Raw genomic sequence first — 72,089 nt, 5'->3', positions numbered from 1 at the left:
GAGGGGACATGAGTCAGCCTTGGCAGATAAGGTTAAGGATAGTCCAAAGAGATTCTACAAGTATATTAAGAGCAATAGAGCAACTAGACGGAAAGAGTGTGGCTTCTTAAAGATCAATGAGGTCATCTTTGTGCCGAACTTCAGATGAGAGATATTTTAAATTAATATTTTGCCTCCGTTTTTATTGTGGAGAAAGAAATGGAGGCTAGAGAACGCTAATAAATACTGATGGTTTGAAAACAGTTCGCCTTCCAGAAGAGGAAGTGCTGGAGGTCTTAGAAAACAAACGCAGATTAACTTCCAGGACCAAGTGTATCTGAGGACTTTGTGGGAAGTTAGGGAGGAAGCTGCAGAGACCCCAAGCAGAAATATTTCCATCATCGACAACCACAGGCGAGGTGCCAGGGGACTGTAAGATAGCTAATGTTGTGCCTTTATTTAAGAAAGGCTGTAAGGAGAAGCTCGGGAACTACAGACCTGCAAATCTGACATCAGCAGCGGGTAAGTTGTTGGAAGTGATTCCGAAAGAAAGGACTCACATGCATTTGGAGAAACAAGGACTGATTAGGAATAGTCAAAGTTGTGTGCAACGGAAATAGTTACTCACACACTTGATTGAGTTTTTTGAGGAAGTAACCAAAAGATTGACGATGGCACAGCTGCAGATATTGCTCATCTTGACTTTAGTGAAGTCTTCGATAAGGTTTCACATGGTAGACTCATTATTAAAAGTTAGATCACAAGATTCTAGAATAGCTTGCCAATTGGATACAAAACTGGCTTGACAGTAGGAGACAGAGGATGATGGAGGAGGGCTGTTTTTCAGACAGGAGGCCCATGACCAGCAATGCTTCACAGAGATCGATGCTGGGTCCGCTTTTGTTTATCATTTACGTAAACAATTTCGATGAGAATATAGGATGGTTAGTATATTTGCTGATGACACCACAATTGGTGGTATAGTGGCCAGAGAAGAAGGCTACCTAAAATTAGGTTGTAGACATGCTTGCCAAGGCAGTGGGTTTGGTTGCAAATGTTTTGTCACCCAGCTAGGTAACATCAAGTGATACCAAACACCCCAACAAACTGAGTCGTACAAATAACAAGCAGGCACTTCACCAGAAGCACACCGACAATGTTACCTAGAGTGATGAAATGTCTGCAGTCACACACACCAGCTCAGTGATAACAAAGTGTGTAGCTGGATGAACACAGCAGGCCAAGCAGCATCTCAGGAGCACAAAAGCTGACGTTTCGGGCCTAGACCCTTCATCAGAGAGGGGGATGGGGAGAGGGTTCTGAAATAAATAGGGAGAGAGGGGGAGGCGGGCCGAAGATAGGTGGAGAGGAGAGTATAGGTGGGGAGGTGGGGAGGCATAGGTCAGTCCGGGGAGGACAGGCAGGTCAAGGAGGTGGGATGAGGTTGGTAGGTGGGAAATGGAAGTGCGGCTTGAGGAGGGGATAGGTGAGTGGAAGAACAGGTTAGGGAGGCAGGGATGAGCTGGGCTGGTTTTGGGGCGAGGGGGGACCAGTGAGCATGTCTATAACCTCATCCACTGAAGCTAGGTGATGAGACTAGCGGTGCTTGGTTTCATGCGATCTCACTCAGTGGTCTGTTAATAGAGTATTTTGTCAAGAAATAGAGACAAACTACCTTTTCAATAATGAACTGAGGGTTGTTTATCAATGGAGTCAATAACCGGACCTGTTTTATGCCAGAAGTGTGCCAAAAAAATCAGCTACCAATCTTCTGGTGAACTTTAAACAAATACGGGCGCAACACCCTAAACTGACCCACAGGTGGGAAACATATGCCATCCAGCAGAGCACAACCCGTGAACAACAATACTTCCTGCACGAATACCTCAAAGCAGTCGCTACCACAAAACTTAGAATATAAATCACCTATCCACAGGCACAGAGGACAGCTGAACAGAATGTTAAGGGTTATGATCAACAATGCCCGCAACCGCCTCCACAAGTGCAAGTGTGAATTTGCATACCAAAAACTCTGTACTCCAATGCAACCGACCAGGAATTGACATCCACACTGGAACAAGCCATCAGCATACAACAACAAAAGAACAAAGAAATGAATAGCCCTACAAGAAAAACTGTCCAAAATCACAATATCACAATACAGTCAACACAAATACATGGAATAAAAATAACTCAGACCGACCACTGTCAGACAGAAAAGACCATCCTAATAGGCAGACTGAATTATAATTATACAGACGCCAAAACGACTGACTTCCTGGCTGCGCTGAAATCAACACCAAAGAGCAACAGACCCACGGAAGAAGACAACAGACCATCAGACAAACAACAGTACCAACCCTGAGCAAAAAAAGTTAAGTGAAACACATTCAAAACAGAAGAAAAGAAAGCTCTGGAAAGACTCCAGAAGGACAGGAACATGGTAATTTTACCAGCAGATAAAGTTTGCATGATAGTAATCCTCAATAGAGCCCAATTAGTCAAGAGAGCAAATGCACTACTAGTAGATACTGACAACCACCAAAGGATGGCAATAGACCCAACACCACAGTTAGGAAACCCGATTACAACAACCCTGAAGAAATTACACAACTAGGAGACATCAGGAAGATCAACTACCAAAAACTGAAGCTAAAGGGATCCAACACACCCAGATTCTACAGATTCCAAGGTATTCAAATCCGGGGGTCCTCCTCAGATCCATTATCTCTCACCGGGATAAAATTCACAAAAGAAGAAAAGAACAATAACTAACGACCCTTCCTGAACATAACGGTAGAACGCAAAACAACAGGCAACTCCAGGTTAGCACAATTGGAAGACAACACATATGGACCAGATAATCAAATTACACTAGCAACCACTCCAACACCCACAAACGAAGCTGCATCAGGATATTATTTCAGTGAGCTACAACACATTGCAGCAACCCGAAACTAAGCAAAGCAGAACAGGAGCATTTATACGGTGTCTTCAAAAGGAACGGATGCCCAAAAAGCACAGTCTACCGTTACCTCTGAGACCACAACATGACCAGACTCACTAATCACCTTACACACATCAAGGACATTTTTTTTTCATCTTTCTTCATTCACGCAACGAGGGCATCACTGACCAGGTAGCATTTATTGCCCATTTCTAATTGCCCACAGGGCAGTTTCAAGTCAACCACATTGCTGTGGGTCTAGAGTCACACGTCAGCCAGACCAAGTAAGGATGGCAGCTTCCTTCCCTAAAACGACATTAGTGAACCAGATGAGTTTTTCCAACAATTGAAAATGGGTTCATGGTCATCATTAGATTCTTGACTCCAGATATTTTTAGTGAATTCAAATGCCGCCATCTGCCAGGGTGGGATTCAAACCTGGGTCCCCAGAGCATTATCTGGGTCTCTGGATTAACAGTCCAGCGATAATACCACTAGGCCATTGACTCATTTCAGAGACGACCACAGGACAACTCAGACCCCTAGGTGTGAGTGATAATGGGAACTGCAGATGCTGGAGAATCCAAGATAATGAAATGTGAGGCTGGATGAACACAGCAGGCCAAGCAGCATCTCAGGAGCACAAAAGCTGACGTTTCGGGCCTAGACCATTCATCAGAGAGGGGGATGGGGTGAGGGTTCTGGAATAAATAGGGAGAGAGGAGGAGGCGGACCAAACATGAAGAGAAAAGAAGATAGGTGGAGAGGAGAGTATAGGTGGGGAGGTAGGGAGGGGATAGGTCAGTCCAGGGAAGACGGACAGGTCAAGGAGGTGGGATGAGGTTAGTAGGTAGGAGATGGAGGTGCGGCTTGGGGTGTGAGGAAGGGATGGGTGAGAGGAAGAACAGGTTAGGGAGGCAGAGACAGGTTGGACTGGTTTTGGGATGCACTGGGTGGGGCGGGGGGAAAGAGCAGGGCTGGTTGTGTGGTGCAGTCAGGGGAGGGGGCAAACTGGGCTGGTTTTGGGATGCGGTGGGGGAAGGGGAGATTTTGAAGCTGGTGAAGTCCACATTGATACCATTCGGCTGCAGGGTTCCCAAGCGCAACATGAGTTGCTGTTCCTGCAACCTTCGGGTGGCATCATTGTGGCACTGCAGGAGGCCCATGATGGACATGTCATCTAAAGAATGGCAGGGGGAGTGGAAATGGTTTGCGACTGGGAGGTGCAGTTGTTTATTGCAAACCGAACAGAGGTGTTCTGCAAAGCGGTCCCCAAGCCTCCGTTTGGTTTCCCCAATGTAGAGGAAGCCACACCGGGTACAGTGGATGCAGTATGCCACATTGGCAGATGTGCAGGTGAACCTCTGCTTAATGTGGAATGTCATCTTGGGGCCTGGGATAGGGGTGAGGGAGGTGGTGTGGGGGCAAGTGTGGCATTTCCTGCGGTTGCAGGGGAAGATGCCGGGTGTGGTGGGGTTGGAGGGCAGTGTGGAGCAAACAAGGGAGTCACGGAGAGAGTGGTCTCTCCGGAAAGCAGACAGGGGTGGGGATGGAAAAATGTCTTGGGTGGTGGGGTCGGATTGTAGATGGCGGAAGTGTCGGAGGATGATGCGTTGTATCCGGAGGTTGGTGGGGTGGTGTGTCAGAACGAGGGGGATCCTCTTTGGGCGGTTGTGGCGGGGGTGGGGTGTGAGGGATGTGTTGCGGGAGACGCGGTCAAGGGAGTTCTCAACCACTGTGGGGGGAAGTTGCGGTCCTTGAAGAACTTGGACATCTGGGATGTGCAGGAGTGGAATGCCTCATCCTGGGAGCAGATGCGGCAGAGGCGGGGGAATTGGGAATAGAACATAGAACATAGAACATTACAGCACAGTACAGGCCGTTCGGCCCGCAATGTTGTGCCGACCTGTCATACTGATCTCAAGCCCATCTAACCTACGCTATTCCATGTACGTCCATATGCTTATCCAATGACGACTTAAATGTACTTAAAGTTGCCGAATCTACTACCGTTGCAGGCAAAGCATTCCCTTCCCTTACTACTCTCTGAGTAAAGAAACCACCTCTGACATCTGTCCTATATCTTTCACCCCTCAATTTAAAGCTATGCCCCCTCGTGCTTGCCATCACCATCCTAGGAAAAAGGCTCTCCCTATCCACCCTATCTAACACTCTCATTATTTTATATGTTTCAGTTAAGTCACGTCTCAACCTTCTCTCTAACAAAAACAGCCTCAAGTCCCTCAGCCTTTCCTTGTAAGGCCTTCCCTCCATACCAGGCAACATCCTAGTAAATCTCCTCTGCACCCTTTCCAAAGCTTCCACATCCTTCTTATAATGCGGCGACCAGAACTGGACACAATACTCCAAGTGCAGCCGCACCTGAGTTTTGTACAGCTTCACCATAACCTCTTGGTTCCGTTGCTCGATTCCTCTACTAATAAAAGCTAAAACACTGTATGCCTTCTTAATAGCCCTGTCAACCTGGGTGGCAACTTTCAAGGATTCTGAACACTCCAAGTTGTGTGAGCTTGCCATGGCCAAACTGACATCCCTACTTCCTACACTGCATAAGTAACTGTAGGTCAGAGGGTATTTTCCAGCTACAAAATGGTTTAGGACAATCCTAGATAATAGAATGTGAGGCTGGATGAACACAGCAGGCCAAGCAGCATCCCAGGAGCACAAACGCCGACGTCCCGGGCCTAGACCCCCCACCAGAGCCTCTCTGATGAAGGGTCTAGGCCCGAAACGCCAGCCCCCGTGCTCCCGAGATGCCGCCCGGCCCGCCGCGCTCATCCAGCCCCACATCCTGTCATCTTGGAATTCTCCAGCATCTGCAGTTCCCATTATCTCTAGGACAATCCTAGGTTTTGAAAGGTGATAAGAGAAATGCAAATTCATTGCTATTGTCAAACCGTTGCTGCAAGGAGTACGGTTGTCCAGGTCATGTGAGAATGGCATGGCAAAAGCATCAAAATTAAACACTTTCTCTCACCATCTCACTGTTCAGCCTCCTACCCCAACAAACTGCCAAATTGCCTCCTGGAAGAAGCAGGAAAGGCGGACCGAAGATGGATAGAGGAGAAGATAGCCTAACCTGAAGAAGTTACCCTCCTCCCTCCGGACCAACCTCAGGGGATCTCTCTTCCACTGCAACTCTCCTGTCGTCCCCGCCTCCCTAACCTGTTCTTCCTCTCACCTATCCCTTCCTCCCACCTCAAGCTGCACCTCCATTTCCTACCTACTAACCTCATCTTGCCCCTTTGATCTGTCCGTCCTCCTTGGACTGACCTATCCCCTACCTACCTCCCCACCTATACTCTCCTCTCCCTATCTTCTCCTCTATTCATCTTTGGTCCGCCTCCCCATCTCTCCCTTTTTATTTCAGAATCCTCTCTCCATCCCCCTTTTCTGATGAAGGGTCTAGGCCCGAAACATCAGCTCCTGTGCTCCTAAGATGCTGCTTGGCCTGCTGTGTTCATCCAGCTCCACACTTTGTTATCACGGATTCTCCAGCATCTGCAGTTCCCATTATCTCTGATCACAAGTATCAACACATACAGCCTAACGCTAAGACCAAATGCTTTTAACGATTATCCAGGGTACAGCATTGTTATAGTCTATTCACATCAATAAACAAAATAGTCATACACGCATATCAACTTTAAACACATAGGCATCTTCCTGTTTTGACTGATCTGAGTTTATATGGACAGTCAGGATAATAAATTCCCACACCATTCCCCTGCCTCATTTCGATATAAATAACTGAATTAATTTTCTTCTGGTCAATTCCATATCTGTTCAGTTGGGGGTGGTTGCAGCTCAGGGATGTTGCACTGAGGCAATCTGAGGAAATGCTGAACTGTTGGAGACACAGCCTTGTCTGTCATATGTAAAAGTGATGCTCAGTTTGCCCTCCCACATGGATGTAAAAGATCACCTTGGCACTACTTCTAAAAGATCAGTGACATTCTTCAATAAGAGACCATCCAGTTCCTTCACAAATGGATATATATGGGCACAGATTATTGAAGGTCGCAGGACTGGTAGACAGCAGTTAATAAAGCACAGTTTGTTCAGCTTTATTTACAAAAGCATGGAGTATAAAATCAAGGAGGTGATTTTGAACTTGTACTAGATTCTTGTTAAGACCTCAGCTGGAGTATTGTGTATGGTTGTGGGTGTCACAATATAGGAACAACGTGAAGGCATTGGAGAGAATACAGAACAATAGTTCCAGGAAATTTTAGTTAGAACAGAGTGAAGAAGTTTAGACTGTTTTCCTTAGGGAGAAGAAGGCTGAGAAGGGCTTTGATTAAGGTTTTCAAAATCATGAGCAGGCAGGATACAGGAGACAGAGAGAAACTGCTCCCACATAAATGACAAAAGAATGAGGGGGCATGGGTTTAAAATGATATGTAAATGAATCAAGGGTGATGTGAAAAAAAAAACTACTTCACTCAAGAAGGAGTTAGAGTATGGAATAAATTGCCTAGAAATGCAGTGAAGGCAGTTTCAATTAAGGCATTCAGGAGGGCGTTGGATGATTATTTGGATAGAAATAGTTTACACCATTATGGGATAAGATACCAGATAATATGAGAACTGGTGCATGTACAGTGAGTCGAATGGCCTCCTGCATTGTAACAATTCTGTAATTCTATAAAAGAATTTCACCATCAAATCAGGCCATGGCTGATCTGATTATGGCTTCAGTTCCACTTTCCAGCCCGCCCCCAAAATGTTTTGACTTACTTGTTAGTCAAGAACGGATCTGTCTAGGGAAGAGAGTACTATAGTTACAAATGACCCTGTGTGAGAAAGAAATCTCTGTCTAAAATAGGAGACCCCTGGTTTTTAAACTAAGACCCTAGTTCTAGTCTCTCCCACAAGACAAGACATCCTTTCAGCATCCACCCTATCAAGTCCTCTCGGGATTTTATATGTTTCAATAAGACTTCCCCAGTGTCTCACCAATGCCTAAAAGAGATCTTCATGATCTTCTGAGATAGGAGGAACTGCCAATGCTGGACAATCCGATCCAACAAGGTGCAGAGCTGGATGAAGACGGCAGGCCAAACAGCATCAGAGGAGCAGGCAGCATTTCTGAAGAAGGGTCCAGACCCGAAACATCAGCTTTCCTGCTCCTCTGATGCTGCCTGGCCCGCTGTATTCATCCAGCTCTACGTCTCATCTCATATTATTTGTTGTGGGCAAATTAGTTACTACATTAAAACAGTAACTTTGCTTCAAAAGGGCTTCATCAATTTTGGGACATTGTGGAGGACGCAATGCAAATAATAGGGGATGGAATTTTTGCAGGAGGGTGGGGGGGAGGAGGTGTATTCTAGGTAGCTGTGGGAGTCGGTGGGCTTGAAATGGACATCAGTTACAAGCTGGTTGCCTGAGATGGAGACTGAGAGATCCAGGAAGGTGAGGGATGTGCTGGAGATGGCCCAGGTGAACTGAAGGTTGGGGTGGAAGGTGTTGGTGAAGTGGATGAACTGTTCGAGCTCCTCTGGGGAGCAAGAGGCGGCGCCGATACAGTCATCAATTTAACGGAGGAAGAGGTGGGGTTTGGGGCCTGTGTAGGTGCAGAAGAGGGACTGTTCCACGTAAACTACAAAGAGGCAGGCATAGCTGGGGCCCATGCGGATACCCATAGGTATCAGGGTAGCCCACAAACCAACAGCCACCCAATGACAGCTACTGACAAATATGAAGGATCCCATACCCAAAACCTGCAAAACTGGTGTAATATACAAAATACCATGCAAGGGCCGAGAGAAACATTACATTGGCCAAACCGGAGGAAAACTGACAATACGGATACACAAACAGCAACTAGCCACAAGCACACTGAATTAGAGCCTGTGTACAAACCACTGGGAAACAGAACCAGAAGTGGTACCCAACACCTCAACAAACTGGGGTATATAAATAACAAGCGGGACAGAATGCCAATGCTTCACTGGTGGTGCACTGGCGATGCTACCTAAGCAGAGTAATGAAACATTTCCAACCAAACCCACCAGTTCGGCGAGCACATCTACAATCTCATCCACAACCCAAGATTAATTGGATAAATGGGCTGAGGAGTAGCAGAATGATTTTAATTTGGATAAACACAAGGTATTGCATTTTAGTAAAATAAACTAAGGTAGGTCTTAAAAAATTAATGGTACGACGTTGGGAAGTGTTATAGAACAGAGACACCTGAGGATTGGGTGCATAATTCTTTGAAATTGGTGTCAAAGATAGACAGGGTGATTAAGATGGTGTTTAGCACACTTGCCTTCATTGCTCAGACCATTGGGTAAAGGAGTTGGGCTGTCATGTCAAAATTGTACACGACATTGGTGAGGCCTGTTCTGGAGTACTGTGTGCATTTCTGGTTACCCTGTTAGAGGAAGGGCATTATTAAACTGGAGAGGGTTCAAAAAAAATTTGCCAGGACGCTGCTGGGAATGGAGGGTCTGAGTTATAAAAAAGAAGGCTGGAATATTTTTTCACCTAATCATTTGATAAAACACACTGGAGCACAGGAGGGTGAGGGGTGGCCTTATTGAGGTTTAAAAAATTGTGAGGGCATAGATGAAGTGAGTAACAAAGGTCTTTTCCCCAGCATAGGAGCTCAAAACGAAGAGGCATGTTTGAAGGTGACAGGAGAAAGATTTAAAAGGACATGAGAGGCAGCTTTTTGTCGTTTTATTTACAGAGTGTGGTTAATGTGTAGAATTAACTGCCAGAGAAAGTGATGGATGCAAGTACAGCTACAGCAATGCAGGCAACATGGTGGCTCAGTGCTTAGCGCTGCTGCCTCAGCATCAGGGTCCTGGGTTCAATTCCAGCCTCAGGTGACTGTCTGTGTGGAGTTTTCACATTCTTTCCATGTCTGTGTGGGTTTCCTCTGGGTGGGGTGCTCTTTGCTGAGTCGGTGTAAATTTAAGCATTATTCTTTTCACAATTTAAGAATAAAACTAAACAATCTTCCCCAAACCAATCTTGACTATATTACTGTTAAATAAAGAACAAAAAGCAGGGAGATGGACAGAGATAAAAACAATGGTGTGGATCTACACATCGCGAAACGAAATATGGCTTTTTTATCATTTAAGATAATACCACCAGTCTAACCATCGAAAATGGGTAAAAATTCAGAACCAGGAACTGAATTTTCAATGTGGTCATTAGTTCCCAAAATATGCTTACACAAGAAATTTAGGAAACAAATCTTTTAAAAACAAATGCAGTTTAACTAAATATTCTACTTAAAATATTGATAAGTCAACAGATGTCTTCTGACAAGCATAGAACATAGAACGTTACAGCACAGTACAGGCCCTTCGGTCCTCGATGTTGTGCCGACCTGTCATACCGATCTCAAGCCCATCTAGCCTACACTATTCCATGTACGTCCATATGCTTATCCAATGACGACTTAAATGTACTTAAAGTTGGCAAATCTACTACCGTTGCAGGCAAAGCGTTCCATTCCCTTACTACTCTCTGAGTAAAGAAACTACCTCTGACATCTGCCCTATATCTTTCACCCCTCAATTGAAAGCTATGCCCCCTCATGCTCGCCATCACCATCCTAGGAAAAAGGCTCGCCCTATCCACCCTGTCTAACCCTCTGATTATTTTATATGTTTCAATTAAGTCACCTCTCAAACTTCTTCTCTCTAATGGAAACAGCCTCATGTCCCCCAGCCTTTCCTCGTAAAGACCTTCCCTCCATACCAGGCAACATCCTAGTAAATCTCCTCTGCACCCTTTCCAAAGCTTCTGCATCCTTCTCATAATGCGGTGACCAGAACTGTACACAATACTCCACGTGCGGCCGCACCAGAGTTTTGTACAGCTTCACCATGACCTCTTGGTTCCGGAACTCGATCCCTCTATTAATAAAAGCTAAAACACTGTATGATTTCTTAACAGAGATAATGGGAACTGCAGATGCTGGAGAATCCAAGATAATAAAGTGTGAAGCTGGATGAACACAGCAGGCCAAGCAGCATCTCAGGAGCACAAAAGCTGACGTTTCAGGCCTAGACCATTCATCACAGAGGGGGATGGGGTGAGGGTTCTGGAATAAATAGGGAGAGAGGGGGAGGCGGACCAAACATGAAGAGAAAAGAAGATAGGTGCAGAGGAGAGTACAGGTGGGGAGGTAGGGGGGTAATAGATCAGTCCAGGGAAGGGGGACAGGTCAAGGAGGTGGGATGAGGTTAGTAGGTAGGAAATGGAGGTGCGGCTTGAGGTGGAAGGAAGGGATGGGTGAGAGGAAGAACAGGTTAGGGAGGCAGAGACAGGTTGGGCTGGTTTTGGGATGCAGTGGGTGGAGGGGAAGAGCTGGGCTGGTTGTAGAACATAGAACATAGAACATAGAACATAGAACAGTACAGCACAGAACAGGTCCTTCAGCCCACAATGTTGTGCCGACCATTGATCCTCATGTATGCACCCTCAAATTTCTGTGACCATATACATGTCCAGCAGTCTCTTAAATGACCCCAATGACCTTGCTTCCACAACTGCTGCTGGCAACGCATTCCATGCTCTCACAACTCTCTGCGTAAAGAACCTGCCTCTGACATCCCCTCTATACTTTCCACCAACCAGCTTAAAACTATGACCCCTCGTGCGAGCCATTTCTGCCCTGGGTAATAGTCTCTGGCTATCAACTCTATCTATGCCTCTCATTATCTTGTATACCTCAATTAGGTCCCCTCTCCTCCTCCTTTTCTCCAATGAAAAGAGACTGAGCTCAGTCAACCTCTCTTCATAAGATAAGCCCTCCAATCCAGGCAGCATCCTGGTAAACCTCCTCTGAACCCTCTCCAAAGCATCCACATCTTTCCTATAATAGGGCGCCCAGAACTGGACGCAGTATTCCAAGTGCGGTCTAACCAAAGTTTTATAGAGCTGCAACAAGATCTCACGACTCTTAAACTCAATCCCCCTGTTAATGAAATCCAAAACACCATATGCTTTCTTAACAACCCTGTCCACTTGGGTGGCCATTTTAAGGGATCAATGTGTGATGCAGTGGGGGGAGGGGACGAACTGGGCTGGTTTTGGGATGCGGTGGGAGAAGGGGAGATTTTGAAGCTGGTGAAGTCCACATTGATACCATTCGGCTGCAGGGTTCCCAAGTGCAATATAAGTTGATGTTCCTGCAACCTTCGGGTGGCATCATTGTGGCACTGCAGGAGGCCCATGATGGACATGTCATCTAAAGAATGGCAGGGGGAGTGGAAATGGTTTGCGACTGGGAGGTGCAGTTGTTTATTGCAAACCGAACAGAGGTGTTCTGCAAAGCGGTCTCCAAGCCTCCGCTTGGTTTCCCCAATGTAGAGAGAGCCACACCAGGTACAATGGATACAGTATACCACATTAGCAGATGTGCAGGTGAACCTCTGCTTAATGTGGAATGTCATCTTGGGGCCTGGGATAGGGGTGAGGGAGGAGGTGTGGGGGCAAGTGTAGCATTTCCTGCGGTTGCAGGGGAAGGCGCTGGGTGTGGTGGGGTTGGAGGGCAGTGTGGAGCAAACAAGGGAGTCACGGAGAGAGTGGTTTCTCCAGAAAGCAGAGAAAGGGTGGGGATGGAAAAATGTCTTGGGTCGTCTGGTCAGATTGTAGATGGCGAAGTGTCGGAGGATGATGCGTTGTATCCGGAGGTTGGTGGGGTGGTGTGTGAGAACGAGGGGGATCCTCTTTGGGCGGTTGTGGCAGGGGCGGGGTGCGAGGGATGTGTTGCGGGAAATGCGGGAGACGCAGTCAAGGGCTTTCTCGACCACTGTGGGGGGGAAAGTTGTGGTCCTTGAAGGACTTGGACATCTGGGATGTGCGGGAGTGGAATGCCTCATCCTGGGAGCAGATGCGGCGGAGGCCTGTCAACCTGGGTGGCAACTTTCAAAGATCTGTGTACATGGACACAGAGATCTCTCTGTTCATCTACACTACTAAGAATCTTATCATTAGCCCTGTATTTTGCCTTCCGGTTACTCCTACCAAAGTGCATCACCTCACACTTGTCCGCATTAAACTCCATTTGCCACCTCTCAGCCCAGCTCTGCAGCTTATCTGTCTCTCTGCAACCTACAGCATCCTTCGTCACTATCCACAACTCCACCGACCTTACTGTTTTCTGCAAATTTTCTAACCCATCCTTCTACACCCTCATCCAGGTCATTTATAAAAATGACAGACAGCAGTGGACCCAACACCGACCCTTGCGGTACACCACTAGTAACTGGTCTCCAGGATGAACATTTCCCATCAAGTACCACCCTCTGTCTTCTTTCAGCAAGCCAATTTCCGATCCAAACTGCTATATCTCCCACAATTCCATTCCTCCGCATTTTGTACAATAGCCTATTGTGGGGAACCTTATCGAACGCCTTGCTGAAATCCATATACACCACATCAACCGGTTTACTCTCAGCTACCCGTTTGGTCACCTTCTCAAAGAACTCAATAAGGTTTGTGAGGCATGATCTTCCCTTCACAAAACCGTGCTGACTATCCCTAATCAATTTATTCTTTTCTAGATGATTATAAATCCTATCCCTTATAACCTTTTCCAACACTTTACCAACAACTGAGGTAAGGCTCACTGGTCTATAATTACCAGGGTTGTCTCTACTCCCCTTCTTGAACAGGGGAACCACATTTGCTATCATCCAGTCATCTGGCACAATTCCTGTAGACAATAACAAGTTAAAGATCAATGTCAAAGGCTCGGCAATCTCCTCCCTGGCTTCCCAGAGGATTCGAGGATAAATCCCATCCGGCCCAGGGGACTTATCTATCTTCGCCCTCTGAAGGATTTCTAATACCTCTTCCTTGTGAACCTCAATCCCACTTAGTCTAGTAGCCTGTATCTCAGTATTCTCCTCGACAACATTGTTGTTTTCTAGAGTCAATACTGTCAAAAAATATTCATTTAGTGCTTCCCCTATCTCATCTGACTCCACACACAACTTAGCACTACTATCCTTGATTGGGCCTGATCTTACTTTCGTCATTCTTTTATTCCTTAAATACCTATAGAAAGCCTTAGGGTTTACCCTGATCCTATCTGCCAACTTCTCATGTCTCCTCCTGGCTCTTCTGAGCTCTCTCTTTAGGTTTTTCCTGGCTACCTCGTAGCCCTCAAGTGCCCTAACTGAGCCTTCACATCTCATCCTAACATAAGCCGCCTTCTTCCTCTTGACCAGAGATTCCACTTCCTTCGTAAACTACTGCTCCCGCACTCTACAGCTTCCTCCCTGCCTGATAGGTACATACTTATCTAGGACATACAGGAGCTTTTCCTTGAATAAGCTCCACATTTCTAATGTGCCCATCCCCTGCAGTTTCCTTCCCCATCCTATGCTCCCTAAATCTTGCCTAATCTCATCGTAATTGCCTTTCACCCAACTATAACTCTTGCCCAGTGGTATACACCTATCCCTTTCCATCACTAAAGTAAACATAACAGAATTGTGATCGCTATCACCAAAGTGCTCACCTACTTCCAAATCTAACACCTGGCCGGGCTCATTACCCAGCACCAAATCTAATGTGGCTTCGCCCCTTGTTGGCCTGTCTACATACTGTGTCAGGAAGCCCTCCTGCACACACTGGACAAAAACTGACCCATCAAGAGTACTCGAACTGTGGTGCTCCCAGTCAAAATTTAGAAAGTTGAAGTCCCCCATGACACCTACCCTATCTCTCTCACTCCTATTGAGAATCATCTTTGCTGTCCTTTCCTCTACATATCTGGAACTATTCGGAGGCCTATAGAAAACCCCCAACAGGGTGACCTCTCCTTTCCTGTTTCTAACCTCAGCCCATACCACCTCAGTTGACAAGTCCCCAAACATCCTTTCTGCAACTGTAATACTGTCCTTGACCAACAATGCCACACCTCCCCGCCTTTTACCATCTTCTCTGTTCTTACTGAAACATCGAAATCCCGGAACCTGCAACAACCATTCCTGTCCCTGCTGTATCTATGTCTCCGAAAAGGCCACAACATCGAAGTCCCAGGTACCAACCCATGCTGCAAGTTCACCCACCTTATTCCGTACGGTCCTGGCATTGAAGTAGACACACTTCAAACCAACTTCTTGCTTGCCGGTGCCATCTTACTTCCCTGAAACTTTATTTCGGACCACCCTACTCTCAACCTTTTCTATAGTCAAACTACAATTTTGGTGCCCATTCCCCTGCTGAATTAGTTTAAACCCACCCGAATAGCCTTAGCAAATTTCCCCCCCAAGATATCAGTACCCCTCTGGTTCAGGTGAAGACCATCTTGCTTGTAGAGGTCCCACCTGCCCCAGGAAGAGCCCCAATTATCCAAGAATCCAAAACCCTCCCTCCTGCACCATCCCTGTAGCCACGTGTTCAACTCCTCTCTCTCCCTATTCCTCGCCTCACTAGCACGTGGCATGGGTAACAAACCAGAAACAACAACTCTGTTCGTCCTAGCTCTCAGCCTCCATCCTAGCTCCCTGAATTTCTGCCTTAAATCCCCATCTCTCTTCCTACCTAAGTCGTGGTCCACATTGGCACCAACGACATGGGGCTGCTCCCCCTCCCCCTTAAGGATCCCAAACAGGTTCTTTACGCAGAGAGTTGAGAGAGCATGGAATGCGTTGCCAGCAGCAGTTGTGGAAGCAAGGTCATTGGGGTCATTTAAGAGACTGCTGGACATGTATATGGTCACAGAAATTTGAGGGTGCATACATGAGGATCAATGGTCGGCACAACATTGTGGGCTGAAGGGCCTGTTCTGTGCTGTACTGTTCTATGTTCTCTGTAAAAACACGATCAGAGACATCACGGACCCTGGCACCTGGGAGGCAACACACCAACTGTGAGTCTCTCTCGTCCCCACAGAACCTCCTATCTGTCCCCCTCACTATGGAGTCCCCAATGACTAGTGCTCTGCTCCTCTTTCCCCTTCCCTTCTGAGCAACAGGGACAGACTCTGTGCCAGAGAACTGTGCCCGACTGCTTTCGCCTGGTAAGTAGCCCCCGCAACAGTATCCAAAACGGTATACTTATTGTTGAGGGGAATTGCCACAGGGGATCCCTGTACTGCCTGCCAGTTCCCTTTCCGTCCCCTGACCGTAACCCATCTACCTTTTTCCTGTACTTGAGGAGTGACTACCTCCCTGTAACTCCTCTCAATAACCCCCTCTGCCTTCCGAATGATCCGAAGTTCATCTAGCTCCACCTCCAGTTCCCTAACGCGGTTTTCAAGGAGCTGGATTTGGGTGCACTTCCCACAGATGTAGTCAGCAGGGACACTAGTAGTGACCCTTACCTCCCACATTCTGCAGAAGGAAGAAGCCTTTAAATTTACTTCATTGAGGACTACAGCCTGTTCCTCGTGGACTAAAATGGAGTTAAGACAATGTTGAACCTGATTTGAGTGTAAAACTGCTTTGATCGATTAGGCCATGAAATTCAGTTATTCTAATGAATTATGAAGAAGTTACAAAGGTAAATTGGGTACTCAAATGAATATACAAATTAGGAGCAGGTGTACTTCATTTCACCTCTTGAACCTGTTCCATCATTCGATGCAAGCATGAATGTTCAGATTATGGGCTCAATTCCACATTCTTCTATATCCCTGATAACCACAGGATTCTTGACAAACAAGGGGGTCAACTACATCTGCCTTAAAAGTATTCAATGGCTTTAACTCCACTGTTTGTGAGTATGAGAATTTCAAAGACTCAATGTTCAGAGAACAATGATCCTTCTCTCCATCTTAAATGGAAGACCCTCTATTTTTAAAAACCAAAAGAACAGCAGATGCTGTAAATCAAAACAAAAATAGAAGTTGCTGGAAAAGCTCAGCAGGTCTGACCTTCCAGACCTGCTGAACTTTTCCTGCAATTTCTGTTTGTGACCCTCTATTTTTAAACTGCATTCTCGTCTCTCCCACATGGGGAAACATTCCTTCAGCAGCACATCTTACAGGTTCCTCAGGATATATATTTTTCAATAAAGATAATGTGTCATTCATCTAAATCCCAGTAGATACAGTTCAGTGCATCCAACATTTCCTCAAAATAACTCCTTTATCCCAAGCAGTCCAGGAAAGCTTCTTCCAACTACTTAAACAAGGAGGCAAAAACTGCTAGGTTTTACAGCTTCATAAATATTCTATATAACTGTAGCAAAATATTATTACTTTGATATTCCATTCCTCTTGCCATATAACACTGACATTATGATAAAACTTCAGTGAAAACAAGTATACTACCTTCAAACCAACAGCATGACTTTGAAATAATAACTGTTACAATGTGTCCATGTAGTACAAGACTGATTTATTTTTGTTCACAATGCAGAGTACAGATAAGGAGGATCAAAAAGCCAGAGCTCCTCTTTTCTAAAATCCAGTAGGTAACTAATTTTAGTTCTACAGATTAAACACGACTGAAATGCAACCTCAGTTTTCATGTATGTTCGTTTCATCCAAACAAAGCATTTTCCTCTGTTACTTCCCAAATATGAACTGCATTGAACAAAGTCATCATCCTCTTTCTTCTTGTATAAAAGTTTTATTTTTGCTGCCACACATTTCATCTGCACTACCTAAGTCAGAGATATACAACACAAAAACGGATTCGTTGGTCCAACTCATCTAAGCCAACCATTTGTTAGCATTTAGCCCATAACCCTCTAAAACCCTTCTCATTCATATACTCATCCAGATGCCTTTTAAATACTGTAATTGTACCCACCTCCACCACTACTTCTGGCAGCTCATTCCATACACACACAACCCTGTGTGAAAAGGACTCCCTTCAGTTCCCTTATAAATCTATGCCCTCTAGTGCTGAACTCCCCTATCCCGAGAAAAAGACCTTGGTTATCATCCTTGAAAGTTGCCACCCAGGTTGACAGGGCTGTTAAGAAGGCATACAGTGTTTTAGCTTTTATTAATAGAGGGATCAAGTTCCGGAACCAAGAGGTTATGCTGCAGGTGTACAAAACTCTGGTGCGGCCGCACGTGGAGTATTGTGTACAGTTCTGGTCACCACATTATAAGAAGGATGTGGAAGCTTTGGAAAGGGTGCAGAGGAGATTTACTAGGATGTTGCCTGGTATGGAGGGAAGGTCTTACGAGGAAAGGCTGAGGGACTTCAGGCTGTTTTCGTCAGAGAGAAGAAGGTTGAGAGGTGACTTAATTGAAACATAAAATAATCAGAGGGTTAGACAGGGTGGATAGGGAGAGCCTTTTTCCTAGGATGGTGATGGCGAGCACGAGGGGGCATAGCTTTCAATTGAGGGGTGAAAGATATAGGACAGATGTCAGAGGTAGTTTCTTTACTCAGAGAGTAGTAAGGGAATGGAACGCTTTGCCCTGCAACGGTAGTAGATTCGCCAACTTTAAATACATTTAAGTCGTCATTGGACAAGCATATGAACGTACATGGAATAGTGTAGGTTAGATCGGCTTGAGATCGGTATGACAGGTCGGCACAACAGAGGGCCAAAGGGCCTGTACTGTGCTGTAATGTTCTATGTCTAATGTATTAACCCTACACATGCCCCTCATGATTTTATAAACTTGTATAAGATCACCCCCTCAGCCTCCATTAAAAGGGAAACCATGAAGTATACACTTCACAAAATTATTAATTTCCAACAGTACACCAAATGAGGGTCAAATACTAGAGTCTAAACTTCTATTTATTTCCTTAGTTTGTCTTCTCTCTTTCTCTTCTGAGCATGCTAATTCCGTCTCATGCATTGCTGATTTCATGTGGCAATTGTCCAGTAACTTGTTCTAATCACCTTCTCTCTGCAAGAGTGAAAGCAATGAGTTCACAGGTTACAGTAGCATCTGAGTATGATATCCAAGTCTCATCTAATGCCGGTCCTTTCAATTCAGAGGAAGAGCTCTTGGCTAAATATATCTTTCCTCCCAGAGATACCTGAGTCAATTAAGTCACCTTATCACACATAGCACAGATAGAAAAGAACCTCAGAACTATCTCTGATAACTTATTCATTACTACCAGCTAGACATCACAGAAGCAGCACAGATGCGTGCATCTCCAAAAAGATTCCTAACAAACAATTTACAACAATTACCAAGCTAGGAAAACCATTCCTGACATGGCTGATTAAATACCAGAATAGCAGCAGTAAGTCCTCATTGGATGCTCTTAGATTGGAAAGAAAGAATTCTGCTTTTCAACTCACCAAAACAGCTGTTATTTTATATTTAGTAATTATAACATGGATCAATATAGTTCACCCAAATTTTACCAGTTTTTCATTTCTTTAAAAGCTGGTGGATATTTTTTCCATAAAGGTAATTTGGCATCTTTACATATTTGAATGTAAATATACAAGAAAAAACACATTGTTCAGAATTGCTCCAAAGCAAGTTACGATCCACTAAACTTTATATTTTAAACTGTCACTTTTAATTTAAGGTAAAACTTTAAACCTTGGAATGCAGTATGGTGTAAATTGGCTCTGAATTCTGTCTTGTGAGAAGCCCACGTGACCTGGTTGCCCTTGGAACAGGATTACGACCAGGTCGATACTTATTTTAAATCAGTCATTCTTTTTAACAACTCTATAATCTTGTCTTACTGCTCCAGACTCTCAGAGTAATCAGAATGAAGGGGGAGTAGATCAACCACAACTGCTTTTATACAGTAGGAGGACTATTCTGAGGTTAAACGAAAAAATGAATGATTGGACAAGATGAAACCCAAATTTGGGGAAATAAAGATTATGAAATTTAGAATCAACAGAACCACAGAGGAAACCTTACCTAAGGGAGCCCCTCAGTTACACTAAAAGAATTGAGTAAAGTGGATTTTATTTGAAAAGGACTCCAGCAGACTCACCTTGGCAAAAACAGGAAAGGGGATGCAGATAATGTTGGGATATTGAACTTTAAACTTAAGACGGTGTGTCTCTAGACAGCACAATATAAACACTGTGCTAGAAAGTTAAGCGAGAGGGAAATACCTTTTTACTCTTATTTTCTTCTGACATAGTTCTTTGAGACAGGATTCTACTCCAGAATTGTGGGTCCTGAGGTGACTAAACAGTCCAGTATAGTTTAGTGTATTATAAAAAAAAAATCTGATGACTAGTCACCAGACTCAAAGCATCAACTCTGCTTTCTTCCTTCAGATACTGAACTCAGAATCTGCTAAGTTCCTCCAGCAATTTCTGTTTCAGTTTCGTGTATTAGTAGCCAAAATAATTTTCCAAGTTTTTTTTGCTACAGTCGAAGTTTTAAAATTGTTCACAATCCTTTGCGAAGGTCACTGAGAACCTGAAATCATTTCTAGAAGTTATCTATTTCTAAGCAAATTCAAATATAGTAAGCAGGTTTTACAACAAAATATTGTTTGCCACCTCATACACAAAAATTTTGCCTCAATGCATTCCTCAATTCTGATCAAACTGCTGCACAATTTAGAAAACCATTAATAACCCTTCATTAGTCACAAGCTGAATGAAAGCCAGTCTCCAGGCTCTTGTGGTACTCTGGTAGTTGCCTCACCTCTGAGCCAGAAGACCTAGGTTGAAGTCCTTCCTGCTCCAAAAGGCGTGCCATAAACATCTGAACAGGTTGAACAGAATAACAGAAACCCAATTGCCAATACAGCATTATACTTGTACAAAGTTATGTTCTTTCATTGTCCTACCTCATCCCTTCTGCAAAGTCTTCTCAGTACTACACCATTCTTTTGACAATTTTTTTTGTCTGTCTGTAAGCATCTGATCCAAAGACGATGTCTCTGGAAACACTTTTTCTAAAACCACTGTCTTGTTGCCAAACCCTTTGCATTGCAATACTTCCTAAAAATCTTCCTCCCACTGTGTGCTTTCAGAATTCTTCCATTAAATTCTTCATTTCTCACTGATAACTCCTGTCTTCACCCTGTAGAACAACTGGACAGACTTTTCCACAACTACCACCAAATAAATATTAAACTGCCAATTCAGTCGATTATCTCCCCCACAAGAAAAATTAAGATAACTTTAAATTATCCAACCTGGCCTGATAGAATCCAACTGTCCAATCATTTCACACCTTGATGAATTAACTTCAAATGGAAATGAAAATAAAGTAAAATCAGGGGCTGTCAAACAAGACGTCAACTTGATTGCAGTTGGCTGACAGGCAGATTCGTTTAAAATTACTCAAAACTAAATGGAAATCACCTACAGATACATGTCATTCAATGTTTCACCATTAATTTCTCAAATCGAGTGGTTTAGAACAAGATTAATTATTTTGAGAGCAACCCATACCAACAAATATTATTTGGTAAAATGGCAAAATAGCTGAGCAAATCTTTTGATGTCAAATTTGTACCACAGGTATCACTGTTCTAACTCAGATTTGTTATAGGAAATTTTACATTTTGTCCCTGGTACTTCATAATTCAAAAGGCTTAAAATTACAGTTGTATTATTAAGTTAAAAGCCTTACCAGTAAAGCTTCAAGAATTTAATTCAACAAAACCTGTCGTTTTTAATGGCAATATAAATTTTTAAGAAATCTCACTTTTAACCTATTCAGGAAATAATTTCTTTTTTAAAGCTCAAGGAGATTTTACTGAAAAAAAGATTTAACTATTGGTACACTTCAGTGTGGAAGTCACCTCCATTCAATGATAAAGGCATCCACATTTTCAGTTTCCATTTGGATACCTTTCCATGAGCTAGCACTTCGACATTCTTGATTTTCTTTGGGTGCAACGGAGTTACATGTTCTCTCTCCAATCTCAGGATTAGCTACCCTCTCTAAAACACGGTGAGATTTAATTTTAAGGTCATCAGTAGCCCTCCTATATATCATTGGCTTTTGTCATTGCTAAGTCTTACATATCAAAAAGTTAGACTAGTTAACTGTGCCAACACCAAGTCTAGTTTTGCACACTCAACATAAAATTCTCAAAACCCTACTTGATTTGACTTGTCAGTTCCATATTTCAATACTTGCAGTTTACTCAGATCTTGTGGTGCTGTGGTAACATTCCTATCTGCAAGCCATAGACTCAGGGTTCAAGTCCCATTCCTGGACGTGAAGGCAGAGCAAAGTATATTGGTAATGGAGACAAACAGGATCTAAACGTCACAAGTGAAATGAGGTTTACATGCATGTTTACTACTGCTGTCTCAAAACAAAACAGCATTTATTGCATACTAAACAATATGACGGCATTTACTTAATGAAATAAAACAAAGTCTTGATAATTATTACTACCAAAGCAATACTGCTGAATTTTCAGTTTATACTTTGACAATTTCACTACAAAGCTGACAAAACCATTGCGATTACAAAATATGTTCACAGTAACACGGTAAGACATACTTACTGGACAGAAACTATGACACTGAAGGTTGCAAGAAAACTGACCTTTTTCAACCCTCAATGAAGTTTCATACATTCTACCATGCATCATTGGTTCCACAGGAAGTGTCGTGAGGTCAACAGCTTCAGTCACTCCCTAAGCAATGGGCTGATACATTGGGGCAGGGGGAGGGGTTGTGCAAGGTATAGGTAGAAATGTATGAAAAAGGAACTTTACTGGAAATTCTCCACATTTACATTTTGAATGTTGCCAAGTCTGAAATTTTGGTGCCTGCTGAAACAAACATTTTCTTCGAACAACATTATTTTGATCCTGAAACAAACCACAAAATATGCTGGAAAAAGCCAGCAGGTCTGACAGCATCTTTGGAAAGAGAAACAGTGTTATTCTTTCAGGCCAGCTAGGACTCTTCTTCAGAACTCTGAAGAACAGTCACATTGACCTCAAAATGTTAACTCTTTCTCTCTCCCCAGGACTTGCTGAGTTTTTCCAGCATTTTCTGTGTTTACTTCAGATTTCCATCATTTGCAATAATTTGCTTTTACTTAGTTGCTGCACAACTACCATGTGTTTGTACTACAGTTTAATTCATTGATGCAACCAAGATATAATGGCATTGCAAGGTGAAATTTTTCAACTTGACAGTTCCGGTAATGTACCTTGTCCACCAAGAGGGTGAACTTGCAACTTCACACATGTACAATTTCCCAAATACTTAAAGTCAGAAAATCGTGTGCCTACATCTCAGACATCCATCTGAAAAAAATGAAGTTTGATAAGAAGCTCCAAAAAAAATTCTAAAATCCCACTAAAGTTAGTAAATGACACTCAAAGCACATAAAATAGCAATTAAATTATCAAGAAAATAGGTCTGAATTTTGTTTGAAAAAAAATTTATTCAGCTTCTCCATTTCCCATTTGACCATTGTCACTTCTCCAGTCTCATTCTCTAGGAGGCCTTTGCTAATTTTGACCTCTTTTCTTTTTATATTTTTAAAAGAAGCTCTCGCTATCTATCTTGATATTAATGGTAAGTTCCCTCAAATTTGGTGTTGACCTTTATTATTTTTTGTCACAGTTCATTGGTTTTTCAAACTTCCCAATCCTTGGTGCCACCCAATATTCTTTGCCACATTGTATGTTTTTTCTTCTTTCATGTTATCCTTTACTTCCCTGGCTTACTGTGGTTGACTTATCCCTTCCTAGAATCGTTCTTTCTCACTGGCATCCATTTTTGCTGTGCACCATGATAAATTTTCTTAAACATCTGCCATTGCTCCTCAACCACCTTTGCTGTTAAACTCCTTTCCCAGACCATTCCAGCCAGCTGTCTTCATTCCTTTGAAGGCACTGTTATTTAAGCCAAGCACATTTGTTTCCGACACCAAGTTACTCTCAAATTGAATGCTAAGTTCTACCAAGTTACTGCCACTGTTTTCGCAAGTATAATTTTCTTGGGGTTCATGTTCACAGTTCCCTGAGAGCTGCCAACCAGGTGGACAGAGTTGTTAAGAAGGCTTATGGTGTGTTAGCTTTCATTAATACAGGGACTGAGTTCAAGAGCTGTGATGTTATGCTCCAGCTATACAAAACCCTGGTTCGGCCGCATCTGGAGGATTGCATCCAGTTCTGGTCACCTCATTACAGGAACGATGTGGAAGCATTAGAAAAGGTGCAGAGGATATTTACCAGGATGTTGCCTGGAATGGAGGGAAGGTCTTACAAGGAAGGTTGAGAGCGCTAGGGCTTTTCTGTTTAGAATGATGAAGGATGTGAGGTGACTGGAAACAGGTGTACAAAATGATCAGAGGTATAGATACAGTAGACAGCCAGAGACTTTTTCCTAGGGTGGAGGTAACTATTCTGAGGGAACCTTGTTTTAAAAGGAAAGGAGGTAGATATCAGGGAGACATCAGGGGTAATTTTTTACTCAGAGTGTGGTCGGGGCATGGAATGCATTGTCGGAGAGGGTAGTGGAGTTGGCCTCATTAGGGGCACTTAAGCAGCTATTAGACAGGCATATGGATGATAGTATAAGGTAGTGGTGGAGGTCAGACAGACCTCAGGTTTAGCGTAAAAGGTCGGCACAACATCATGGGCCAAAGGGCCTGTACTCTGTTGTACTGGTCTATGTTCTATATCTTTTACTAAACCTAATCCAAAGGGTTGCCAATGTCATGCTACCATGTCCATTTGCTTTATAAACCTGTACTTCCCTTCCTTGCAATTAGTTGAAGGCTATCTCAACAACCCTAGTTCTTCAGCTCGTCAGGGCACTGGTCCCAGCACAGCTCAAGTGAAGCCAATTCCAGCAAAACAGGGCGGCACTGTGGCTCAGTGGTTAGCACTGCAGCCTCACAGCGCCAGGGACGCAGGTTCTATTCCAGCCTTGAGTGACTGTCTGTGTGGAGTTTGCACATTCTCCCCATGTCTGCGTGGATTTCCTCCAAGTGCTCCGGTTTCCTCCCACAGTCCAAAGATGTGCAGGCTAGGTGGATTGGCCATGCTAAATTGCCCACAGCATTCAGGGGTATGTGAGTTATAGGAGGATGGGTCTGGGTGGGATGCTGCAAGGGGCAGTGTGGACTTGTTGGGCCGAAGGGCCTGTTTCCACACTGTAGGTAATCTAATCTAAACAGTTTCCTTCCACCCCAATGCTGGTGTCAGTGCTGCACAAACTGAAACACATTCAATGTACACCAATCTTTGAGACATTTATTTGAATCCTCAACATTTACTGTATGCCAGTTCACCCAAAGGTCAGGCAAAAATCTAGACTTTTTTTTAGGTTCTGCTTTGCAATTTAGATTTTGAACAGTTAGAAACTTTCAGCAGAACCTCATTTCACATACTACTGACAGTGGAAGGACTGATGTATTCCTGATATATCAAAAAAAATCAATAATTTCGATCTTGGTATGCAGGGGACAATTTCAAAGCATTGTGCTCCTCACTGTTTACAGTGTAGAAATCCAAAAGGGCACAGACAAAGGGTGAGGTGAAGTGGGACCACTTGTATATGTACATACATCACTGAAGATGGCAGGACAGCTGGCGAGTTCATAAAGCAGATGGTATTCTCAGCTTTATTAATGGAGGCATAAAGTACAGGTGCAACTAGAGTGGTATGTCCAGTTCTGAACACTATAGGAAGAATGTGAATGCAATGGAAAGAGTCAAGCGGGATTTATAAAAATTATTCCAAATGAGAGACTTCAGTTATGAGGTCAGATTAGAGGCATTGCAAATGTTTTCCTTAAAGGGAAGAAGGCCAAGACGACATCTGATAGCAGTATTCAAAATCATGAGTGGTCAGACAGAGTAGGATCGACAATAACATGAGCACACAGGTTTAAAATAATTTGCAATTATAGCAAACGTGAAGTTTAGTGATGAATTGAGACAATACCCACAGGTATGGAGTGAAGGTGTTCCACTGGCTCACGACCATAATGCTGATTGGAAAGCAAGTGCCAACGTGATGGGCCAATAGCCTCCTTCGGTGTTGTAACAATTCTTTGAATGTGAAGCATATACTCAGCATGAGTTTAGCTAAAGTTACAGACATGATGTTATAGGTTCTCTATTATTTTTCACATTTCAGTATTCTAAACAAAAACATGTCAAAATGCATCAGTGCTTACATTAGCTTAAATTTCTGCCTCTGCTGAATTAGCTAATAGCAAAGATAGTACGAACTGCAGATGCTGGAGAATCTGAGATAACAAGGTGTAGAGCTGGATGAATACAGCAGTCCAAGCAGCATCAGGGGAGCAGGAAGGCTGACGTTTCGGGTCGAGACCCTTCTTCAGAAATGGGGGAGAGGAAGGGGGTTCTGAAATAAATAGGGAGAGAGAGGGAGGCAGATAGAACATGGATAAAAGAGAAGATAGGTGGAGAGGAGACAGACGGGTCAAAGAGGCGGGGTTGGAACCAGTAAAGGTGAACGTAGGTGGGTCCAGGGAGGACAGACAGGTCAAGGAGTCGGGATGAAATTAATGGGTAGGAGATGGGGGTGGGGCTTGAGGTGGGAGAAAGGTTAGGGAGGCGGGGGCTAGCTGGGCTGGTTTTGGGATGCAGTCAGGGGAGTTGGGAGATTTTGAAGCTTGTGAACTCCACATTGATACCCTTGGGCTGCAGGGTTCCCAAGCAAAATATGAGATGCTGTTCATGCAGCTTTTGAATGGCATCATTGTGGCAATGCAGGAGACCCAGAATGAACATGTTGTCCAAGGTGTGGGAGGGGGGAGTTGAAATGGTTCACGACTGGGAGGTGTTGTTGTTTGTTGCGAACAGAGCAAAGTGGTCCCCAAGCCTCCGCTTGGTTTCCTCGATGTAGAGGAGGCCACAACGGGAACAGCGGATACAATATACCACATTAGCAGATGTGGTGGTGAACATCTGCTTGATGTGGAAAGTCTTCTTAGGTCCAGCGATTGAGGTGGGGCGGGGGGGGTGTAGTGTAGCAGTTGCTCTAGTTGCAGGGAAAAGTGCCGGGGGTGGTGGGGCTGGAGGGGAGTGTGGAGTGGACAAGGGAGTCACGGAGAGAGTGGTTCCTCCAGAAAGTGGTTAAGGGTGGGGAGGGAAAATTGTCTTTGGTGGTGGGGTCAGATTGCAGATGGCAGAAGTGGTGGAGGATGATGCGTTGGATTCGGAGGTTGGTACATGAGGACGAGGGGGATTCTGTTTTGGTTGTTATTGCGGGTAGGGGGTGTGAGGGATGAGTTGCAGGAAATGCGAGAGACACGGTCGAAGGCATTTTCGACCACAGCGGAGGGGAAGTTGTGGTTCTTGAAAAACGAGGATACCTAGGATATCCAGGAGTGGAATGCCTCATCTCGGGAGCAGATGCGACGGAGGTGAAGGGATTGCCTTTTTGCAGGAAGGTAGGTCAGTGAAGGTATATTCTTGGTAGCTGTGGGAGTTGGTAGGCTTGAACTTTTTTTTAGGAAGACCTCGAGGGAGGGTAGGATTTTTAAGAAGAGCTAATAGCAGTTGGGGTGGCAGTAAAAAGTACTGCTATTGACTTGGATACGTCTACTGCATGAAAGTTGGAACAAAGGTGTTGGTTTATAATTAACAGTGTTGAATGACTCATTGGAAAGCTGTATATGGGCATTAAATAACCTTCAAATGTTTACTATTTAAATTTTGAGGATCACGGCCAGTCCATTAATAGCAGCTTTGGAACGTAGTAAAACGTAGCAAGGCGCTGTTAGAACATAGAACATAGAACAATACAGCGCAGAACAGGCCCTTCGGCCCTCGATGTTGCACCAACCTGTGAACTAATCTAAGCCCCTCCCCCTAAGCTATCCCAGCATCATCCATATGGTTATCCAAGGATTGTTTAAATGCTCCTCATGTGGCTGAGTTAACTACATTGACAAGCAGGGCATTCCACACCCTTACCACTCTCTGAGTAAAGAACCTGCCTCTGACATCTGTCTTAAATCTATCACCCCTCAATTTGTAGCTATGCCCCCTTGTACAAGCTGAAGTCATCATCCTCAAGAAAAGACTCTCACTGTCCACCCTATCTAATCCTCTGATCATCTTGTACGTCTCTATTAAATACCCTCTTAGCCTCCTTCTCTCCAATGAGAACAGACCCAAGTCCCTCAGCCTTTCTTCATAGGGTCTGCGCTCCAGACCAGGCAACATCCTGGTAAATCTCCTCTGCACCTTTTCCAATGCTTCCACATCCTTCCAGTAATGGGGCGACCAGAACTGTACGCAATATTCCAAATGAGGCCGCACTAGCGTTTTGTACAGTTGCAGCATGACATCACGGCTCTGGAACTCAATCCCTCTACCAATAAAACCTAACACACCGTAAGCCTTCTTAACAGCACTATCAACCTGGGTGGCAACTTTCAGGGATCTACATACATGGACACCAAGATCCCTCTGAACATCTACACTACCAAGGATCTTTCCATTGACCCAGTATTCTGCCTTCCTATTATTCTTCCCAAAGTGAATTACCTCACGTTTATCCGCATTGAACTCCATTTGCCACCTTTCAGCCCAATTCTGCAGTTTATCCAAGTCTCCCTGCAACATTCTTCCACACTGTCCACCATTCCACAGACTTTAGTGTCATCTGCAAACTTACTAACCCATCCACCTATGCCTGCCTCCAAGTCATTCATAAAAATGACAAACAGCAGTGGTCCCAAAACAGATCCTTATGGCACAGCACTAGTAACTGGACTCCAGGCTAAATATTTTCCATCAACCACCACTCGTTGCCTTCTTACAGAAAGCCAGTTTCTAATCCAAACTGCTAAATCTCCCTCAATCCCGTGCCTCTCTATTTTCTCCAATAGCCTGTTCCTTCTGAAGTTTCAAGTCTTCCATGTCCAAGATGCAGAAATTCACTAAGGCTCCTTGGACAGCGTGCTCAAAATCCACTAACATCCCGCACGTTCCCCTCCAAGCCACTCGCCAACCTGACTTGGAAATATATTACCATTTCTACAGTAGTGGTGGGGCAAAATCCTGAAACCTTTCCCTGACAGCATTGTAGTTATACCTGCATTAAATGAGCTCCAGTGGTTTAAACAGGCAGCTCACCACCACTTCAAGGGCAATTAGGATTAGGCAATGAATGTTGGTTCAGCCGGTGAAGACTCTGCCCCAAGCGAATAAAAAATATTGAACTAATCATGAAAGAAACACATACAAATGTATTTTAACATGAAAAACCAGTTTGGCCTAAATGTACTTAACATTCTAGTCATGATTCATTAGCCTGGAAAACCTCAACACCATCATAAATGAATGGTCAGGGCAACTGAATACAAACTGTATACGTAGGCAAGATACAAGTGTTTCCATTTCTTCACTGTTCTTCTGTAGCCAGATTTATTCACGATTTTGAAACTCAGCAAATACAACTATGGGATAAAGTTAGTGTGGTAAAATTTATGTGGGGCTCTCCGAAGAATTTATGCACTCTGAAGTGTGGCCAGATCTATAAAGGAAATTCTACTTTTAAAAGAGAAGAGGTAATAACTAAAAGAACATACGAGTCATGTCTCTGGGTTGTGTGAAGAGTAGATGGTCGTACATTGCAGCTAATAATTTGCATGATATTAGTAACATCTCTTATTGCTCGTGAAGTGGCTGATTGTGATCCTTAGCATGGCAAGTTGGCTGACTGTCTCTAGCCTAGTTTCTTGTTCTTTGGTGAGTTAACTGGCTTGCCTAGCTTCTAGCACCTAGACCGTCTTTCTTTATCTGCATCTAATGGCTATCCTCAAGCAGCAACCTTCACAACATAATAATCCATATTAGCACATCAACTTCTGCAGGCCAAGAGTTGCAGTTGGTTTTAGCTTTTTGCTTGTAAATGCCTGGAAAGGTAAAACACAAACATCTGCAATTTAGAACATAATCTACAGGAGATGGCTTTCTGCTTCAGCCACTTATTATCTCTGTAGCCACAGGAGATCACAGTCCAGCATGTTTTCAGTTACATGTGTCCCTTTGAAAGGTTGCTGTTCAATGTTTCCTTAGCACCTTTGATGTCCGAAAATCCATGGTTTCTCTCAGGGCTTTGCCATACAGTCACTGAACTTACATCTCTAATCATGTATTAGCTGTATATACATAATCAAAACAAATGTTGTCACAAAAGTCTAACGTGCCCATAAAAAATCTAGTGTTACAATCCACAGTCACAACAAAACTTATTGCACTTTAGCTGCATACCTGATGAGGAACATATTGGGTAAATAGTTACCTTTATAATCGTATTAAGTGGGAAGTGACATCAGTCAAGTTGAAATTTCTTGTAAGTCTTGATATATTCAAGTCAAAATATTATTGTAACACTTGTTCACAAAATTTAAGAATAATTATATCCAGGATGCTATGATTTGTATGCCAGTTTTTTGGCAAAGGAAACTTCAGCCACTCATCATGGAGATAGCAGAGATAGCAGGAACTGCAGATGCTGGAGCTCAACTGATAACAAAGTGTGGAGCTGGAGGAACACAGCAAGCCAGGCAGAATCAGAGGAGCAGTAAAGTTGACGTCCCAGCTTGGGACCCTTCTTCAGTTCCTCCAGCTTCACATTTTGCTATCTATGGAGATAACACAGCCCGATTATAGAGATAGCATAAGCTGATTCAGTCTTTTTTTGATCCCAGGTGAACTCAATCATGATGAATGTGTACAGAAATTCTCCTTGGCACCAGAGGCGGGAAAACAAAGAGATTGATATGCCCTTGATAGGTGAGAAACGGACATCTTTCTAGGACAACATTATGGTGACTTAAATAAGATGGTTTTAATCATATGTTGGCCTTGATCTGGAGTAAAGCAACTACACATTATGTAGGTGTCTATTTTTTAAAATCAGCAAAGGTTTGCAGCTACATCCAAGACCATATTCTGCAGAACCCAGTGGGCACGTTCAAAAATGGAAAGACTGAGCGTGTATTCCTGTTGGGATTCTGGGTATAATTACAGTTTCATACTTACTCATTGATTCTTGCACCTATGTCTAAAAAGGTCCAGGGCTAGGGCTCAATACTATTGAACCAGGACCCTAAGTAGTACCATGTCAAAAACAGGAGGCATCGTTGTCTTGGATGTAAAACATAACCTTAGTTTTGCAATCGTTCAACCTATATTTTTGGAAGTTGCAGCATATCTTGCTTGTTTAAAAAAATTGATAGTTAATGTAGGATGTTGTCGACACTTTTGGTTAACTTGTGCTTCACTCCAGGTGCTTCTATTCAGTGAATCACTGAATTCACTTGATGTTTACAAGCTGAGGTCCTTTAGCCATAGTAAACAGGAAAGCTGATAAGTCAATTTCAATGGAATTCTCTTTTGAGGGAGAAATGCAAAGGGGCAAATGCAAATGACAGATCCGAAGTAGGAGAATTGGATCTTCGTTTACTTCTCAAAAATACTGCCAAAGGTCAACCGGCTATGCCTTCTGTATTAAAGGAAGTATCATGTTGCTCTACCAGTAGTACACCACAATGTAAAAGCACCTAATGTTGTCCACAAAATAACAAAGCCTGTTTGCTTGATATAGACTAAGCCAAGCACAAATATGGTGAGCATAGACTAAAATTATTGATCTACAGCATGGTCACAATGGAAACCTAAAAGCTTTTGGTAAAATGTACAAATGTAACTTCTTTTGAATAATAGGAGACAGCCTGCTCTTCCTCAAACTGGAACAGTTGTACTGGATGGCTCACAGAATCAGGAATCAGAACTCTAAACAACACAGCTGAAGTAGTCCTATAGGATTCAGGATTTATTTGTTAGTCTTGGTATATTATCTAAGGAGTAACTTGGAACTCCAATGTATAGGTTAAGATATAGATGTGATAAATCCATTTGTTGATCATACTTCAGTTTGAAGCTAGTCTATACACAGCATTATTAATTGAGGTTATAACTCTGTTGGCGATTATAGCTGCAGGTCCCTTGACATAAAGCTCCCAATTTGGCTTCTCATTTGTAACATTTTGTGTTGGCATATCAGAGCACTTTTCTGATTTCACTAAGCTGTTCAACTCTATCCCGATTTAGTTCGCTAATCTCAGTTGCTGACTTTCATGGCAGCATTTGAGAAGTAAAAAACAGAGTTAACATTTTGGATCTGTGATCCTTCCTCAGATCTGATAGTGGCTGAGAAAACGTCAGTTTATATGCAGAGAAAAGAGAGGGGGTGTTCAGCAAAGACCAAAAGCGCCTAATTGAAAAATGAGGTACTGTTATTTGAACTTAAAGTGAACCTCATTCGAACACCACAGAATGCCAAGGACAGGGAGGTCAAGGTGAGAGCAAGATGTAAATTAAAATAACCAGCAACGAAGTGGTCAGAATTATGTTTGCAGACTGAACCATGATATTCTACGACTAGTCACCAAATCCTCAATTGGTATTCCCAAGGTTCAGTAGGCTATATTGTTAACAGAGAATACAATATAATAAATTGAAACTAGCACACAAATCACTCTTCTGATCTGAAAAAAGAATATTTGATTGAGGTGAGATAAAAGATAACTGTGGCATCTTCTGCACTTGTATGGAAAGCTGACATGTGAAGGGGAGGCAATGATGGTTGCAATCAAGGAGTGGAACAGGGTGTCATGGGGGCAACAATCTCTTGAAAATTTCGAAATAGGAGGGGATGAAAAGAATTTTTAATGGTCCCATCACGGCACAGGTAGCAGAATATTCCTTCGAATACAGAGGCCGTTGAAATAAAAGTTGGGAACTGCACTATAGATCTCAAAGGGAAGAAAAAGACTGAGAACAGTAGCGCAGGAAATGGGACAAACAAGGTCGATGACCCAGTGATCAACAGTGACAGGGTAAATCTTGGATTGAGGAAATTGGGAGAAGTGCTAGTTGTGAAGAGGCATAGCTGTGGGAGCTATTGTGTTTTTAGTGTATTCATTAATTGCCTCCATTTCCAGGGATAGGTTGAGAAGTCAGAGGGGGAGAGAGAGAGAGAGAGAGAGAGAGAGAGAGAGAGAGAGAGAGAGAGAGAGAGAGAGAGAGAGAGAGAGAGAGAGAGAGAGGGGGGGAGACAGATGAATCAGAGATGAGCAATATGAAAAAGTGACAGAAGAACAGAAATTGAAGCAAAATTGATGAAGCTTTCCAGTTCAGGGCATTATGACCATTTCCCAGATGCACTTCTCCAATGTGTCGTTTCAAACAATTCCAGATGGGGTACTCCAAATGATGAAGTTTCTGGGTGAGGAAGGATGAACTGACTCTCTTTCTTGTAAAAAAAATTCCCCTGCCCCTTCAGTTGGTCACAAGATGAATTTAAAGGCGTTTTCTTCCGTTGTTAGTCCCCTTTCACCCAGGCCAAAGAAATTTAGATTATTTAAAAAAACAGCCAACTTAGTGAGGCTTTGAATTAATGAAAGAGTGAATTTATTAGTTACGAAAAGCAAGAAAGATGAACCCAATACACATACACACTAGAAATGACAGTGCAGTTCTAGAAGAAGAAAATCTTAAAACGATGTACAGATAAGCCTTTCAGTTTTTGTGACAAGTAAACAGTGGAACACTGAAAGTTGAGTAGTCGACTTCAAGAAGATAGTTGAGCAATCGATTGAGATTCTTGGCTTTACAGGTTAACAAAATTGTTTTGTCCTGTTTTCTTTTATATTGTGCCAACCACCTCCTAGAACTCAGAGACAGAATCCTTTAGATAAAAGCAAAATCTGTATCTGCTGAAAAACAAATGAACACAAGATAGAGAAACTCAGCAGGTATGTCAGCACCTGTAGAAACAAAAAATGTTTGACTCTTCAGAACTGCAAATTCTTGTTCAGAACAATTTTTAAAAGGCCACGTACAATAAATATCGGAATAGGCAGGTGTAAAGGGTCATAGATTTTTGACAGATAGCTATAAAGAGTAAACAAAGCTACTATAATATGGATAGCACCATTTTGAAAGAGGTACCTTGTGAACAGTGAAAGCACAAAAAAAGTTATAAAACAAACAACATTACAAGAAATATATGGTAGACAGAAAGACAGCACTGAGGTAAGAAGGTGGAGGCAACATTTATACCTACAGATAAATGCAGTTCACAAGCAAAATCCATAAGCCAATGCATTTGATTTACAAGCAATATTGACACCACTCAAAATACATGGGTAACAGTGGGCAAATGCACCCCGAAATCCCCAAATCACCTGAAAGTGGCCATTAGCGAGACATGGCTGCAAGATGACCTAGATTGAACTTAAATATTTGTATTTAAGAGTATTTGACATTGAGGAAGGACAGGAACCTAGGAAAGAAAAATGGAGAGGAGACCGTTATTTGAAGATATTAGCACAATAGAGAGGGACAACCTAAATTCAGAAAACCAGGATACAGAAAAAGTCTGGGTAAAGGTGACAAAGCGTGGAGCCGGATGAACACAGCAGGCCAAGCAGCATCTCAGGGGGACAAAAGCTGACGTTTCGGGCCTAGACCCTTCATCAGAGAGGGGGATGGGGTGAGGGTTCTGGATTAAATAGGGAGAGAGGGGGAGGCCGACCGAAGATGGAGAGAAAAGAAGATAGGTGGAGAGGAGAGTATAAGTGGGGAGGTAGGGAGGCGATAGGTCAGTCCAGGGAAGACGGACAGGTCAAGGAGGTGGGATGAGGTTAGTAGGTGGGAAATGGAGGTGCGGCTTGAGGTGGGAAGAGGGGATAAGTGAGAGGAAGAACAGGTTAGGGAGGCGGGGACTAGCTGGGCTGGTTTTGGGATGCAGTGGGGGGAGGGGACGAACTGGGCTGGTTTAGGGATGCGGTGGGGGAAGGGGAGATTTTGAAGCTGGTGAAGTCCACATTGATACCATTGGGCTGCAGGGTTCGCAAGTGGAATATGAGTTGCTGTTCCTGCAACCTTCGGGTGGCATCATTGTGGCACTGCAGGAGGCCCATGATGGACATGTCATCTGAGGAATGGGAGGGGGGGGGAGTTAAAATGGTTCGCGACTGGGAGGTGCAGTAGTTTATTGCAAACCGGTCTCCAAGCCTCCGCTTGGTTTCCCCAATGTAGAGAAAGCCACACCGGCTACAGTGGATACAGTACACACATTGGCAGATATGCAGGTGAACATCTGCTTAATGCCCCCACACCTCCTCCCTCACCCCCATCCCAGGCCCCAAGATGACTTTCCAAAATATTGGTTTTGATCAATGAAATAGGATTAATTACTGACTTCATCATGAAAGTGCCAAAGGCAACAACAGGGACCATGTTTAAACTTGATGTAAACTTCAAGGGAAAGTAGCATGAATTTTGAATTCAAACAAGGTCAATTATCAGGGCATGAAAGCAAAGCAGGCAAAAGTGAACTGGCAATTTAGGTTAAGGGGTATGGAAACCGAGATGTACAGGCAAACATTTAAGTGGATATTCCATTCAGCATAGAATAGATACATGTAAATAAGAAACTCTCTAAGCAATGGGTGCCATCTGTGGTTAACTAAAACAAATCAAAGATAATATCATATTCAAAGAAAAGACATAATTCTGCAAAAATAGGTTGTAGGTCGGAAAGTTGGACGGAATATTTTTTTAAAAAGCAAATAATTACTCAATTAATTAGAAGGGAAAAATATTAGGATGCGAGGGAAAATTAGCCAAAAATATAAACACAGATGGGAAAAGCTTCTCCAAATATTTAACAAGAGGTTTTTAAAAAATGATGTTAGTCCTATTACAAAAAGGAAGTCTAGGGAATTAACAGATTAAAGAAACGGCAAACAAATTGAACAAATATTGTGTGACGGTCTTCACTAGAGAGGAAATACAGTAACATCCCAGATGTAGCTGAAAATCAGTAAAGGGAAAAAGGTGCTCAAGAAAATTATGATTACCAGGGAAGTATTATCGAGTAAATTGTTGGAACTGTGAGTTGACAAGTTCCCAGATCCTGACAAATTTCATTCTAACGTCTTAAAAAAAAATAGCAGTGAGATAATTAGTTGGTTTTAATTTTCATTAGATTCAGGGAAGGTTCTTTTGGATTGGAAAATACCTAACGTGTCTCCTTTATTCAAAGAGGAAGGGAGGCTGAAAGCAGGAAACTACACAGCACTTAGCTTAACATTTGTCGTAGGGAACAAATTAGTCTGTTAGTAAAGACATTACAGCAGGGCACTCAGACAAGTTCAAAGTAATCAGGCAGAGGCAATAAGATTTGGTCAAAGGGAAATTATACTTAACTCATTGGAGTTCTTTAAAGAAGTAACTTATGCTGTTAGTAAAGGGGAACCTGTGGATGCACTTGGATTTCTAGAAAGTATAACATGCTACATCAAAGGTTATTACAGAAAATCGATGCTCATGGTGTAGGATGTAACATGTTGGCACAAAGAGAAGGTTGGCAAGCTAACAGAAAGCAGAGTAGGAACAAAAGATCATTTTCAGGCTGGTAAGTTGTCATGAGTGATGTGCGAGAGGGGTCAGTGCCAGGGCCTCAATTCTTTACAATTCATACAAGTGACTTGGATGAAGGAACCAAAGTTATGGTAGATAAATTTGCCAATAACACAAAGACAGGTAGGAATGCAAGTTGTGAACATAACATGAGGAGCCTACAAAGGGATATAGATACATTAAGTGAGTGGGCCAAGATCTGGAAAATTAGGTACAAAGTACGAAATTGTTCCTTTTGTCAGAATGAATAAAAAGGCATATTATCTAAATGGTGAGAGATTGTAGAGCACAAAAATGCAGAGACATCTGCATGTCCTAGTGTATGAATTACAGAGCATTACAATGCAGGTAAAGCAAGCAATCAAGAAAGCTAATAGAATGTTATGTTTATTGCAAGAGGAATTGAATGCAAGAGTAGAGAGGCTATGCTTCTATTGTACAGGGCATTAGTGAGAATCCATCTGGAATAATGTGCACAGTATTGCTTGCCATCCTTACAGTACTATGCTAATGCAATGCAGGCAGTTCAGAGAAGGTTTACAGCATTAATATCTAAAGGGCTCTTGTGGTACAGCAGTAGTGTCTGTACCTCTGAACCAGAAGGCTCCACCTGCTCCAACGGTGGGTAAGAAGGCTGATTAGAAAAAAAAGCCTGGAATGAGCAGATTGTCTTATTAGGAGAGGGCAGACACGCTGGAGTTTAGAAGTGTGTCAGAGGTGACTTAATTAAAACAAACAAGCTCCTGAAGGCACTTGATCAGGTGTATGTCAGAGGACATTTTCCCGTTGTGGGAGAACCAAGAACAAAGGGACCATAGTTTGAAAATAAAGGGTCGGCCACACAAGATAAACATAAAGGAAATTTTTTTCTCTAACAGGATTGAGTCTCTTTGGAATTCCCTTCCTCAAAGGCAGTGGATGAAGAATCTTCAAGTGTTTAAGCCAGAGATAAATAGATTATTGATTACTAACAGAATGAAAGGACTATTATAGTGAATGCTTTGTCAACTGCAAAAATCCTGCTAGGATGATTGGCTTATTGTGTAACAAAGGCATCAGATTGTTTTAAAAATTGAGCATATTTTTGCTAACTAATGATAGTCATCTTTTCAAATACCATTGTGTCCAGGAAATGATCCCTTTACTTGTGTGTTGTGGCTTTAAGTTTAATGGACCAGCAATGAGCATTTCAATGAATTCTTCAAATTCTTCTAATTCTGCTTCTGTATGAGTCCAAGTTCCCCATATGTGAACACGAATACAGACGGTATTATTGCTAAGTGACTGTATTGCCAAATGAAGGAGCTGGTGAGACTGGGAAAACAAAACCCACTGAAAACTAAAAAGCAGCCCCTGAAAATCAAAAGGTATCCTTTGACAAATCTCAAGAGGATGCCCAGGGGAAAAAAAGTTGAGCCTGCAACATTAACAATGATGGGTCCCATATATACTTGAATAAATGTTGGTGATTAAGATGCCCTGTGAGCCCCAAAGACACATTAGGTTAAAAATATGTATACAGATTGCACATAAATGCTTTCTTGCAAATAAAAATATTTAATGCCAATTGTAGTCTCTGTTGAAACTTTCATCTGTACCCAATTAATACTGGATTTTAGCAAACCCAGACACCTCTCTAATGGAGTTCATTTAAGATTAATTGTTACCATATGGTAACATCAGCCAGACAAACCATTAGAACTTCAAAGCCTTGAGAAATTAAACCATTTTTTAACATTATCTGCATCCATCCACAGTTTATAACAAGCCAGAGAGTCTGTACATAAGCACACAATATTAATCCCTTCAAAACCAATCTAACAAGTGAGCATCTATTTAAAATAAAGTCAGATTTCCATGTACATCTTTAAATTGAATATGTATGCACGATCTCTACCAACTTGCTTCACTGTGGAACTCTTATTTATTCAGGATATACAACTTTGCTTCTTTTGTAGACAGCTCTCATCTAAACAGCGAGAGAACAAACAAGCTGGCATACAGTATCACACATTACTAGTGCAATGAAACAATAATTTATCATTGTAGTGGTGCAAGTGCTTGTAACAAATTACCATCACCAACATATTATAGTAAAAAATGGAAATAACTACTCAAAAATGTTCATTTCCTAACCTTGGACTGACTATGGAGGTGAACAAGGGGAAGCAAGATACTAAGACAGACAAATTACCATCAGGTGAGAAAAAAGGCAAGTATTATCTGCTGGCCACTTTTGCACAACTCACAAAAGCCAAAGCAAATCAGCAAAATCCGAAGAGGGTAAATACACCCGGTCTTTTATTCATAAATGCTGAGTGCAAGAAAGATCCACAAAAATATTCAAATTACAGGAAATTTAAGGATCTAAATGTTCCTTATCATTTGGTGAAAAAAGATGTACTCTGTTCAAGAAATGTTGACACAAGTTAAAAAAGCAACATATCAGAAAATTCTCCAAAGTAGTCATATAAATTTAAAGAATAATCAAAACAAAGACAACTTGCAGTTCACATATGTGCCATTATTCAACTTTTGAAGGTAGGTCTCAATATCACTAGTTTATTTTGTCTCACATGACTCAGGCAAATGATACTTTATTCCTCAATAAATGGTTACATTTATTGTATTTACAATCATGTACCCTTAGTTACAGGAAAGGCAAACTAATTTATTGTATTTACAATCATGTACCCTTAGTTACAGGAAAGGCAAACTAATTTATGTTTGAAGCGAAAATGTACTCACATAAGCCATAAACAAAATTGTCCTTAAATGCAAAACAAAATAACATACTTGAAAACAATAAATCATTATTTTAGGCCAATCACATGGTCTCAAAATATGCTGGTCAAATACACTTTCTGCGATCAACAAACAATGAACTGCCAAAGTGTTGCATTTGGCTCGACATATTTGAAAATTAAAAAACATCATATACAACTAATTTTTTTCTTTGAGGACTGGTCAATTTAATTAGTGAAAACACCTGCATACATGTAGCAGAATTTCGAATTGTCACTTATTTCAGCAATTTGAAATAAAATATTACTGAACTAATATTTCTTGGATATGGCAATTGCTCATCCCTATCACAAACACATGGTTTTGTTTTCTGCTCTTTTAACTCTGAATACAGAGAGAAAGAGAAAAGAAGAAAACGCTTCAACTACAATCTACTGCAAATTACAAAGCCTCATTGTTCTAAAAGAAAGGCACTGATAATTTCAATCAGCTTCACATGGCTGTGCTTGCTCCCACTCATAACCATAAAACATCACCATCATACCAACACTCATGCAAGCCATTACAACATAACAAAATATTTTTAAAATATTTTTAAAAGGTGAATGAAATTGCTAAAAGATAAAGTTGAAAATAAAACAAGACTTTCTCATCAAAACTTATAACATCATGGTGATATCTCATGTAATGTTGTGTCTCAAATCAATTTGTGCTGAGTTCTCCTGTTTACGTTCTACATCAAAAGGCCTTGCATTCCTGTATATTAATCCTCTTAGTCACAAATGCACTATAATTAAAAAGGAAATACTTCAGCCTCAATTTAGACCATCCGGACAGCTCTGTGAGGTCAGTGTTCTAAACTTATTACTTACTTGTGCCTCCACATAGGGTGGAATTCCAACGAGACAGAAAGCCACGCCATTCATCTGTAAGATGCTGTGCCTTCGAGTTTTCAGAATGTAGTAAAACGCCTCAATAATCTATACTCCAGCCAGCTTCTAATTTGCAATTAATAGCCTGCCCCCCCCACAGGTTAACGCCGCCTATGTGCTCTGCGGAAAGCCATGCACTAGTCTTCTAATTATCATCCTGTCCACAGCCAAAGGGGAAAGAAGAATCAACTTCCAGTACTCTGCACCAGGGAATCTGTCAGAGCAATACAATGGACACAAAAATGTTAAATATATTACACAAATATATCAAATTTGTTGAGTTTCATGTTACACTCTTGTACCCATTAGGCTTTTCTTCATTAAAAGCTTTGGTGTTCAATGGATCTCTTCCCTTTCTTTCTAAATCAGATTAATAACATTACAGCAGCGATTTAAACAGACGTCTAGAATGGGAAGAGGAGGAGGCTCCCTGCCAGTAAACATTCCAACTGACAGGGGAAACATGTGACGGAAACGCTGGAACAGCACATGGACTACAGAGACTGCACCCAAATCCTGTCTGCACAGTACTAAATAGAAAGCAGACAGCCCAACAGAAAATAAATAATATAAAAATCATGTCATCTCAAAAAATTCATATTCAGACCTGGGAATATAAAACTGCTGAATTTATCTGGATGAAAGTATGCTTTTGGAAATAATTGAAACTGGGAGTAAGAAAGGAAAGTTGCCAAAGATTGTCTTCAAATAAACACAGAAACTATCCAAAAATGTTTATTGAGCTAATTTTAAGAAATGTTTGCAAGACACATCAAAAACATTGGGTTGGAATATGCAAACTAGTTATTATCCGGACAATGGAGTCACGACAGATCACACTGCACACAGACAGATAACAGAACTCCAAGAAGAATCCTCTAATATGGAGTCAATTAGGAGATGGTTGCCAGGAGAATCAGCTAATAAGTGGTGGTGGGAGAAAGCAGTATTCTTAGGTATAACAGTGTGGAGCTGGAGGAACACAGCAGGCCAGGCAACATCTGCGGAGCAGGAAAACTCGTGTTTCAGGTCAGGACCTTTCTTCAGAAAAAGGTAGGGGGAAGGGAGCTCTGAAATAGACAAGATGGGTCGGATGGTGAGTGCAGGTAGGCAGTGGTGGTGATTGGGCAGTGAGGTGGGAGGGGCGGATAGGTGGGAGAGATGATGGACAGGTCAAGGAGGCAGGGATGAGAGGGAGGGGTGGTCGTGGGATGAGGCCGGGTGTGGGGAGATTTTGAAACTAGTAAAGTTCACATTGAGACTCCCCAGGGTTGTAGGCTCCAAAGGTGGAATATTCTTAGGTAGTTTGCTGGCACCATACTCAGGATTAATCTTTATATAAACTACAATAGAAGGCCGAGGAAAGGCAACAGAAGTAACCAAAAGGGTGATTCTTTTATTAGCAGAAGCACAAGGCCAGCAAGGCTGATGAAGGCAGCATAATTACAGGTGGCCAAGAAAGTCAGCAACTGCTCGGTCATCACACCAACATGGGTTTTAGTGTGTTATGACAGGCCATGTTTACCATTACAGAATTTTAACTTCCATCACAATGTCCAAAATGAGTAGCCCAGCAAACAGATAAAAGAACTGCATGCCAGCCTCCACACAGTAAAGACAGAGTTAGCTGTCACAGGGCAGAATTTATTTTCTGATTGTCTGGGCATCAGACCCATTATGTGCTGATGAGGTGTTCATGTGAATTCATTCTTGTATACATCTCAACTGCTGTGGTCATTGGCACCTGGAGATGTTTTAGCAATTGGATACTGCTTCACAGAAGAGATGATGGCCTGTATAATGTAGTCATTTATACAGTACAGCTGATCACGAGGATACTAAAGAATCTTTATGGGGTGTATTGCGGGGCTGTCCCAGACCTAAGCATTGGAACCATGTTTTCAGAAGCCCAACTATAAATTCAATGCAATTACATGAAGGTTTCTTCTCCCTCTGTCCTGGGGGTCTGCATAAATTTAAGCAACCTTCTCTTTAGTGGATACACTTCCTTGACATCCAAGATCCACAACAAAAAGTTCAAATGAAGAATTCATGCACTTGGGATTATTCGAGGGTGCAGAATCCATTGCAGCTTCCCATGAACAAACAGCCATGACTGTGCAGACAGAGCTTTGATATCCATTTGCAGACTGAATTGCTGCTGAGGGAATTCTGCCATCACTCTGATTCCAATCACTCAATGTGCCTGACTGGCCCGCTTGATGAGAAAACTGATGAGTTCCCCTACTATGTGTAACAAGCTATCCATCGCCTGCTTGAAGCATGCTAGGCTGTTGACTGTGATCTCCCAAAAATGTTTCCAGATGAACCATTAACCAAGGCTGAAACAAAAAGTGTCACAGGTGCATTCACTGTCACAGACAACAGGGAGCAACCAAACATTAGTGCCACATTCTAACGCCCTACCTCCTCAGTGCCCGCCATAAGCACTTGCCACAGGGGCAGTAAAATTTCACTGAGGTTACACATGCATATCATTAAACTACAATGTTTTAAAATTGGTTAAGAGAAAACAAATAACCAAAGTGCATGTGTAATATTCCGATTTCAACTATAACAGTATTCAATTTTAACTCAAAATAATCTGCAACAGAGCTTAAGTTGTGGCCATTTCGGAGACATGGATAGAGCAGGGACAGGAATGGTTGTTGCAGGTTCTGGGATTTCAACGTTTCAGTAAGAACAGAGAAGATGGTAAAAGAAGGGGGAGGTGTGGCATTGTTGGTCAAGGACAGTATTACAGTTGCAGGAAGGATGTTTGGGGACTCGTCAACCGAGGTAGTATGGGCTGAGGTTAGAAACAGGAAAGGAGAGGTCACCCTGTTAGGAGTTTTCTATAGGCCTCCGAATAGTTCCAGATATGTAGAGGAAAGGACAGCAAAGATGATTCTCAATAGGAGTGAGAGAGATAGGGTAGTTGTCATGGGGGACTTCAACTTTCCAAATATTGACTGGGAACACTATAGTTCAAGTACTATAGATGGGTCAGTTTTTGTCCAGTGTGTGCAGGAGGGTTTCATGACACAGTATGTAGACAGGCCAACAAGGGGCGAAGCCACATTAGATTTGGTACTGGGTAATGAGCCTGGCCAGGTGTTAGGTTTGGAAGTAGGCAAGCACTTTGGTGATAGCGATCACAATTCTGTTATGTTTACTTCAGTGATAGAAAGGGATAGGTGTATACCACTGGGCAAGAGTTATAGTTGGGGGAAAGGCAATTACCATGAGATTAGGCAAGATTTAGGGAGCATAGGATGGGGAAGGAAACTGCAGGGGATGGGCACATTAGAAATGTGGAGCTTATTCAAGGAAAAGCTCCTGTGTGTCCTAGATAAATATGTACCTGTCAGGCAGGGAGGAAGCTGTAGAGCGCGGGAGCTGTGGTTTACGAAGGAAGTGGAATCTCTGGTCAAGAGGAAGAAGGCGGCTTATGTTAGGATGAGATGTGAAGGCTCAGTTAGGGCACTTGAGGGCTACGAGGTAGCCTGGAAAGACCTAAAGAGAGAGCTCAGAAGAGCCAGGAGGAGACATGAGAAGTTGTTGGCAGATAGGATCAGGGTGAACCCTAAGGCTTTCTATCGGTATTTAAGGAATAAAAGAATGACGAAAGTAAGATCAGGGCCAAACAAGGATAGTAGTGGGAAGTTGTGTGTGGAGTCAGAGGAGATAGGGGAAGCACTAAATGAATACTTTTCAACAGTATTCACTCTAGAAAACGACAACGTTGTCGAGGAGAATACTGAGATACAGGCTATTAGACTAGGTGGGATTGAGGTTCACACGGAAGAGGTATTAGAAATCCTACAGAGTGTGAAAATAGAAAAGTCCTCTGGGCCAGAAGGAATTTATCCTCGGATCCTCTGGGAAGCCAGGGAGGAGACTGCTGAGCCTTTGACATTGATCTTTAACTCGTCATTGTCTACAGGAATTGTGCCAGAAGACTGGAGGAAAGCAAATGTGGTTTGCCTGTTCAAGGAGGGGAGTAGAGACAACCCTGGTAATTATAGGCCAGTGAGCCTTCCCTCAGATGTTGGTGAAGTGTTGGAAAAGGTTATAAGGGATAGGATTTATAATCATCTAGAAAAGAATAATTTGATTAGGGATAATCAGCACAGTTTTGTGAAGGGTAGGTCGTGCCTCACAAACCTTATTGAGTTCTTTGAGAAGGTGACCAAACAGGTAGATGAGAGTGAACCGGGTGATGTGGCGTATATGGATGTCAGCAAGGTGTTCCATAAGGTTCCCCACAATAGGCTATTGTACAAAATGCGGAGGAATGGGATTGTGGGAGATGTAGCGGTTTGGATCGGAAATTGGCTTGCTGAAAGAAGACAGAGGGTGGTAGTTAATAGGAAATGTTCATCCTGAAGGCCAGTTACTAGTGGTGTACCGCAAGGGTCGGTGTTGGGTCCACTGCTGTTTGTCATTTTTATAAATGACCTGGATGAGGGCGTAGAAGGATGGGTTCGTAAATTTGCAGACGACACTAAGGTCGGTGGAGTTGTGGATAGTGGCAAAGGATGCTGTAGGTTGTAGAGAGACATAGATAAGCTGCAGAGCTGGGCTGAGAGGTGGCAAATGGAGTTTAATGCAGACAAGTGTGAGGTGATGCACTTTGGTAGGAGTAACCAGAAGGCAAAGTACTGGGCTAATGGTAAGATTCTTAGTAGTGTAGATGAGCAGAGAGATCTCGGTGTCCACGTACACAGATCCTTGAAAGTTGCCACCCAGGTTGACAGGGCTGTTAAGAAGGCATACAGTGTTTTAGCTTTTATTAATAGAGGGATCGAGTTCCAGAACCAAGAGGTTATGCTGTACAAAACTCTGGTGCGGCCACATTTGGAGTATTGCGTACAGTTCTGGTCACCACATTATAAGGAGGATGTGGAAGCTTTGGAAAGGGTGCAGAGGAGATTTACTATGATGTTGCCTGGTTATGGAGGGAAGGTCTTACAAGGAAAGGCTGAGGGACTTCAAGCTGTTTTCGTTAGAGAGAAGAAGGTTGAGAGGTGACTTAATTGAGACATATAAAGATAATCAGAGGGTTAGATAGGGTGGATAGGGAGAGCCTTTTTCCTAGGATGGTGACGGCGAGCACGAGGGGGCATAGCTTTAAATTGAGGGGTGGAAGATATAGGACAGATGTCAGAGGTATACTGTGCTGTAATGTTCTATGTTCTATGTTAAGTATTATTTTCTTAAGTGGTGTAGGATTTAATGCTCAAGGGAAATTTAGAAGTGGGAGCACACCAGATTGGCACCTTACCACTTTCATTCTCTGCCTCAAGTTAATCCAGGGCAGGGAGGCTCACAGGCAGCTTTCTCCCAGGCAGTTACCGCACAGAGAGATCCTGCCTTGCTTCAGTGGGATTCAGCTGGTGGAGCATGGGGCTGTCATAATGTGGAAATCATGAAAAACAGATCTATTCAGTTTGCAATGTGGGATCCACGAAATGGGCTGAGGTTTCTTGTTTCAAAGGAATGGTGCCTGAATGACTCAGCACCAGGGAGGAATGGAGCACAGACCTACCCCCTTACCATTGCTGATAAACCCCTTCCATCCTCTCATGTAACATTGATTATACGAGGATTAAATCTCCAGGTGCATTGCCAACAATGCTGCTGTTCCCCAGATGGCATTATCTGAAGTGGATTTTGTAATTGGCTGAGAGTTCCTGGGGCAGGATTTCTACCCCGAGGGTCTTTGACCTGGGCACTTAGTGCCCAAAGAGCAAATAATATGGCAAGTCTCCTTATAGTGGGATAAGTTTAGTTTGGGATTATGGTCAGCATGGATTCTATACGTAAGGCTACCAAATTCTTTCACAGGCTTCCATACAATGTATCAATTTTTGGGTTATGAAAATACAACATAAACTGGTTGACAGATTTTACTCTTAACACTTTAAAAATCTTGTTACTCAAGTGAAATAAAAACCAGTATCTGTAACTAAAGCACACAACATTTTACCCCTACCAAGCTTTATCTCTTGCATAGTCCAATGGACATTAGTCAATTTACATACATACAATTCACATGGCAACAAAAAGCTTCATTACATTAAGACCTAACTGCATTTGTACTTTGGGACAAAAATAGATAGAACTCTGGTGAACAGCATACTGAATAAAAATAGGTCAAACCCTCCTGGTGTCACACAATGACATCAGTGCAGTTCCATCTGCCTGAGGATCACATTCCACAAACCATAAATCTATTTTTAATAGCTAAATCTGGATACAAAACACCGAGTACTGTAAATACTAATCATAAATTGCATATTTTCAATACATAAAACAATTTTCTATTCACACATAATAATTTTTGATTTCTTGAAACATGACGTAAATTCCTGGTTTTGCTGTTGCATTACTCATTGGGTGTTCCTCCCAAGTTAGTGCACAGACAGATTTTGAATCATACTTTACATTGTTCTTACATTAAATGAATCCTCAAAATTAGCAAATAAACACATTGAGACAAAACTCTATTTGAACAATTTAATTGTAGTAAAAACATGAAAATGGTGCTCTGGAAACTTAAGGAATAGTGCGTTCAATTAAAATCAATACTATTTCCATTTGTCTAAAAACCAGTCCTTAAAAAAAGGCAATAAATTAAGGCAGTACAGTGGCTCAGTGGTTAGTTAGGACTGCTGCCTCACAGCACCAGGGACCTGGGTTCAATTCCAATCTCAGCCACTGTCTGCGCTGAGTTTGCTCAGAGGTTTCCTCTGGGATGCTCCAGTTTCCTCCCACAGTCCAGAGGTGTGTAGGGTAGGTGGACTGGCCATGCTAAATTGTTCAGGGATGTTTAGGTTACATGGGTTAGACCTGGGAATTGCAGTGATAGGGGATTGGGTCTGGGTGGGATGCTCTTTGGAGGGGTGTGTGGACTTACTGGTCCTGTTTCCGCACTGTAGTCATTCTATATGAATTTAAAATGACAGGAAAATTTGACAACTGTACTAGATAAAAGCATATCTTTGTTTCGTAAACAACATAAGTACTGCTGAGGTTATGGATAGTATCCCTTCAAAAATCACCGAGTAAGCCTCTGCTACTGTGTCTCATCCTGGACACCACACTTAAAGAATATCAAGGCCTTAGAAAAAGATGTGAAAGAGAGTTTAAAAAATGCTTCTAGAGACTTCAGTAATATGCAGAGACAACAGTAACTGGGATAGATCTTCTTTATAGATGAAGCAGACAATAAAAGGTTTTTAAAATTCCTTGGTTTTGACAGTCAGTAACAGAAAACTGTTCCGACCAACAACAGAATGGTTACCAAAGGAAACAGATACAAGATAATTATTTAGAATCACAGAAATTTAAAGTGCAGTGGCAGCCATTTAATACCTACTATTTGAAGGAATAGATCTGCATAACTGCACTGCCCTGTTTTGGTCTGTGGCCATGCAAATCTGTTGCTCGAGTAAATCAAGCTGAACATACTGTGTGACAATTTGCAGACAACGTTTTGTTGCAAAGATGTAGTAGAACGGACAGCACCAGATGGAGAAAGATGATGGGCTGGAGGACAAAAATGAACTAGAAAATATACTTTTTCTTTATTCATTCACGGATGAGGGTGTTGCTGGCCAGGCAGCATTTATTGCTTATTCCTAATTGTCCAGAGGGCAGTTAAGAGTCAGCCACATTGCTGTGGGTCTGGACTCACACATAGGCCAGACCAGGTAAGGACAGCAGTTTCATTTCCAGACGGACATTAGGGAACCAGATAGGTTTTTCCTGGCAATCAGCAATGGATATATGGCCATCATTAGGCCCTTAATTCCAGATATTCAAATTCCACCATCTGCCACAGCTGGATTCAAACGCAGGTCTCCAAAACATTATCTGAGTCTCTGGATTTGTAGTCCAGTGATAATACCACGAGGCCATCACCTCCCTTCTGTAGGGAGGATCTTCAAGAGTGGGACACCACTGAGGCTGGAGTGAGAAGCATTGCAATGGACCAGACACAGCAGCAGAGTGCTGCTTCCCACTGTCCTTCACACCACAAGATGAACCAAAAGTATAACCAAGTTATACATGGTAAACATTCAGGTAAAGAAGTCACTAGACTTCTGATATCATACGCAATATACAGAAACTAGCCACCAAAAGACACTACCAATTCTCACTGCTCTCGATACACATGGACAAAGGAGGACACAAATTTGACTGGAACAACACATCCATAACAGCAGAGCCAAACAGAGGCAATCCAGGGAATTCCTGCAAGCCTAGCATTCCAACTGGAACTCCATTAACAAACACATTGTATATCAGGTCCGATACAAGCCACTGAAAAACAGAACTGGAAGTAATGCCAACCACCCAGCAAACCGAAGCATAATAACAAGTGGGACAGAACACTAGCACTTCACCAGAGATGCACTGACCATGTTACCTAGTTGGGTGACTAAATGTCTGCAATCAAGCACACCAGCTCAGGCAGCAAGTCTACAACCTCACAGCTATATGCTGCAGAGTCTGTAAGACAGCACAGATCGATCACCCCTATCCTGGGAACATTGGTAATCCTAAACCTCTCTTTACGTGCACTGTAAGCACCCACTGTCTTCTTTATTCCACTAACAGTTACATTCCCTAAATTCCACTGATCCCTTCACCTGTCTCCAACATTCACCCTCCATTTAGACCTGTTCCTCTGGCCTCTTTCTTGCACTCAAACCAGCTCCAGCGAACCACATCACAAACTGGAAGAACATATCTCATCTTCAGACTAGGCAGTTTACAACCTTCTGGATTTAATATTTAGTTCAGCAGCTTCAGATTGTGTACCCTCTCCCATTTCTCCCCTTTCTTTTAGCTTTGCTTGTTGCATTCTGCGTCACCATGTCCTGTCTCCCCACTCAAATGGGATTCTTCTTTCCAGTTTGGTGGTTAGACACACCATTGTCCTGCCATTCTCACATTCCAATCACTTAATCTGCATTATCAACACCCTTTCTCCTCCCGTACTTCATTGCCCCACTTCCCACATAGATGCAACGGTCAAAAAGGCACAATGCCTCTTCCTCCTCAGGCAATTCAGGAAATTTGGCATGTCCATAAAGACCCTCACCATCTTTTAGAGATGCACCATTGAAAGCATACAGTCTGCGTGCATAGCAGCCTGGTACAGCAACTGCTCTGCCCAGGACCACAAACTACAGAAGGTGGTGTGCACAGCCCAGAACATCACGGAAGCCAACCTCCCATCCATGGACTCCATTTACATATCCTGTCACTGCAGAAAGGCTACCCAAGACTCGTCCTATGCTGGTAATATTGTCCTACAACCTCTTCCATCAGGCAGAAGAAACAGAAACTTGAACACATGCATCTGCAGCTTCAAGAACAGCTTCTTCCCTGCTGTTAATAGACTGATGAATAGACTCTCTAATTTCAAACAATGGTGATCTTGACTAGCGCATGTCCTTTGGCGTGTAACCTTTATACCTTATTCTGTCCAAGATATTTTTCCCACCCTATGATCTGTCTGTCCTTGCTTACTATGATCTGCCAGTACTGCAAACAAAGCTTATCACGGTACTTAGACACTGTGACAATAAATCAAATCAAAATCAATTTGATAAATGATCATAGCATAAGTGCTGCCCCCTGTACGCTACATATCAGCGCTGATGAGTCATTTAGATTTGAAACATTAGCCCGCTCTCTCTCTCTCCTTGGATGCTACCTGACCCACCGATTTCCAGCATTTTCTTTGTGGTTTTCATTCATTCCAGCATTTGCAGTAATTTGCACTTATATTCCTTAAAATAAATTCTTACTTTTAGCTATCCCTCAAAATGTTGATCCATCTATTCAGCTGTTGCTATTTCTCTTTCATTACACTGAGTCAAGGCCTACCCCAGGCTTCCTACTTCCCGAGCGCCAAAGGTGAAACACTATCTTCAACCTCTTACCAAATTTATTGCATCCACAATATCATTAATCATCTAGATTCCTTTGCTGGTCCCTTTACAAAATGCTACTATAAACTGTATTAGTATATCATAACTGTAAACTGTAAATCTTAGATTTTAGAAAGATACTATCCACATCCTTTCAAAGCTGCCATTTTCAACAATCTTTTCCATCCTCAACCTCAAGAATTTAGACCATGTAAGCTAAGTTTATAAATCTCCTTTTCCTCTCTAAGGGAATTCAGCTGAACAGCTTTGGACAGGACACAGCAAAACCAAGAGAGATTGCATAAACTATATTCCTGACATTGCAAAATGCAAGGCCCAAACAAACAATGTAATTTCTGATAGTGTTCCAAAATGTAACAAAATTGTATTACACTACCGTTAAAGACCTCATTACTAAGTGTGTAGAAGACTGTGTGCCAAAGAAATTAATCCAAATGTACCCCAATTGGAAATCACAGAAGAACAGGGAGATCCACACCCTGCTGAAGTCCAGGTCTGAGGTGTTTCAAGTCAGGCGACCGTGATTTATGCAGAAAATCCAGATATGATCTCTGCAAAACCATCAGAAATGCCAAAAGGCAATACCAAACTTAGCTTGAGACCCAGACTAACCAAACGGACAGCGGTCGTTTGTGGCGAGGCTTACACATCATATTGAGCTACAAAGTGAAGTCAAACAAAACTCTGGGCAGCAATACATCCCTACCCGATCAGCTGAATGCATTCCACACTGACTTTGAATAGAAGGTCAGTGAAATGATGTCATGTGCCCTAACAGCCTCGAATGCACCTGTGCCCATGGTTACCACCATAGACTTAGATCGGAATTCTTGAGAGCAACCCCATGGAAAGCAACTTGCCCAGCTGTGCACTCAGATCCTGTGTGAACGAACTGGCAGGAGTATTCGCTGACATCTTTAACCTCTCCTCACTTTGATCTGAAGACCCCACCTGCTTCAAGACCAGCACTATCATCTCAGTGCCGAAGAAAAATCATGCAGCGTGCGTCAATGACTACTGCCCAGTGGGATGGGCCTCCATACGTGTGTAGTGCTTCAAGAGATTAGTCACAGCTCACGTCAACTGCCTTCCAGACTGCCTTGATCCTTTGCACTTCTTGCAATGGTGCAACAGGTCCACAGCAGACACCATCTCCCTAGCCGTACACTCATCCTTGGAACATCTGGATAACAAGGATGCCTGTGTCAGGCACCTACTTATTGACTACAGCTCAGCATTCAACACAGTTCCAAACAAACTCATCTCCAAACTCCAAGACTTAGGTCTCCACTCTCCCCTCTTTAACTTGATCCTTGAATTCCTGACCCGCAGGCCCCAATTAGTAAAAATAGATGACAACACCGCCTCCACAATAATCCTAATGCCAGTGCACCCCCAAAACTACATACTCAGCCCCCTACTATAGTCCGTATACACTCACAACTGTGTGGCTAAATTTCACTCAAACTTCAACCAACATTACTAGTTTACTGATGACACCACCATTGTAGGTCAGATGTCAAACAATGATGAGACAGAGTACAGGAAAAAGATTCAGTGATTAGTGGCATGGTGTAAAGACAGCAGTGTCGCCATCAACATCAGCAAAATAAAGGAGCTGGTCATTGACTTCAGGAAGTGGAGAGGAGGGCACACTCCTTTTTGCATCAACAGTGCTGAAGTGGAGATGGTCCACAGCTGCAAGTTCCTAGGAATGATGACCAATGACCTATTGTGGTCCACCCATGTCGACACAATGGTCAAGAAAGCATAACATCTCTATTTCCTCAGGACAGAAAGGAAATTTGGCATTTCCACAAAGAATCTTCCCAATTTTTATACAGGTGTCATGGAAAGCATCCGAACTGGATGCATCACAGTGTGGTATGGCAACTGTTCTTCTCAAGACCCCAGGAAAATACGGAGTTGTGAACACAGCCCAGTCCATCATGCAAATCAGCTTTCCATCTATACTTCCTGCTGCCTCAGGAAAGCAACCAGTATTATCAAAGACCATTCCTACCCCATTATACTCTCTTCCACCCTCTTCAGTCAGGCAGAAGATATCAAAGTTTGAATACATGTATTCAAGATTTAAGAATAGCTTCATCCCTATTGTTATCAGACTTTTGAACAGATCTCTCAAACATTAATGTTGATCTCTCTTCACCTTCTCTGCAGCCATAACACACTATTCTGTACTCTTCTGCTACCTAAATGCTTCATGCACTTTGTATGGTACACTCTGCCTGCGGAGCACACAAAACAACACTTTCACTGCATCTCCGTACATATGACAACATTAAATCAACTCTCATTTTTCCTTCAAATTAGTTCAGTTATAAAACTTACATTTTGAAATCAAGATAATAGTGTGACCGCTTAACTACTACATTATACTACTAGCAGTATGATTAAATAGAGCAGTTGAAACCCCAGTTTCAAATTATGACCTCTTGCAACTTCACGTTTTTAAAAAGCACTTAATCTGATCTTTGTACAGGGAGGCAAGTTTTAAAAAAAACTGAACATTTTAATATTTTTTCTTGATTTTGCTAATTTGCATGACTAAGAAACTACTAGCATTTTGAACTAACTTACTTGGACACAAGGCTGTAATTGAAATAACACAGACATTAATTTTAGTTTCTGAAACCAATCTGATGCCATCATTTACTACAGTAAAACATTACACAGTGGTTAGCATGAACAACTCTCCTTTACAACCTCACCTGAGGTGAGATGACCCTCAGGTTAAACCACCACCAGTTGTCTGTCACTAATGAGAATAGTAGTCCTCTGGGCCCACAGCAACTTTACACAACGAAATATAGATGAATCATGTTGTAAACTTCGATGTTACACCCTGACTCAAACATTATTTAAAAACTACAGTTTAACTGATTTTCAGATTAGTCTATTTCTAAAGAGCTAAACAAAAACCATGTTTGATGCAGTATGAAAACCGAAAGAACAGCGGATGCTGTAAATCAGGAACAAAAACAGAGTTGCCAGAAAAGCTCAGTAGCTCTGGCAGCATCAGTGAAGGACAAAACTGTTGGGGATGTTGCCATCCCCAAGATCTGTGTCGTTTACTCACTGTAGACGGTTTGCTTTTTCTAAGGTTTGAGTTTCGAGTTTTTCACACCGTTTCCGCCATGTTGCTTTCCTGGTCGAAAAGACCGCCTATCAATAAGCTCACTTCTCATTGGCTGATGGATGCTTAAGTACGCTACTTCGCATTTGATTGGTCGAGGTCATTCCTAATGTATAAATACAGACGAGTTGTGTTCATTTTGTGTCTTCGGACGGAGACAGTAAAAGCTCTTTTTCTAAAGGCCTCGTGTCCTCTCTTCCTGCGTCAGTAAGTTTGGGGTGCGACTCTAGCTGGGGACTGGGGCTTGTCCACTATCATCTCGTGTGAACGTTCGCATCAGCTTGCGCCTAGTCGTCTGCGTACAGACAATCATACCGAGTCCATAGCTACCGAGGTATCGCGAAACATAACAGATTGGCGACGAGATGTTCGTAAAATAGACCCAGAAAAGTTGCAGCTTCTACTCGAACAGCAGTTAAAGTTGATGGAGATGCTCGCGGAGACCAGGGTTCTAGCACTGGCAGCATCTACTAATATTCTGCCTTCTGTTGACGGTATCGCTAACAGTATCACCGAGTTTGGGTATGACCCAGAGGCCAATGTTACTTTTGATACCTGGTTCCGTCGCTACGAGGAGCTATTTCGTGTCGACTTCGCTGGTCAGGATGATACATGGAAAGTCCAGCTCTTGCTTCGTAAACTTGACCTGGCAGAGCTGGACAAGTACTGCAACCTTATCATGCCAGATAAACCTGCGGATCAGTCGTTTGATGCCACAGTTCAATTGCTCAAGCAGCACTTCGGTGATCAGTGCTCGTTGTTCAGCATATGCTACCGTTGCTTAAAGTTGGTCATGAATGAGTCAGGTGTTTTTCTGACACATGTTGGGATAGTTAACCGTGAATGTGAACGTTTCAAGTTAAGATCGCTCACTGATGATCAGTTCAAAGCACTTATCTTTATATGCAGTCTCCAGTCCCCTAAATTTGCAGATATCCGCGTGCGCCTTCTCAATCGGTTGGAACAGGACCCTACGCTGACTCTCGCTGCCATCACGGACGAATACCAACGGTTGATCAATCTGCAGCATGACACCACTTTGGCCCAATCTGGGGGCCAAGGGGGTTCCGAAGTTCATGCAGTTCCCCAGGCCACCACACATTCCGGTCCTTCCAATTCTGGCACGTCTTCCTCTGGTCCGTCCTCTGGTTCATCGCATTCTGGTCCGAACTCTCACAAAGGCTCGAAAAAGAAGCCACCATCCCCCTGTTGGCACTGCGGGGCCTGGCATTTTGTCAGGCTCTGCCCCTTCAAGCACCATTGATGTCGCCAGTACAATGCAGTCGGTCACAAAGATGGCCACTGCAAGTCTCGACAAGCCAACAAACCTGACGCACCCAAGCCACACGCAAGCCCCCGAAGCAAGACGAAGCAGGCTGCCTTTTCCCGAAGCCTGCTGGCAACTTTCCAAGTCAATGCCCCTGGCCGAAGGAAGTACATCACAGTCAACGTCAATGGCCACCCGGTCCGGTTGCAGCTGGACACTGTATCGGACATCACCATTCTCTCCGAGAGAATTTGGCGCAACCTCGGACAACCTCTAGTCAGAGATACCTCCAAAACTGCCATCAGGGCTTGTGGTGGGCACCTCAACCTCTCGGGGCAACTCGGCTGCTGCATATCCTTCTGCGGCAAAGCATTCAACGGCGCATGTTACATCGCTGCGTCGGATCTCAACCTTTTGGGGCTCGACTGGCTTGACGTTCTGGGCTTGGCCAATCTGCCGCTCAACGCAATTTGCAACCAGGTGCAGTCCCCTGCTGCACCCTGTCCAATCAGATTGTGAAACAATTCACATTGGTCTTCCAACCCGGCTTGGGACTCTGCTCCGCCACACAAGCTGTGCTACAACTCCAACCTAATGCCACACCGGTCTTCCGCCCTAAGAGACCGGTACCATACACCTCATTGCTGCAGGTCGACGCTGAACTACAACGCCTCGAACACCAGGGAGTCTTAACCCCCATTTCCTACTCCTCTTGGGAAGCACCTATCGTCGTCAGAAAGGCCAACGGTTTGCTCCGCATCTGTGCTGATTTCTCTACTGGTCTTAATGCAGCCCTGAAAGACCACCACTACCCGTTGCCGGTTCCAGACGACCTGTTCACTATCCTGAACGGAGGCCATTTCTTTGCCAAACTCGATCTTGCTGACGCATACCTCCAGTTGGAAGTCGCAGCGGAATCCCGTGAGTTATTGACTATAAACACCCATTGAGGCCTTTTCCAATACACGCGTTTACCTTTTGGTGTCGAATCCGCCCCAGCTATTTTCCAACAGGTAAGGGATACGATCTTATCTGGCAACCCAGGTGTGGCCGCATACCTGAACGATGTCTTGATCGTCGCTGGTTCCTCCGAAGAATTGCGGTGTTGCACCAAGGCCGTTCTTCAGCACATTCAGGATAATGGGTTCCGCCTCCGGCCTGAAAAGTGCTAATTCTTCCTCTGGTCAGTGAAGTACCTTGGCTTCATCTTCGATGCCTCTGGTCACCATCCTGATCCGGAAAACATTCGCGCAATTCACCAGATAGCAACCCCGACGGACGTTCCCTCACTATATTCGTTCCTGGGATTGATCAGTTATTATTCCGCGTTCCTTCCATTGCTACACAACGTCCGAGCGCCACGAAACCACCTGCTTGGAAAATACGTGCCTTGGAACTGGTCGGGTGAGCGTGAAGCAGCTTTCTGTCAGCTAAAGTCCATGCTCACATCTGATCTCCTCTTAACACACTATGATCCGCAGTTACCAATTGCAGTGGCAGCTGATGCCTCTGTCTATGGTGTTGGTGCCGTAATCCGTCATGCCTTCCCTGATGGCAGCGAGAAAGCGATCATGCACGCCTCCAGGATGCCGGCAGAAAAACGTTACGGCCAAATCGAGAAAGAAGCCCTCGCGTTGGTTTTCGCAGTGCAGCGTTTCCACAAGTTGGTCTACAGCCGTAAGTTCACCCTATTAACCGATCATAAACCACTACTCTCCATCTACGGTTCCAAAACAGATATCCCGGCACACTCAGCCAACAGACTCCAATGCTGGGCGCTAATTCTCCTTGGTTACGACTTTCACATCCAATACAGGCGCACCCAATATTTTGGCCAAGCTGATGCTCTCTCACACCTCATCAGCGACTATCCCACCTCTGAAGAAGAGGCCGTCATCGCCGCCATTTCGACGGATGACTGTGCCATCCACCACCTGACCCACGCCATATGCGGTCTACCGGCAACTGTCACTGAGATCCAACAAGCGATGCAGGCGGACCCAATACTACAACGAGCCATCCGTTATGTTGGAGATACAGGCCAGCCCACTCACCGAGCGACAAATTGCAGCAATTGTTCCATCGCCATGAGTCACTGTGTGTTGTAAGTGATTGTCTTATGTTCGGCGACCGTGTTGTGGCACCCAAGACACTCCGCTTACGTGTTCTCCGCCAGTTTTATTCCGCCCACCCAGGTACCTCTCGGATGAAACCGATTGCACACAGCTTCAATTATTGGCCTGGTATGGATGGTGACATCACGTTCTTCGTCAAACGCTGCCCTCGGTGCCAAGAAGCAGCCAAGAATCCCCCAAGAAAGCCACCTGTGCCTTGGTCGCGGCCGGAACATCCATGGTCACACCTTCATCTGAATTTTGTGGGGCCTATCAACGGTTGGTCCTATCTGATTCTGGTCGACGCGTTTTCCAAGTGGCCCGAGATCGTCCCCTTGGTGCCCGCAACGACTACGCAGACGGTACGAGCCCTGACCCAAATTTTCAGTCAACATGGCTTACCAGAGTCTATCGTCACAGACAATGGCTCACAATTCCCGTCTAGTGAGTTTGCCGAGTTCTGCCGCTCTCATGCCAGCTCTCTCATCCGCTCGCCGGCTTACTACCCCCAATCCAACGGCCAAGCAGAACACTTCGTTGACACCTTCAAGCAAGCCCTGCTTAAAGCTCGAGGGGTGGGACGTCCGTCGAGGTACTGCAGAGATTCCTACTTGTGTATCGCTCCACACCTGACAAAGCTCTGCCTAACCACCAATCCACCACGGAAGCCTTGATGGGTCGAAACCTGCAAACGGTCAACCACGGCATGATTCCGAGCAACGCAAAACAGACCAAAATACCGGTGGCGAGATCTCCCTTCGCAGTTGGCTCCCACGTGTATGTTCGTGACTACCGACTGAAGCACGACCCGTGGATTGAAGGGCAGATTGTAAGAAAACGAGGAAGGGTGCTGTGCGACGTAGCAGTTGGTGATTCCCTCTAGTCGAGGCATCGCAACCAACTAACTTCGCCAGCGGCACGCCGCAGAGTCAGCAGAAGCATTGGTGGAAATTCCCTTTGATGTGCTGCTAGACACGTTTCAGCTACCACAAGATGCGACGGAACCAGATGAGACAAACTTCGAGAGCGAAACCCTGGTTGATCCGGCACTCCAACCAAGAAGACAGACAGATCAAAGACGTCGTCAGCCCCAGCACCTCCAGGTGAACCCAAAGCTTGTACGTTACTAACAGTCTTCAAAGAGGGGAGGTGTTGGGGATGTTGCCATCCCCAAGATCTGCGACGTTTACTCACTGGTAGACAGTTTGCTTTTTCTAATGTTTGAGTTTCGAGTTTTTCACGCCGTTTCCGCCATGTTGCTTTCCCGGTCGAAAAGACCGCCTATCAATAAGCTCACTTCTCATTGGCTGATGGACGCTTAAGTACGCTACTTCGCATTTGATTGGTCGAGGTCATTCTTAATGTATAAATACAGACGAGTTGTGTCCATTTTGTGTCTTCAGACTGAGACAGTAAAAGCTCTTTTTCTAAAGGCCTCGTGTCCTCTCTTCCTGCGTCAGTAAGTTTGGGGTGCAACTCTAGCTGGGGACTGGGGCTTGTCCACTATCATCTAGCGTCACCGTTCGCATCAGCTTGCGCCTAGTCGTCCGCGTACAGACGATCTCACCTTGAGTCCGTAGCTACCGAGGTACCGCGAAACATAAAAACACAGTTAACGTTTTGGGTCCAGTAAGGCTGGGTTCTGAGGAAGGGTCACCAGATCCAAAATATCAACTGTTTTCTCCTTCACAGATGCTGCCAGACCTGCTGAGCTTTTCCAGCAACTCTTTTTGTTTCTGTGTTTAATGCAGTATGATTTTTTTGACAATCAAAATTAACCTTCAAAAAGTTTTCAAATGATATAAAAGAATGTCACTGGGATTCAAATATTCCAAAAAGAATTAACAGTTTGTTCTGGTTAGAACCTATCTGCTTCATAAATCATACATTGTGAACTAATGTAACAAAAAGCCTCAACTGGGCCTCAATTGTCAAAAGACCCAATCCTAAAGCTAACTGCTTCATTTTGAATGTAAAGCAACGGTTACCCCATTTCACAGAAATATAGCTTTAAACCCAATACTAACATAGTTTGAATGTTTTGTACTCTCTTATATTCTTAAAGTATCATTTCCAATCAAGTACCATTGTAAAAAACCATTGTAACATTGTATTCTGCACTCCGTTCTGCTACCTGATGCACTTTGTATTGCATGATCTGCCTGTTGAGCGTGTAAAACAACACTTTTTGCTGTATCTCATTGTCATGTACAATTTCTGTAGAAGTACAGAAAATGTAGGTAAATTCACCACACACTAATTTCATTCATTAAGAGAAAGAAGGATTAAAACCACACATTTTAGTATACTTGGCTCCAGTCCAACAGAATTCATCAGCAGGCCAGTAGACTGGAATTTCTGCTCACCTTCTGTTCTTAACATTTCAAATTCTCTTAATTCATCATATAGGTTAGACAGAAAATGGACCAAAATGCCAAGAATAAAAAGGTGCCGACTTTCTAATTTCATATCGTCACAGTTACTTCACGTCAAAATTCATAAAACAAACACAAGCAGGATTTACAGAGCATCCATGATAATTAGTGACTTGATTGTAATTAAATACTAATGATTCATCCCAAAAATGAAACAGAGATTTCGAAAGTTCTCACCATGTCTATATTACACCTTTCAGGCAGCTTGACAGCACAGAAATTCCATACCCTAACTCCACCCCAGCCAATAACAGACCAGCAGATTTTCATTGATCAGCAGTGCCACCAGAATTATGACAACTGCTGGTGGTATTACATCCATTCAAGAATCATGGATGGGCAAGGATCTGGTAGCAATAGGAAGGGAAGGGCCTCACTGAAGGATACTCCAAACAGGCACAAGGTACCTTTGAGCAAGGGACATCCCCTGTATGGTCCGAAGCAACCTTGACAGTTTGTTTTCCAGGTCTCCCATCTGCATCTGGGTGAATACTAGCTTGCAGTCAAGCTACAAGCTGGAGGATAGATAAAACACAACAAAGTAACAGGGCTCAAGGCTCAATTACAGTGGTTTGAAGGAGTAGATGATAAAGCAGAGATTCTGTTGGCATGAAGAGATGCCATGAAAGGTTAATGGAAACACCAACACAAAAACTAGGATAGATGGAATTGTTTGTTTTTTCAAATTCTGGAAATGTAGATGTAACAGCCAAATGCTGGCTCTAACCATAAACATCTTACTAAATTAAAACAAATCTTGTCGGGCTGAACTACTCCTTTCAGTGAATCGTAAAAGCGTACTTCTACTTAATACTTTAAGGCTATTTTAAAGGTGTTTCCCTGCATCAATATTCCTCAAAACTGCCAGCTCCCTCCCTACAGTAGCCATTTCTTTGCGGAGTTGCTCAGCAAGTTTGAAATGTCAGCACACCCACCAATTAAACTTTAGATTTCAAACATCACACAAGTAGGCACAAGTTCTTACTCACACAGAATTTACTGTACTGCCGTCTTAATCTTTGGGAAAATATAGCCTTCATCACAATATGATTTATGTTTTCTACAACCTGTTTTAATTTAAGTTTGTTAAACTGAGCACCAGTTGTTGAGAAAGGAGATCAGATTGAAATTCCTGTTCTTCAAAATTGGGAATTGTCCATGTTCTAAATTATCTGGGAACAATGTCAAATTTATCTGGCAAAACCTATTCTTACATCTCTCATGTTGGTTTGCAGCCGAAGCAACTAAACAAGAGTAATGACAATATCTATGGGGATTTATAAAGTTACATAGGCCCAACTAAGTAACAACAACTACCTTATAGAGAAAATTAAGGCTTTTTTCCCCAAAATGGAACATAACCAAAAAAAACCCTTCATTACAAAAATTACTGTGCTTGCATTTTGTTTGCTTTGAAAGTTAAGTAAAACTACTCTAAGGAAGTAGTTCCTTAAAGTTTAAATCACACAATCAGCATTCATGAAATTAAATTTGAAATAATTGAGGGAGTTGTGGCTTAAGTCGTCAGACCTTCTGATATTCTTGAAATAAGAATGAACTTTGGTAACTTCAGAATAAGCTAGCCATCAGAATAAAAACAAACTTGTGTCCCTGCTGTTATGTATGTCAATCTTATGTAGAAGATCGTAGTACACATCGTTCACAGTTCTCGTTTCCATATTGCATAAGGGATGTAGAGGCAATCAAAAAATGCACGAGGATTAGGTTGACAGGGGAAGAGAAAAGTTGTAATTGTCAACAGAAAACGAACAGGTCTATATATATATATCTACACACTGACCTCTTCATTTTCTGTTGACAATTAGAACTTTTCTGTTCCACTGTCAACCTTATCCTTGTACATTTTTCAATTGTCTCTACATCCCTATGGAAACCAGGACTGTGTACAGTATTCATTGTATGATCTGTTTCATGGATGGTCCCTTGTGCGATCTAGACCATTTTTACTGGCAACACTACTCACCTCATTAATTATGCACACTTCCTCACTATCTGGTACTCAGCATCAGCTGAAGTACTTAACATGGCCTCCAGACTTCCCGCTGCCAGTGTAATATTCAGAGCCCAGCTGCGCATCAGTTCAAATGCTGCCAGCCAGGAAAGCCCTTAACAGTTGCAGCATGTGAAGAACTGCCCTAGAGAGTTTGCTGATAAGGACCTGGGGATACTGATGGATGGGTTGGAGGACAGGAGAACCATCCTCTTTTCTCAGGACCAACAGAGGAAACCACCACACCAGATTCTGTCAGTATGGTCTAAACTTGTCATCTAGGCAGTGCAGTGTCCTGAGTCTAGAAGAATGTCCAACAATGCATTTAAGTTAATAATCCTTTGGTACTCTGCAAGGATAAGTGCAACATCTTCTCTCCGCTACCTCACACTCATTCTCATTCTGCCTGTGCTGATACTTCCCTTTAAGGCTTTTAGACTATTAACCTCACTACTACATGCAGAATTTTCCCTCAATTACTTCCACCCATTTTATCTCCCCAAACTACTCAATCTTCCTGCTCTCTGCACTCACCTATTCACTCATAGGGCCACCCTTCCCCCCCCCAATAATCCTTCCATATGCATCAATGCTGAACATCTCATTCAATCCCTGCCTTTACTTCATTCAAGGCAAAAACAACTTCATTCCTGGCAAAAACAGCCCACAACATGGCAGATAAGTCCAGGATGAATGGTGGGTGACTAAAGTTTGTCTGCTCACCCCAGCAGGGACAAGATTATTGCCACAGTGAGAGAAGACAATGGCTGCCCATTTTGTGATGCTAAGATCCCCGTATCTAGGCAACTGAGGAAGAATCACCTAATCCTGCACAGCTCTCCCACCACCACTAATGTGAATGGTGGATAAGCTATTGAAGGGAATTTTGAGAGATTGGATTTACATGCATTTTGAGGGGTAATGGCTGATTAGGAATAAATCAGCATGACTTTATATGTGCACCTCACAAACTATATTCAATTTGATGAGGTCGTAACCAAAAAAGATAGATGACAGCAGAGGATGACACTGTCAAAGGTTTTACTAAAGTGCAGGTAGACTGATTATAAAGTTAGATCACATTCAGGGATAGCTTGCCAATTGGATACAAAATTGACTTGATGGGAGGAGACGGGGGCGCGGGGTGATGGTGGGTTGTTTCTCAGACTACAGACTGTGGCCTGCAGGGATCGGTGCTGGGTCTGCCTGCTGTTTATCATTTATAAAAACAATATGGATGAGAATTTAGGAGACATGGTTAGTGAATTTGTGGATGACAGCAAAATTGCTGGTACAGTTGACAGTGAAAAGGTTATCTAAGATTTCAAAATAAGCTTGATCAACTGGGCCAATGGGTTGAGGAGCAGCAGATGGAGTTTTAATTTGGATAAATGCAAGATATTGCATTTTGGGAAAACAAACAAGAGCAGGATTTATGCAGTTAACGGCAGGGCCTTGGGTTGTGTTGTCAAACAGAGACACTAGAGGTTCAGGTATATAGTTCTTTGAAAGTTACATCACAGGTAGATAAGGTGGTTGTGAAGACATATAATATGCTTGCCTTCATTGCTCAGACATGTTGAGGTTGTACAGTATGTTGGGAAGGCCTCTTCTGGAGTACTGTAGGAAGGATATTGTTAAATTGGAGAGGGTTCTGAAATTTCTTATCAGAGACTGGAGGGTTTGCATCATAAGAACAGGCTGGAACATAGGAGGTTGAGGGGTGACCTTATAGAGGTTTAAAAGATCATAAAGGGTATATATTATGCAAATTTCATAGGTCTTTTCCCTCAGGTGGGGAAGTTCAAAACTGGGAGCACATTTTTAAGATGAGAGGAGAAAGATTTAAAAGGGGCCTGAGAGGCAACGTTTTCACATGGAGGATGGTTTGTGTGCATAATGAACTGCCTGAGAAATTGGTGGATGCAAGTACAGCTACAACAGTTAAGACATTTGGAATCATACATAAATTGAAATAGCTTAGAGGGAAATGGGACAAACACAGGTGAATGGGCCTACTTTAGTTTGGGAAACTGTCAGCATGGACGAGTTGGACTAAAAGGTCTGTTTCCATGCTGTAGGACTCCGAACCTATATCTCTTATTTTGCAATTCATCCTCTCTTCGCTTCTGCAGCCTCCGCCATGGAGAGACCAGCCTCTCCAGACGTTACCTTCTCCTCTATCTGAGGAAGAAATCCACCTGAGGATGCACTGGCAAGGCCATAGCCAGCACCCTCCATCAGCTCCAATACTGGCACCCCAACGGATGTGCTATTTAGGTTAGAGCCAAGAGTACAATACAGGCACATGTTTTCAGCTTGCCAAGAAAGGAAGGCCCCAACTCACTTGCATTAGAGGAATGCAAAGATCATGCACCTGCTCAACTCCAGACAGAACTAAAGAAGGGTCACTGGACCAGAACGCTATCTCCGATGTTTTCTTCACAGATGCTGCCAGACCTGCTTAGATTTTCCAACAACTTCTGTTTTTGTTAAAAGTTCGGGGGATGTCTACCAACACCAACGTACCATGTTGGCTCCAGCATACATACATCTGGCTGTTTCCATGGAGAGAACAGAAGCAGCCATGAAGAATCAGGTTCAGCCGAATTCTCTCCATACGGCAGCCACTCTACTAATTCAGTCATTGGTCACAAACAAGGAGACAGAATGGTGCCAGACAGGGGGAGTCACATACATAATTTACTGTTAATTACCATGTTGTGATAAGACTAGGTGATTGACCCCCACATCGGACGTCATGTTTTATTCCATACTGATGCACTTTTCCCCCTCTCAGGACACTCCAGAGTTGCCTGGGTGCTCTTCCGCCTTGTCTGTATTATTCAAACTTGTAGAAATTCAAATCAAGAACGGGAAGGCCTTGCAAGGGCATTTAGACAGCACAGGTGACATTTCATTGCAAGTATATGTTCACTTTACATCATCAACCAATGTTACAGATGTAGCAATGAGAAGGAAGGTAGAGACAGGTTAGCCATCCTTAGTGGAACACAATGTTTTAACCCTGTTGGAAGGTTCTTTCCATGCAGTCATACAAGTATGAAATGTTGTCCTTGCTGAATGAGATTTTCATATCAACTTTTCTTAAACAGGAGATAAAGAAAGACAAGAACAAACAAACCAGTCATCTGCATTTATAGTTGGGACTAAATGAGGTGCTTCCCTCTATACATACAGAGGATGAATGAATGATGACTCAACCTAATCCAGTTCCATTGAAAACATTTGCCAAAAAAACGTACCGCACAAATTGTTGCAAATGGAGATACTGCACTTTAAGATGTAAAGGTGATATTCTTTCTGATGAATGTCCTCACTTTCCTAATCAGTATAATACAGCTGTTCTCGGATGTCCTCATCATTCATCACACACCCTTGTTGCATTTTCCAGTTGTCCAGAACAAAGCATGCAAAAATGATGCAACATATTCCGTCTGTACTGAACTGTAGTGATCCCCAGGCCTTAGCAAGTATGGGATTCTCATGTTGAGGAAACATTGTATGGCCCTCAATGTCATTAGCGGAACAAGGTGTTGCTTTGCATATATGCTGGGCCTCATTACATGATGTTGTGACTACTCTTCCATAAAAATGATAACACCCTGTACCTAGAATGCTACAGCGTTTTGACAAGTAGTCCTGGGACATCATTTGGCAGTACCACTGCCACTTGGTCATCTGAAGGCCAATCAATCAAAGGTAAATTACTGGCACGCCTCTGTGCCACGAGAGCACCTTTTGCTAAAAAAGGTACCCCAGCATTAGGAAGCAGCTCCATACTGCTGGAGGTTGCTACTGATCCTGGGATTCCTGATGCAAGTATTCCTCATCAATTTGCATGGACAATGCTTGTAACGTACTGACTACAGAGCAACACAGATTCTGTATCTGGGTTTGTTGTTGTTTGTTCCAAAGAGACTACGTGAGGAACATCGCAAACAAAGCAGGTCCTCGATGTGATCACTGAACAGACACAGCACAAACAAATGACATCTAGCTATCACCCAAACATTGGAACATGGAATCTCCCAGCAAGGAGGGCAATAAGATGCCCTACATGGATCTTTTGCATAATAGTCCTTTTAGATGTATAAAAACAGAAGTTGCTGGAAAAGCTCAGCAGGTCTGGCAGTATCTATGAAGAGAATTCAGTTAAAGTTTTGGTTTGAGCGACCGTTCCTCAGGACCGATGGTAGCTAGGAAAATGTTGGTTTATATGCAGAAGATAGAGTGGGATAGAGCCCAAAGAGAGGGAACAGCAGTTGGATAGACCAAGAGTGAACAGTTGTTAATGGGGGTCTGTTAGTGATTAACAATACGTATTGTGTAATGGCAGACTGTGAGATAACAAGGCCTGGTGTGTGGGTAGGGAGCTAGGGCATGGGAGAGTTCAGAGCCTAAAATGATTGAACACGATGTTGAATTCGAAGGACTGCAGGGTCCCCAAGTGGAAAATGAAGAACACCACCACAAGGCCATCCTCCTCAACAAATTTAATGATCAAGATGCATGCATGTGCATTTGGGAATTTTTATGGGGCACAGTTTAAATCATAGAATCCCTAGTGTGGAAACAGGCCATTCGGCCCAACAAGTCCACAAAGACATTACAAAGACCATCCCCTAATTCTATTCCTGTATTTCCCATAGCTAACACACCTAACCTACACATTCCTGACTACTATGGACAACTTAGCATGGCCAATCCACCTAATATGTACATCTTTGGCCTGTGGGAAGAAACCGAAGCACCTGGCGGAAGCCCACGCAGACACAGGGAAAACGTGCAAATACCTCACAGGCAGTTGCCCGAGGCTGGAATCGAACCTGGGTCCCTGATGCTGTGAGGCAGCAGTGCTACCGTGCTACCCCAAGTAGTAGGAGGTGAGGAACTCTTCCCTCTTTCTGCCATTTGTTAAAGTTATGTTTGTACAACAAATTATTATTTTCTGTCACTGACAACACCTGGTATGAGTTATTTTTATCTTACATAGCAGCCCGGTAAATTGGCCACTTTGGTGGATTAATTGGAATTTTATACATGTAAAATAGTGGAACATAATTAACAGCACACTCTTTCCAGTTAAGTTGTAACATTTCACCTCCCAGTCTTATCTTAAACTCAGTCTACAGCTTAGTGATGCCAAACATCCCTGTACATTGCCCTGCTCCCTCCCAATTGAAGCTGGGATATATCATTGACTGTCACTAAGTGTTGACCCACTTTATTCTCTCTCAGCCTTATGTGTTGATCTGACCCTCATTTTGACAGTTACTATCTGTGCCACATCCCTGCATATTGCCTCCCAAGCCCATAACTGATGGGGTCTGAGGAAAGGTCACCAGACCCGAAATATTAACTCTGCTTTCTGTCTACAGATGCTGTCAGACCAGCTGAGTTTCTCCAGCAAACTCCTTTTGCTTCATTATTATCTAATCCCACCTCAGATCAATGCAGGTTCTGCTGCCTGGGAAAACAGCAGAGAGAAACCAGACAGCGCGAATTCCTAACCAAAAAATGGTGGATGCAGCTTGCTGACGTCTTGTCTAGGCATCTATTTGGCTAGTGTTCCTTAACATTAAGGATATGCTCAATACCCTGCGCCTGTCTGCACCCTCTGTCCATGGAGGCTGGCATCAGCCAAGCATTAATCTCAGCACACCATTATGGCACATCTCCAATCCGCTTGTGGGGTTCACCATTTCAATACTGCACTTTGGAACTTACCAACACTTTTCATTAAAATGCTGCTGCCAAACTGCTTTGACTGCAGAGGCTCTGACAAACTTTATGAATGAAATAAAGTACATGTCGGGGCCTACTTTCTTAGCACTTGCTCACGTCAAATTTGGATTAGCATTAGTCATGGCGCTGCAGAGGTATCAGTCAAGGGTCAGCTGGGTCATTGGTTGGGCTGTCATTCCCAGTTACTAAGTCAGGGGTGTGGGCAATGGTCATTCATGGGAAGTGGGAGGTTCTGAAGGAGGGTCACTGAATACAAATATTATCTCTGCTTTCTCTCCACATGTGTTGCCAGACACCAGTTTCTCCAGAAATTTCTGTTTTTGTTTCTGATTTCCAACATCTGCAGTTCTTTGTTTTGGTAATGAGATGGTAATACATGGAAAGAAGCCTCTCTCCCTTCATTAGTGAGATTCTCATCTAACCATTTATAACTTAATCATAAAATCAGATTTTTGTTCCTGATTCTCACAAATTTCATTTTTCCATTCTTCCCATATTTTCTTAACTGTTTTATCATTGCCCACATAATTCAGTGACTGAAAAGATCACACTCACTGATACTATTTAGAGTCATTGAGTCATACAGCATGCAAAGAGGACCTTCAGCCCAACCAGACCATGCCGAAAAGACCTTGGTTATTCAACTTATTTTATGGAAGATTCAAAAACCAAAATGCAAGATTCTATACAAGTACTGCTATAAATGCTTTTATCCTACCTTGAACATCAGGGTAGAGAAGGATATTCCAGTAGACGCCTAAGCAGTAATCAGAAATGGAAACAGGATATTATAGGGTAAGAGGATGAAGGGAGCAGGGTCTGAAAGTTTTGTGAAATGAGCCTGATCAGTGCAACATGGTATGGCATCAACTGGGCTGATGATTCATGAATTTCAGAGAACCGTTGAGAACTGGACAAGTATATGGACGTACATGGAATAGTGTAGGTTAGATGGGCTTCAGATCGGTATGACAGGTCGGCACAACATCGAGGGCCGAAGGGCCTGTACTGTGCTGTAATGTTCTATGTCCTATGTTAATGTTGGAATGGTGGTTCAGAGATTAGGAGCAGTGCGTAATAGCAAAAATGAGGACAGGGATACTAGAATGAGAAGAGTGATGGAACAGGATACTGAGGTGTGGCAGTATCACAAAGGTGCATGACAGAAATATTCTCAGGTGTGTTCAGATTTATGTATCTCAGCTTAATGCTACAGATGTAAGAAACTTGAGGATGTGTGTGTAAAGACAGAAGGTTCTGGAAATAGGCTTACAAAATATCGAGGAGAAATAGAAGAAATGAAAGCAAATCATCTTTGAGAGGGGAATGTATATTAAGTGTTAGGAAGTTGAGAATAAGCAAGTAATATGGAGGATGGTAAATAAACATTTAGGCAATATACTTGGGGTCATGAAAAGTGAACAGGTAGGCAGTAATTAATTGTGGGCGGCATATTAGGAAATGACTATGACCTGCAGTGTGAGATAATGTAGGGAAGAAAAGGGAAACAGATGAAGTCTGGCAGTCAGCAGGCCGTGGAACTTTGTATTAAAAAAGTAGAAGGAGTGAAATTAGAAAATTGTACAAAAAGGGGCTGAATTTGGAGAACACTATAGCCCAAACCTTGAGGGATTGTGATTGTAAACTTTCTTTAGCCGTCTAAATTTGACAGAACTTTAGAGGTTATCACAAGCTTCGATTAACGGAACTTCTGAACATGCAGTCTGTCATTTGTTGCTCCAAAGGCTGCGCTTTGCTCTTTCCCTATACCAACAGTCAGAATTCATGAAATTAGTTGACATTGCAAAAGTGGTTAAGCTGATGGACTGCTTACTTTGCACATTCAGATCCCTCTTTCATTCTTACTTGAAAGAGGCTTGTGGTGCTGTGGCAGCATTCCTAAAAGTCTGGGTTCAAGCCCCATCTTCTAAAGAGCTGTGTAATAACGTATTTTATTTTTTAAAATCAATCTGTCCAGACTCATCTCTACCACTCTCATTGTGCTGTTAGAAATCTCAAAAATATAAAAGGTTTGGTCACTGAAGTGTAACCCTGTTTAGAAGCAGCAATACTGCTGAACAAAGTTCTGTCGACGAAAAAGTGTCTTTCATCATAAGCAATTAAGATACCATTCCAAAGTAGGCTTTCCTGGATGCTTGCAAGAATTCTTTAATGTAACTGGATACTTGATAACACTACTTCAGCTTGACACTAGGAATTCAAATCAAAAATTACTTCCTTAAACTCAACTAAACATCAAAAAAGAGTTAAAAATCCTCACCACAGAAATCACATGATCACTTTGGGATTTTCTTAGATATCAGCATCAAGCATCACTTATCCCGTGATCACAACCTTCGGGCCAATGCCTTTCAGCAACAAACTGAGAAAGAAACCCTTGTGCGTGAAATGTACCTTTACCAGAGAGTGGTGGGCTTGTGGAATTCATTGCCAGAGTGCAGTGGAGGCCAGGACGTTGGATGCCTTCAAGGCAGAGATCGACAAATTCTTGATCTCAAAAGGAATCAAGGGCTACGGGGGAGTGCAGGGAAGTGGTGTTGAAATGCCCATCAGCAATAATTTAAATGGCAGAGTGGACTTGATGGGCCAAATGGCCTTACTTCCACTCCTATGTCTTATGGTCTTATGGATCCTCTGACGGAGTTGGTACAGCAGATCTAGACAGCAAAGTGTTGATGTATTCAGCCAATTAGGACAAGGTGGATGGGAAAACTAAGCCTTGGAGTTAGTCACATTAGGAATGCTCCAAAGATTGCTAGTTTTTTGGGAATTACTATAAATAGAAATTTTAATTTATACAAGACAGTTATATGACAAGAGCTTGACAGACGATCACGGAGGGAGGGAACCACAGAACTGTAAATGCAACCCCTAATTAGCTGCTTGGACCTAAAATGAACATCACTTCCTGTTAATTAAGACTAGTTTTACTATCATAATAGTATCTATACAGAAAATAAATGCCAACTGAAGCTAATCTTGCTAAGAGCCATTGTTTAACCGAAATTACCAAATCGGATCAATGGAGTTAATTCCAACCAGCTGATTGACTGTATACATTGAAGCCTTCTGTGCATGCTTGTCAGAACTTCAAGGCTTAGTACACATGTTTTAGGTTAGTGTTTCTTTTAAGTAAGGTTATTTGAAGGCTGTCCAAACTTAAAAATATAGTTCACTCTTTAGCTCAGTCTGGTTTACACTATTACCTGACAAGTTTCATCCCACACTCCAACCATAATAACGTACAAGAAATAGTCAGTCTAAAGACAGACGTACTTGACCTTTACTAACTGTTTCATCTATTTTTTTTAAATCATAAAATAATGTGACTGATTTGTTTTTATTTACGCCTTCCTTCATTTTCCTCAGTCTTTACACAAAATGCACCACTACCATCTGAAAGGAACAGCTAATGTTGAAAATACACTAATGCTCTTCAGTACTCCATGACTAAAGGGCATTTTCTCTCCAATGCTCCTTTCTCCTGCAATTTTGACTGCCTCAAAAGCTCTGCCCTACAAACTTGGTAAAGAGAGAGACTACGTTGGTCTCATCATAATTGGCTTGTACTGAGTACAGCAGATGCCAGATCTATTCACTCAGAATTCTTCAGGGGCTGTCACAATATCAAAGTTTAAATTTTAGATAAATTATTAGTTTGAAAGGAGGAAAAGCTGAAGTGTTGCTCCAACTCCTTGACCAGTGCCCTCATGTCTATGTACATAAACACGTTATTGTTATTTGTGCTGTTTAACAAATCTGCACTGTTGAACACATTTAACTCAAAAATTGAATTGCGAAGGCATTTTAGATACAATTGTCAGAGATCTTGATTAAACATTCCGGGTACATCACACGTATTGGCATACAAACCTTTTTTTCTATTGGCATTTTGAGAAATTTCCTGGAAAATTCTATTGGCTGTCACATTATCTTTAGGTATGCCAGACATTGCAAATTAATTATTCCCTGTTACTTTCACTGGTTTAAATTCTAATGCTGAATAATGATATGACAATTCTATGAATATATTGATATTTTTACTTCATTTTCTGAGGCTGCATCACTAAAGGGTTTACAAACTTAAATTATTTATTTTGTCAAACAACAATGGACTCTCCTTAGTAGCTTTAACAGAACTTCTTGAACCACTAAAATTAGGATGGTGGAGATGGTGTCAATGTTGCTAGTTTTTTTGCAGCAGTTTGATTCAGCTTGCTTGATCACTTCAGATTCATTTTGGTGTGCAACTAGAATTGAGATTTCCTCCCTTAAATAACATTAGCAAACTAGTTGGATTTATAAAAAAAACAAAAGCTTCAATAATAATTTCTACTGATCCAGTAGAGGTGACATCAGTGAAACATTTGCTTACACAACAATTGGGTAGGATGGGTAGGATCAGAAATGTACTGATCATGAGGTGAAATAGGTTCAAATCGTGCCTTTCACAAAATTAAAATAAAATTTTGGATGTGCACTTGAAAAAATATTGTCGGGATTTGGAGAAAAAGAAATGGGCTGGATGTAGCTGAGTAGCTTTGCAGAGAGCTGGCAAAGACCAGATGGAATCAATGGCTTCTTTCTGCATTGTAACTACTAGAATATGAAGAAACCATAGGATGATGGAAGGGCTTGGGTCCTTGAAGTAAGGACCAAGTCTCTCCACCCAGCATCCTCCTGTGCTCAAAGCTACAAATGTTTTACCTTGTATGGCAAATTACCCCAAATGCGTGAAACTAAATTACTTTACTGTGTTAAATATCGAATATTTTATATTATCAAAGTGAATGCAGACTTAATATTTTCTCTTGATAGAAGCTCAGTCTTGCTCTTCTAATCTTTCCTTAATTCACTTCTTATACATTTGGGGCAAATCAAATATTTGTATTAGCAATCTTACATTTTCATAACATGACAGTTTTTTCCTAAGACCTTTACAAGTTGCCAAAAATAAATGCTTGTACATTAAGTACGATTACCTTCAATCGAGCAAGTAGATTATAGATGTTTATTGCAGACCAAAAAATTTGGTCCACAATGCAGCCAAAGACTGAAAGAAAAATAAATGTGAAACAACTGGTCCATAAACAGATAATGAACTCAGCAATCACACTGTTTGCTCAATATAAATTGTAACAAAGTGCTTGAGTTCCATGCTCTTTCATATCTATGCATGCAAGAATCTCCACTGCAGATCCAACAAGTACAATTAAATAAGTCAACAGACCAAAAAAAACTAACCTACAACTAATGCCAGTACTGACATTCCTTGTAGTTAGTCCTAAAACCCACTTTCATAGAATTGTGATGTGATGTGACGTTTTTAATACTTTTATTTCTATTAGCACAACATGCCATACACACGATCCTGACATTCCATAATTTCTACCTAAAAAGGAGACTTGAAAA

General features: G+C 42.7%; 1 pseudogene; it reads left to right on the top strand.

The window, feature by feature from the left end:
* The first annotated feature begins 34,124 nt into the window (after positions 1-34,124).
* LOC132206110 (uncharacterized protein K02A2.6-like) lies at positions 34,125-57,402 on the top strand (annotated as a pseudogene).
* The last annotated feature ends 14,687 nt before the right edge of the window (positions 57,403-72,089 follow it).

This window comes from Stegostoma tigrinum, chromosome 31 (genome assembly GCF_030684315.1).
Source record: "Stegostoma tigrinum isolate sSteTig4 chromosome 31, sSteTig4.hap1, whole genome shotgun sequence".
NCBI classification, from domain to species: domain Eukaryota; kingdom Metazoa; phylum Chordata; class Chondrichthyes; order Orectolobiformes; family Stegostomatidae; genus Stegostoma; species Stegostoma tigrinum.
This window is presented reverse-complemented; position numbering and strand designations above follow the sequence as displayed.